This window comes from Lygodium microphyllum, chromosome 16 (assembly GCF_053477565.2).
Source record: "Lygodium microphyllum isolate KBCC chromosome 16, Lygodium_microphyllum_v1.1.10, whole genome shotgun sequence".
Lineage (NCBI taxonomy): Eukaryota > Viridiplantae > Streptophyta > Polypodiopsida > Schizaeales > Lygodiaceae > Lygodium > Lygodium microphyllum.
The window spans coordinates 14365920-14438008 of NC_141150.1; the positions used below are offsets into that span (position 1 = coordinate 14365920).

At 40.1% G+C, this 72089-nt stretch overlaps 1 protein-coding gene across 2 annotated transcripts; it reads right to left on the reverse strand.

The window, feature by feature from the left end:
- Positions 1 to 21645: 21645 nt before the first annotated feature.
- On the reverse strand, positions 21646 to 44138 carry LOC148022550 (serine/threonine-protein kinase Aurora-2-like). 2 transcript variants are annotated; one of them, XM_087695085.1, is made up of 9 exons: positions 43841 to 44138; positions 43415 to 43555; positions 43159 to 43305; positions 42888 to 42983; positions 42696 to 42791; positions 42515 to 42611; positions 42172 to 42289; positions 42019 to 42091; positions 21646 to 22088 (listed from the first exon to the last, which is right to left on the reverse strand). In XM_087695085.1, the coding sequence occupies exons 1-9, from the start codon at positions 43880 to 43882 to the stop codon at positions 22041 to 22043; spliced, it is 858 nt and encodes a 285-aa protein (XP_087551211.1). In that variant the 5' UTR covers positions 43883 to 44138; the 3' UTR covers positions 21646 to 22040. The 2 variants fall into 2 exon arrangements, with proteins under 2 accessions (XP_087551211.1, XP_087551210.1); XM_087695084.1 differs by lacking the exon at positions 21646 to 22088 and adding an exon at positions 41331 to 41691 and having other exon boundaries at positions 43841 to 44134.
- Between the last annotated feature and the right edge of the window lie 27951 nt (positions 44139 to 72089).

Below are 72089 nucleotides of genomic sequence, written 5' to 3' on the forward strand. Positions count from 1 at the left end.
AGCCAGTACATAACTTTCCTGGCTCTCTCATGCCATGCTTTGAATGCCTGCATTTGCTGTTGATTGGGAACATCAGGAAGAACTGGTTCTTCTTCATTTCCTGCAACAAATTCCCAATATCCTTTTCCCATAAGGAAATTCGTCATTCTAAACTTCCATGCCTGGAAGTTGTTCTTGTCAAGCTTTTCAGTGACAATCTGTGAAAGAGAATCAGACGCCATTACAGAATACTGCAAAAAATTCTGTCACTGCAAAAACCACAGCTTCACCCTCACAAGGGAAAATCTGCAAAACTGGCGAAAGTGGTATTTGACCACACAGTCACTTCCTAGTGACGATTTTGCATCAACAGACAACAGGGATGATTCTGTAACTCCCAATGTCTCTGCGCACAAGCATACAATGCAATTTTTACAGTAACTATTCACCGACCTGTAGAACAGTGGCTGCACAGCATAAAACTGAGCCTTTTCCTGAGTGCGTGCAGAAAACTTCTGCCTCCAAAAACAGGCCCCGAAATGGCCTCAAATCAAAAAAAACAGGGTCGCCGAGAGCTAAAGCTCTTTCCCGCAGCATATACTGCCCTCTTGCTTCAGCGCGAAGGGCGTCTCAACCTGAGACAATGCACTCCTGCAATTTCCGGCTGTGCTACCTGCAGAGATCTGCTCCCAAAACAGAAAATGAAAGCAACACTGCTCCTCTTACCAGAACACCGCGAGCTTGGCTTGCTTTCTTGAGCTCCTTACCACGAACAAGGCTCTGATACCATGTCAAGATTGTGGGAGAGAAGGAAGGAGTCTCGCTTGAAGCTTTCTTGCTTGCACAATGGGGGAAGACACACAAGGGTGGAGGCTGAAAACAGTTTTTCTCTTCTTAGTTGTGTAAGCCAAAAGAACTCTAGTACAAAGAAATAGAAGAACCCTATGTATGGGTCTCAAACCAAACCCAACTAACTAAGGTGGCATACTAACTGAGCCACGAACTAGAGTAGGTAAGGATAGCTATCGTGTAGCTATTATTCAGGGGCGGTGTACCAACCGCATCTACAACTAACACGTCGGTGACATAAATGCACAACGGTCACCCTGGCGTATCACGAGTGGAGCTCGATATCTCAACACTTACTTGATGAATTTGAGAGCGTGTCTCTTCAATTGATTCCACGTTATTGGAATTAGTTTGCGGATTCATTAGCCAAAGCAAGAAGGAGAAGAGAAGAAGATGAATCCACTTTGCTGCCACACACCAAAGAATGAGATTTTCTATTCATTTTTTTGGCTTTTGTACATGCCCTAAATCCCTTGGGCACCCATCCCCTTTTTTACATGATCGATTGTCATTGTGGAAAGGTCCTCTTTTCCCATTCCCTTCTATTTGCCCTATCTCTTTTTCTATACTCATCTACCTTTTACAGTCTACACAAGAGGGAGCCTACGCTCTTTTACAAAAGTTTTAGGGGTGTCGCCTTGCATTTAAAAATGTTCCTTTGCCTTTGACTTGATTTTTGAGGCCTCCCTTGTTCTTTAGGTTGTTCTCCATCATGTTTCTTTTATTGCATCTACATTATTGACTTATTTTGTCTCCTCTTAGACTAGGGTTAACATTACCCCCCTCCTAGACGAGTGTCAATCCCATGGCACTTGCGGGTCTTTGCTTATGAGAAGGACCTCTTCTTCAACTGTGGTCCTAGTCCGGATATTGTTATTGAGAATGAGATAGGACATGGTTGCTTGTGGGGAGTTTTATCAGACCACACATTATATGGTAGGCGATGGTTGATATGGCAATGCAAAGAGTAGCCGAGACCCATCTACCACTACTATCTTGGACCCATAGGTTGATTAGATGACGTCATGCATATGCCTCTTGCTATATATGCAGGACGGATGGGTCACAACTTGATGCATTTAGTCTAAGGCTGAGAGCCCTATTTTTTTCCCTTGGAATATAGTGTATTTTCATATATCTACCTTCTTCCAAAGAGTGATCTATATGTGTTGTAATGTTTGATTTCTTTAGGCCAAAAGGGTCGGTGAGCTTTGGAGTGACATGATTTATTTCTTTAGGCCAAGAGGGCCACTTAGTTTGCAGTGAAATGTGCTATTCCTTTAGGCCAAGAGGACCCTATGTCTGTTTGGTGCAGGTACATGTAATGGTTTGTTGTTTTAGTGATTGCATCATATAGGTTGATGAAGTCGTTCGCAGGAGCCTTTGTTACGAAGAAGCTTCTTGTGGCCATTTCAGGTGGTTTCGTCCTCTTTTCGAGTTTTTTTCCCCTTAAGCAAATAGTGATACATGTGTATATAAAGGTACTTTCTTTCTATTTTTGGGGACCATCAATTAAGGCATAAAGTCCCAGATTTATATTCTGTATGTCTGGGGGGAGGTCTCAGTAGTCATTGCCTCCTGCAAAGGCATTGTCAGGCATTGAAATACCTGTTTTAGATGGCAATCCTAGTGACCCTATTCTGTTGACCTGCTAGGCAGTCGTTCTAGGAGGTCCTATTAGTGTAAGATAGTTAGAAATGCCTGCTATATAAAAATGATGTTTTAAAAAAATCCTAAATATCTAAAAGAAAATACATGAATATACAGAGGTGTGTAAAAAGGGGTTTTGACACCTATAAAAATAGAGAAGAAAGAACAATCTTTAAGTAGTCGTTTATCTCCTTGCGAAGGCCTGGTAGGTTCTTGGGGACGAGACAAGCCCAAGGCCGATGCCTTGTTTTCCTAAGGGTGGCAACTAGCTGAAAAGCAAAGCAAGTAAAAGAAGGTTGGAGCAAAAATAAAAGTAAGCATTAGAAAATGATTAAGTGTCACCTTATGAGGGCTTGGTAGGTTCTTGGGTACCAAGATAGGACCTGAGGCCGATGCCCTGTTCTCCTTGGGTCACTATGCTCAGCTCCCTCCTTTTTACATGCTCGAGTATGGAAAGTCAGAAGAACCACTATCTATTGATCAAGCTATAGGAGTCCTCACCTCATAGGAGTTCCTAGTTGAGTTGTTCTTAGTTAAGTCAATAGTTCAGACCACCACTTAGGATGACCTCTTTGATTGTTCTTTTTAGCTTGGTTGTGTTGGAGCAGTTGGTTAGTGACTAGCTTTAGGCTTTCTGTCAAATTCTGCTAGGCCTACTCCTTGTGGATTTTATGCCTTGGTTTTGTCAGGGGATAGGGTGAGAGCTGTGATGTGTTTTGCTGAGTATATTTTGTATCAGCTTGATGCTCTTTGTGGTTGTGTTTTTGTGCAGATCTATTCGTGGGATTTGACGGGCTGAGTTACCCTATCCCATGGTCACCAATGACAAATGATTTTTGATGTTGAGAAGTGCTTTAAAATAGCCAAAACATCTAAATTTAAGGGGCAAAATAGACTTTGTCGAAGGTGGCAACTACAATTAGTACGATTTTAAGCGGAAAAGCCCCAAAAAAGCTTTAAAGTCCCACTAGACTGCGAACGGGGAGTTTTCATAATTTCTCAACATGTCAGACAAGAACTTGGGAGATTCTCAAGAGTGGGGGACTTCGAGACGGACACCCAAAATTTTTCAAACCTTAAAGCCGATGTCGGATGCAGAAATGGGGATGCCTGAGGTCCAAGGGCCAAAGGTTAAGTGGAAATGGACTTTGGAAATGCCAAAGAGTGTGACTCTTGGGAGCTCCCTTTGGGACCCCCCTTCAAAATATGACGATTAAGGGAGGGGGGGACCATTTTTTTCGGTGCCATGTAGAGAATGGAGGTGCCATGGCGATGGATGAAAAGAGAGGGAGAGGGGCCATCTCCCACCTCTATACAACCATATGAAGCAACTACAGCAGCCTAATGCTCTATGTTTTTGCTCTCCATCGCCACTCTCCACTCCTCCAATGGCTACATGGACATGGAGATAAAAAACCAATCTTTCTCTCTCCTCCCTCTCTCTCCCCTTAAGGGGTAGTTCATGCCCATGAAGAAGAAGGAAGACCGATTGAAGGATGCTCAAACCGGATTGCTCCAAGATCAAGAGGAGATTGAGTAGAGATGTTCAACATTGAAGATTTGCTATTGGTCGGTCCATTGGGAATCCGAAAAATTTAATTACCAAACCCACAACAAGCAAATAAGCGGTATGCCTCACTTTTACAAAGGAAATTTGCTTATTGTTGATGTTTGACAGTCTAAATGAAATTCATATGGAACAAAAAATTGTTTGGATCTTGTGTGCATTAAAAAAATGCAGATCCATAATGATAAATGGTCACAATAATTAAATTATAGCCCGAAAAGTGTATTTTTAGTGTAAAAATCAAGGATTTATTGGTTTTGGGTGGGAAAAAGAGATGCGCATGGAATAAAATTCTAAGACAAAACATCTTTCAGCTATCATAATCATTCACTAGTCAAAAATGAGAAAATAATCTATTTTTATGCACAAATAAATAGAGAAAAATAGCTAAAAATGGAGAAATTTAAGATTTTTGCGTTATAAAAATCTTGAAAATTATGATTCGTCGTTGTGGCTTTATAACAAAGCTGAGGCATGAAGTTTGGCTTCAATTCTCAACTTTTTTTATGTGTAATACTTCATGTTTTTCTTTGTTTTATTCGAAAAATACATACAAAATAATACCCTACACCTATGCAACGCAGCATAACCTAAATGTTAGAGGGAAGGGTGAGGTTAAGAGATAAAGAGAGCTAAGAGGGTTTGAATTTTTGAAACATTTGATTGTGCATTTCATTTAGAATTACAATAATTCAATTTAAGGGGCTAGTAGCACAAGAAATCAATGCTAGTCTCCATACATTGAAGCATACATTTAGTGAAAATCATAAAAGGGCTGTTTTTTTCACATCATAAGATGTTGATTTGATAAATATTGTTTGTGCACTAGGATCATATGCACTATGCATGACACATGACATGGTCTCAATCCCGGATTGCATAGCAATTGTCTTCCTAGGACATGACTCATACGTTGAGTGGAAAGGAGACTTTATTGTAGGTCAGTTGTACGCTTTCCTTGGGACTGTTTAGTGAGGATTTATGTATTCCTTGATCATACAAAACAAGGAAAGAGGGGGATTTGTGGGTTATGTTTTATATGTTGGAGCAACGCATCTTGGGGCCAATCCCCGAGCTGTAGGAGAGTCATAGTGGAGCCGCAGCAATCAGCTGAGGGGAGCTTCCTGATGTTTGTGTGACGAGGCACTATGCCTACATGTTATGGGATCTCTCTCTAAGGAGAAGGGAAGGTAAACATTGGACTACATATCATCTACAAATGCATAATTAAGTCTATTTAGTGTACATCAATATATTATAGATGCTCTTGGCCCGTGAGGCCGTGTGGTGGGGTTGTCTGTTTTGTGCATGAGGTCCGGCTAGTGCCATAGCCAGTGCCGGCCCATTTTAAGTCCCATCAAGGGTTCCTTACCAAAATTTTTACCAGTACCTCTTCTAGCAATACAAGTGCAGCCCCGCCACACAAGTATAAACGTAATATTCAATTGGATCCTATCTATTCATCTTGGAGAAGTATACACCATCGAGCATTGTTAGATAAGGATGAAGCTAATAGGTTGTGATTACAAGGAAAGAAGAATGTAGACTTATGGATGGATGGAAATATTTATCCTTCGGACCCTTCTATACGTAAACATCCTCCTTTTTACAATATTCACAACTTCATAAGGTATGTTGGAGATGGTTGTGATGGGATGCTTGGCTATTGCATGAGGTTATATTCTACATCTTTTACATTTAGAGAACAAATGCATGAAATGAAGGAAGCATTAACATTGGCACCAAAAACTATTTCTGAGCTAACGGACAAAGTTGATAATCTAGAAAACTCTAATTAGTCATTGCAAAAAAAATTATTGCGCTTGAAAGAAACTCCAATAGGATTTAGACAGAGAAAAAGACCACTTAAAAATATAATGGACTTGTGTAGTCGGGTGAAGAAAAGGAGACTAAATCTTGCAAAGAGATGTATCTCTAATATTTTAGGTATTAATATTCGAGAGAATGATAAGAGGATTAAGCTTGTTAAAGAAACCATGACAAAGAAGGACATTATAAGGATTCTTAAATCACCTTAAAATGTAGACTTGATAAGCCAAACTTTGAAAGAGTTAGTGAAAGATTTAAAAGGAATAGTTAAACCAAATGAAATAGTGGAGACATGTGACAGTATGGGTATCGGTCATAGAGGTTATCGTGCTCTCTCTAAATTATGGTTTACAAATCTTAAATGTTATAGAATAAGTGCATTTGGTTTGCCTTGGCCTCTTGCAGTTTCACTTGCTAGGACAGCTATTAATCGTAGTATTCCGTATGTTTTTGGAGAGTATATCCATATAGAAGGATCTATGACCTATAAAAAACATAAAACAAATGCATTTTTTGAATACAACATATTTACTAATATTTGGATTGATATTAAAAGAGTCCAGATTGCAATGATCCATATGTATAAATTTACTGTCCAAGAATGTGGTGGTATTTTGAAGTTCGCACTAAAATTGGATGAAGCACAGATTCAAAAGGGACAAAAGGTAGAAAGAGTCAGCATTTTTATCATGAACAGTGCATTGGATTACAATATTGGTAGGGGGTAAGAACAATAGTTTAAGATACAATCCGAGATAGAGCTTTGGTGGATTGGTGCGGCCCAAGTACCAACTGAAAGTCATGAAATCTTGAAATGGTTATTCTCTCATACAAGTATTCCTGATATTATAAAGTCTCAAAGTGAAGGTGAAATATTGATAGTCAATAGTGTTGGTAGTTTTAATGTTGAATGGCATATAAGTGCTGATTTAAAAAGTATCAAACGTATTTCTTGGATTAAGTAATTGGGCCAATGCAAAATATCCTTGTATTTATTGCATGGAGAGTTTGGGATCCAAAGAATGGAGTACTTTGTAGCCAGCAAGAAGAGTCCCGACTTGGAACTCTATAGATTTGAGCAAGTTCAAAAATGTGAATGGCTTCTGGGATCCTATTCTCTTAATCTCTCTAAGGAACGTTCATATTTGTACATTACATGTAGAGATTAGAATAATTGATAAGTTTCTTGGATTGTATCTTGACTATGCTTATTCAATAAAACTAGTATCTTTATCATATAAAAATGGATTTTCATGGAGGTTAAGTTCACTTGAGAAAGAATTCAATAGCCTCAGGGAAAACAAGAGAGGTCTTAGCAAATGTCTCTATGGGTGGTGCAAAAGCTAGATGATTTCTAAAAAAACATACTAGTAAACAAACGAATGCATTGTGGGAGTGCTGGAGAGAGCTGTGTGCAATGACAACAAATGTGGCTAGCACACCACGAATTGCATTCCTACAAATGGAGATTTGGAGACACCTTGACATATTTTTAAAAATGCTAAGGGAACAAAAGATAACATCTAACTATTTTGAAGAGTACAAACGTTCAATTGTGAATCTTATTCAAGCAATTAAGGAAGCTTGGGGAGAAAAGGATATTACTTTCTACTTGGTAAGATAGACATAAATTTGAACCTTTCTGCTTTGAAAACAAGGTTTAATGACATATTCTTCCTGTTCATGGGCCTTATTTTGTGGAAGAGCAAGGGCCCCTAGCAACTTACAGTAGCCAAGGTATGGAGAAATCTCACTATCAAGCATGCATGTGTTTCTTTCAAAGCACCAGACATGGAGGAGGAGCAACAAAAACCAATGCCCTTCAGGAGTTATTCAATTGGTTTTTTCGAAGACAACTTCAAAGATCGAGAACACAATAAATGCGATGGAATCTAAAATATTGATACTATTTTCAAAATATTATATACATGGCTAGCAAGTTTTAAGAGCCTTTACATCCTCGTCCTCCTCAAGCATTTTTCCTCTATAATGTTAAAAGTTTCTTCTATTGTATCCAACTATGGATTTGATATATGTTTTGTTTGCTGCTAAAACATAAGATGAGTATGCCAGGAAGTATCCATCCCTAGAGGCAGAGAAGCTGGGACCATAACCAAATATTCAGATGGCTGCTATCTTTTCCAAAAACATAACTTTGTGCGCATTGTACTTCAAACCTGAGTATCCAAGAATCCTTGTAAGTGCTTTACCACAAACAATTGGACATGAGGCCTCCTCCGAGAAAGTGCTATGAAAAATCAACAGAATATTGGGATCAATCTTCGATATATAATGCCCAAGTGCAACATCCTTTAGGGAACTACCACAAACTCTCGATCCTCTGGCTCTTCCCAAGAAATTATCCTCATCTCCAATCTCCAACTGTAAAAGCAACAGTCAGAATGAAAAAAATGAAAATATGTATGTGATTTCACAAAAACAAAAGAATGCATTACAATTTGATTTTCATCACTCTCAAGTTTGCTTCGATTCCATAAGCTAATTGATGTCTCCTTAACATCCTTGAGCTCCTTTACATATTCTGACTCCTCCCTTCCAAAATTGGAGATTCCAAGCTTCTCTTGAAATTGGTCAAACTCTTTGTCAGTAGCTAGTAACTCTCTCTCAGCATCTTTAACCTTGCTTAAACATAAGGATAAAGCATTTGATGTATCTATAAACATGTCATCAGATATTTGAGTATCTAATTTAAGTAAGTCCTCCTTGGACTCATTTTCAACATCCACTATGCCTTTTGCATCTACAAATGCCTCTGCAATAACTGCCAATCAATAATCTTCTCTCGCATTGAAAAGAGTTTGGAGATTAGACAATAATATGTATTCGTCTTTAATTGGGAAAGTAGGCAAAGATGGAATGATAAGGCTTGAAGAAGTGTCAAATGGCTCATCAACCTCTATAGTGGTCTCTTCAATTACTGTCTCTGCTCTGAATTCATCAATATCCAGGTCCTTTGCAACTAATGCTTCCATTTGGGTGTCTAGTTGCTCCTCAACATCAACTTCATCTACAATCTCTTTAAAAGGCAACAACTAGATAAATTTGAGGTTTCTTTATGATTTTCATCAGATCTTAGAGGGTATTTCACAAGGGAAAATATAATGAATGCAGTAGAGTTAAGCATAAGCTTGCATTTTTTTGGGTATAAACAGCATAACTTAGGTGCATAAAATCTATCAAGACAATGATATAACCACATTTCTTGGTAAACAAGGACTTCTCAGTGCCTGAACTTCCAACTGAGGTGTGAACATACTCCTTGGAATCCAACTGAACAACAGGATATGCCAACTCTTCAAACTCTATAAAATCTTCATTGATAAATTCATTTGAGAATTCAAGAACTTGATCAAGGTCCCACCTTGGATTGAAAATCTCCCTAGCTGTTGGATAGAAACCGATGTCAATATTGTTTTCTATGAGAAATCTAGAAGCTTCTCAGAGGCTATGACATCTGTAATTTGAGACAGCCCTGGGATCCTCACAGGAGACTTTGAAGCCTTTCCCTTCTTTAGATCCTTGCTTGAACCTTCAATTGTCACAGGCATATGAGATGGTATTGAAACATCTAAGGCAATTGACTCCTTTGTCATTGTGGACTCAAGGACTCTTTTCCTCTTCATAGATGTGGAGGCAGACATGTGTGGCATCTCTGTACCAGACATCTTCTTGAGATTCAATAGCTCTAGACTGCTTGCCTATACGACGCAAATATCAAGATATAAGCCTCTTGAAGTGGTGCACTCACTCTATGTTAGATTAGTTAGGAATACGATGCGAATAGGAGCCTTTCAAAATCTCCAAACCCCAATATCGCACTGTTTCTGTGAGAGTAGGAAAATGAGTCATGGACGAGTCAGGAAAATGACGCAATAGGAAGAAAATCAAAAGTATATAATATCTTCTCAGTTGGCGCGAACGCGATTTCACATGTTATGTCACGACTGTCGTTCTTCGACAGTTCTAGTGTATCTGGCCGACAGAGGTGTCGTATGACCGACCTTAGTGACATCGAAAGCTGCTGAGTTGTCCGAAACAATGTGATAGACTACTTCAGCAACTTAAGCAAAGAACTTCATCGCGTTGTATGGTGTTGAGTTCTCCGATACAGTGCAATACTATACTTCAGAACTTTTGCAACAACCTAAATCGCGTCGTATCGGACTTCCCACTGTGACAGAAGAACTCGTGCACTTGCGTTGCGTCAGAATTTGCCAATACGAAGCGATTAGGGTAAAGCAAAAACTCAAATTTGATCTATCGCATTGTATTGGTCCAACCTTTTTTGCGAAGTGAGGAGGAGTTCAAGGCTTCCATCTAGTCTCTGTTACAGCACGATGGGAGTCAATTGTCTTCGTGTTTAGCTTCCTTATCACACCGTGTGGATTTCAATGGCCAGGACAAAACAAACTACAAGGAAGGTCTTGGTGAATAAATCTTCTGATGAAGGTCCTGAGCTAACTGTTGAGGAGATAGTTGAAGAAATTGTTGTCCCTGTTAAAGTTTGTTCAGGTGAATCCTTAGAGAACAAGTTATCTGATAAGTTTGAGCCCTCAGCTTCTCCTCACTCTCAAGTTTCCAAGGAAGCCCCTGTGAGAAAAAAGAGAAAGTCAAGATGGTTTTACATGCATATATGTTTTGCAGAGATCAGGAAAGCTCAAAAGTCAACTAGTCACCTCATTCCTAAGGCTGCATTTTTTAGACTGGTCAAGGAGATATCTGATAGGTTGTCCTTTGTTGCTTCTGTGGATGACCTCAACAAGAGATGGCAGTTGTTTGCCCTACTATGCTTGCAAGAGGCAGCGAATGATTTTTTAATAGATTTTATGAATGATGCTTATATTGCAGCCGCCCATGCACATCGAATTATATTAATGAATAAATACTTTAGTATGGTTAGCAAACTTAGATATAAGTTTGACAAGGTTTTGAAGCCTCTTCCATCAATTGATCAAAAGGCATTTAAAATCCTCAATGTTCTACCCAAGAGAAACCAAAAAGAGCCACCAGCACCCAAGATTGAAGAGGTTACCCATTTGTATCCTACAAGGGTTGCAAGTGAGCAAGAGGTTGTCTTGGAGGAGAAAAGGAAAGAGGTAATAGAAAATGAGGATCTGATCTGGCAGAGAAAGATTTTAACTCTTAGCATAGTGAACTACCAGAGGATAGGCAAAGTGTGCGGCCAAATGGTCGTGAATGTTTCTGTTAGTCCTGAGAAAGAAGACTATCTCAGCATTTCTCCAGAGGATAAGATCCTATTTGAGAAAAAGGATTCTCAACTAACAGATTCAGTAGTTTTTTGTTGTTTAAGGTAAGGTCTTTTGCTTCTCTTTATTTATAATGAATTTTTCCAAGGATCCTTATATTGCACTCATTCTCTTATTCATTCTTTACTTTGTATATAGGGCATATGTTGCTTCTCTTAGCATTGATATTGCTAAGGGTATATTCATTATCGATCCACTTCTCTCTATGGATCTATTTTCAAAATATGATTCAAATATTGCAAGATTTTTTGAGGACTTCGATAGTGTCACAAACCATCATATTTTTTTTTCATATATTGAAAGGTACTTTCTTCAACGTTCTATCTCTTGATGATTTGTCTTTAAGGTTGTTTCTCACTTTGCATTTTGGTTCGCAGAGGACACTAGAGCCTAATCTATATCGACATTCCTGCAAGAGAGGTCATTTTTATAAATTCTCTTTTAGGAATCCATGGCCAATCAAAGATGTATTGTCAATAAACACTCTTTATTTTATCTTTTATTGGATAAAGTTTATAGTATTCACTAAAAAGTTAATATGTGCAGTGCTGCTAGACTTGTTACTACCCACTTGGACACCAGCTTTCAAGGCATTGTTGATCCTCAGAGCCCTTTCAAGTTTTTGCTTTAAGAGATCCCATTGCAAAATGACGTACATAGTTGTTGCTGGAGAGTGGTTTCAAATGCTTCGAGGAAAATAGATTCAAAGTTACTGAATGTAGAGGGGGTGAATGTAAGTTTCCTATGCTTTATCCTTTTTATGGTGAAAGTCTCTTGCTACTTCAAATAACTTGTGTGCTTTGTTACAGTGCAGAGACTACCCTGAGTCATACATGTGGTGGATATGGGAGAGGTGTATTGAACTAGTTTTAGATAGGGCAATTGTCAAAAATCGTGTGGTGGGGGGACTTGCTCAAGATGCTGCGCCTAACACACATAGAATGCACAAGGAGAAGATTACTCAAGAGACAAGAAGAGCGATGGAGGCCAAAAACGTTTTCTTGCTGGTTTCTTCTTCTTCTTCCACACTCTTTATAATGTACACAAAGTATAGATAAGATACAACATAAAGGAAAGTGACCTACTAAGGCAGACAATTCATAATCGACTAAACTAGTTGACTGTTGGTTCTATAACTATGCCAGCTGTAAATAGGTGTAACAACCTGAAAATAATAAGTAATGAGTCAGTAGCCATGTGAGAGTCATAATGACCACCGATGTACTAAGTGTAGATGTGTGGACCCATCTAACCAGGCGGTCCATCATCAATGTCCTCATGTATTGAGCTTGTCATCTCAACACTCCCCCTCAAGCTCAACTGCATCTCTGCAACTCCAACTAAACTTCGAAACTTTTGAAGCTTCTCTGTACCCAATGCCTTCATGAAGATGTCAGTTATTTGATCCTGTGTGCTGACATACACCAAGTCAATCTCACCTGCTAGTACCTTCTCTCTCACAAAGTGGTAGTGTACCTCAATATGTTTTGTCCTGGCATGGAACACAGGGTTCCTAGACAACTGTATACTGCTCATGTTGTCACAATAAATGGCAACTCGACCTTCCACCTGCACATCTAAATCAGCCAATAACTTTTGTAGCCATACTACCTTACATGCTACAATAGCAACACCTCTATACTCAGTCTCTGTACTCGACAAAGCAACTGTAGATTGCTTTTTGCTGCTCCAAGCAACTGCTGCATTACCAAGAGAGAACATGTATCCACTGGTAGATCTTCTATCAGACATACTACCAGTCCAATCTGTATCAAAGCAATCACACATCTGATAGTTGCCATCCTAGCAACTGGACTAAAGGTTTCTTCATAATCTATGCCATATGTCTGGGCATAGCCTTTTGCAACCATCCTAGCTTTGTACCTAATAGAACCATCTGCATTGTGCTTAATCTTATAAACCCACTTACATCCAATCGCTTTCTTGCCCTTCGGCAATGATACTAGATCCCAAGTCTTATTGGCCTCTAATGTAGCCATCTCCTCATCCATTGCTGCATCCCAATGAGCATGACCAACAGCCTCCTCAAAACATGTGGGCTCAACATCCTCAACTAGTTTCACCATATAAGCATAATGGTGAGCTGCATAACCTTCAAAACCAAATCTTTTAACAGGGTATCTGACCCTGCTAGATCTGCGTACCACCGGATCACTCAATGGAGCCTTTACATTACTATGAGCTCTCTGTACACCTGGTGTCCTGATAGAAGGAATACCAAGCTCATCATCCAAGCTCTCTGAGCCACTGAAGTCTCCATCAAGAACTGCATCAATGCCATCTGACACTTTATTCTTTCCTTTGTCTTTACCTATAGTGCTACTAGATGCACTTGAAGATGTAGAGGTACTCCTTAGTCTCCCAGACCAAGGACTACCAAACGATGTCTCTGGTCCACTAAGAGTCCGTAATTCTTGCTTTTTTGCCTGCACATGAGTGTCGTGATCATCATCATCATCCAATGCATCACCACCAGATGCATACCAACTGCTCATTTCATCAAAGATTACATGCATGTTCACTTTGAACTTACATGTGATAGGGTTATAACAGCGATACCCTTTCTGCTCTAAAGAGTATCCAATAAAAATACATTTTTCTGTCTTTGGATCAAGCTTCTTCCGTAGCTCATCTAGCACATGAACGTATGCAACACAGCCAAATGCCTTCAAGTGTGACACATCAGGCTTCTTGCCAGTAAAGCATTCTTTAGGAGTCATCCCATGAACTGCAACTATGGGAGTTCTATTCATAATCTAAACAGCAGTATGAACAGCCTCAAACCAAAAATGCTTAGGCATATTCTTTTCAGCCATCAAGGCGCGTGCAACTTTTGCAATATGCTTGTTTTTTCTTTTTGTAACCCCATTTTGTTGTGGGGTATATCTGCATGTGAACTATCTCTTTATCCCATGAGACCTCAGAAAATCACTGAACTCATTCGAGATGTGCTCTCCCCCTCCATCTAACCTCAAGCACTTTACTTTCAAGCATGTTTCTCTTTCAACTGCAGCCTTGAAGGTTAAGTGCTTAAACACTTCACTCTTTTCCTTCATAAAATATATCCACAGCTTTCTAGAACAATCATCAATGAATGTGACAAAGTATGAACTGCCTTCAAGAGATATGTTTTGTGTAGGTCCCCAAATGTCTGTATGCATAACATCAAGGATATTTCTGCTTACATCTCTATCATGTGAAAAGGGTTGTCTTGTCTGCTTACCAAACTGACATGCTTCGCATACCTTATGAAATTCTGCAACTCTAAATGTAGGAAAACTTGTAGCCAACCCTTTGGACTGCATTAATTTCAGCCTTTGTACATTTTCATGTCCAATGAGTTTGTGCCAAATTTCAACATCTGCAACAACACCTTTTCCTTTAGCATACATTGCAGCATTCATAGTAGGAATTCTAGCATCCAGAGTAAACATACATCCAACTCTACTTCCCTTTGCTACCAACCTACACTTGTCATTGAAGTCTTCTACAAAGCAATCCTTTGTATTAAATCTGACTTGCAGCCCTTGCTCTACCATTTGATAAACTGACACCAAGTTCTTTGTAATAGATGGCACATGTAATACATCTGAAAGACTCTTTGTCTTACCATCATGCAAGGACAAGGGAACTTTTTCAATGTGTGAAATTAGGTGACATGAATCATCACCCGTCTGCACATAACCTGCATTTTGCAAATCCTGCATCTCTCCAAACCATTCTGCATGGCTGGTCATATGATTGGATGCACCTGAATCAACATACCAAACATCATCATGTGTTCCCTTTCCTATAACAGCATTCAGCATATGCTGCATAACAAACAGATGTTCATTTTTGTCTTTATTATGTCGTGAAGACGATGCATAGTTTCCATGCTGCAACTTACCACTGCGAATATGATGGGACCTGAAATGGGCCAGCACTAGCTATAGCACTAGCCAGACCTCATGCTCATGACACACAAACACCCTCACGGCCTCGCGGACCAAGAGCGTCAATCTAATGCTAAAGGACAAACTGCCCTAAAGCTTAATCTATGCGTTTATAGTTTATAGTCCAACGTTTCCCTTAAACTCCTCAGAGAGAAAACCCTTACACATCGGCAATGCCACGATCACACACATATGGAGGCAACCCACCGACTAATAGTCGGAGCCCCACAGCAGCTCTCCTACATCGCAAGGATTGGCCCCTTGATACGCTACTAAACATATAACACAAACAAACACAAACTCCTCTCTTTTATATTTCTCGTATTTCCAGGAGATATACCATGTGTCCTCACTTAACAATCCCTTAGAAAACCGACCCTCTATCCTACGACAAAGGATAATCTCACACTCTCGATCGTGGGTCAAATTCCTAAGAAAACAATTGCTATGCAGTCCAAGAGATTTTCCTTTGATACCATGAACCATGCATAGTGCATAATGTGAATGGTTTAGTGCACAAACAAAAGAAAATCAGCATTGTGTATCGTGCGAAACCAATATTTTCATGATATCCATGCTAACGTTTATGTATTGAAACGAGGAGAGACACCGAGCCTTACGCTCATGCTGCCTTTTCCTTTATTTTAAAACAACATCCTATAGGCATGATGCAACACATAAACCAGATTTTAATTTATATTTTGACGCTCAACCTCCCCTCTCACCCTACCGTTTAATGTTTTGCATTCGTTGATAGGTCATTTTATATGTATTTCTTTATAAAGAAAGCGATAAATACGGACAGAAACATAGAAATGAGGGTAAAATGAGGCTAACCTCGTGCTCTACCTTCATCATACATTGCACAAACACTTATGTAATTTTTTGGAATCTTTCTTTTTATCGTTTCCTAATTTTCTCCCATTTAAAATCCATTTTCCACCATTTTTTGGTATTTTTTCTCTATTTTTTTCAATAAAAAATGACTAGAAATTAAGATTGATTGTGGGCTGTGGCCCTTAGGTTCATTGATAACAAAAACTCAGATTTAGTTGGTGTGACATATCATATTTCTCATTTATATAGCAAAACTCCCAATTTTACCCTTAAAACACGCGTTTTTCATGTATTTTAACATTAATTCCGGCCATGTAGCCTTATATTTTTTTATTTTCAAGTTGCAAACAGTTGAAACTCGTGGCAAACAATATCACAATGAACTTTCATCCCATATGAACAAGGTTTCATCAACCAAATAGCATAAAAACTCATTTTCCTTCATAAAAATTAAATTAATGCTTAGGCTTCATGTCTCGGGATCTCGGTTTTGCTACGAGACTGCGTGTCAGCCCTCATTCAATGTCAAGCAACTTCAAGATCAGTAATCTTCATGTCTTCATTGATCCACAGCCATTTCATGGGTGAAGACAGGCGATAAGACCGGCAAAGAGGGAGAAGATCGGGGGTATGATCGATTAGGTGTGTTATTTGCAGGCTGCAATCATGATCTCCATCTCCACATGGTGCATTTTTCGGCGTGAAGATGGCGCCTTCTTCCTCCATTCTCTCTCCACGTTTCTTGACGGCCCCCAAACTCAAAAATTGAAGGGGGATTAAAATTCCCCCAAAGGGCACCCCTTTTGGCCCTCTCAAATGTCCACCTTTTCATATCTTGCCCCTTTTGTGGCCAGAAATTTACAGCACTCGAATCGGAGCCAGGACGGGGAAATGGCCACCAAAAAACGTGGAGAGAAAATGGAGGAAGAAGGCATCATCTTCACGCCGAAAAATGCGCCATGTGGAGATGGAGATCATGATTGCAGCTTGCAAATAACCCACCTAATCGATCATACCCCTTCTCCCTCTTTGCCGGTCTTATCGTTTATCTTCGCCCGTGAAATGGTTGTGGGAATGAAGAGAACTAGATCTAGTCTTTCTCTCTCCTCCCTCTCTCTCTCTTAAGGGGCTGTTCTTGTATGCAAGGGGAAAATGAAGAATGGTGAAGGAAAGCTTGCCCGATTGGAACCGGATTGCTTCTGGATCAATGAAGACATGAAGATTGCTGATCTTGAAGTTGCTAGACATTGAATGAGGGCTAACACGTAGTCCCGTAGCAAAACCGAGATCCCGACACATGAAGTCTAAGCAGTAATTCAATTTTTATGAAGGAAAAATGAGTTTTTATGCTATTTGGTTGATGAAACCTTGTTCATATGGGATGAAAGTTTATTATGATATTATTTGCCATGAGTTTCAACTATTTGCAACCTGAAAATCAGAAAATATAAGGCTACATGGCCGGAATTAATGTTAAAATACATGGAAAACACGCGTTTTAAGGATAAAATTGGGGGTTTTGCTATATAAATGAGAAATATGATATGTCACACTAACTAAATCTGAGTTTTTGCTGTCAATGAACCTAAGGGCCATAGCCCACAATCAACTCTCATTTTCAATCATTATTTATTAAAGAAAATAGGAAAAAATATCCAAAAATGGAAAAAAATGGGTTTAAAATTAGGAAAAAATAAAAAACGGGGACTGAGGAAAATTAGAAAAAATTATATCTATGTTTGTGCAATGTATAACGATGGCAAAGCACAAGGTTGGCCTTGATTTGTCCTCGTTTCTATGTTTTGTGTATATTTATCGTTCTTTTAAAAGGGAGAAATGCATAGAAACCCTATCTAACCGATTAATGACGCAAAATACTAAGAGTTGGATGAAGAGGGGCTGAAATGCTGAAAGATAGAGAAAAGATTTGATTTATGCATTGCACTTGGCATATAGGAAACGGTTTAAATAAAGAGGATGGTAGCATGATCATATGGCTCGGTGCCTCCTTTCAACGCAGCACGCGTTAGTGAAATTCATGGAAAGAATGCTTTATGCACTATGCACGATGCCGATCTTTCTTTTGTCTGAGCACATAGCTATACACGATTTATATTAAGCATAATAATTAAAAGGTATCAGAAAAACCTCCTGGATGCATAGCACATGTCTTCCTTAGGTTGTGACCAACGATGAGCATGAGAGGATGTCCTAAGCTGTAGGTTAGCCGTTGGGTCCTAAGGGAAAATTCTAGTGAGGAATGGTGCATCTTGGAACGTAAAATATTGGTACCTTGAGAGAGTATGTGTGGAAATGTTCTATATGTTTAGCAGTGCATCAAAGGGCCAATCCCTGAGATGTAGGAGAGCTGCAGTGGGGCTCCGACTATTAGTCAGTGGAGTGCCTCCTATATGTGTGTGATCATGGCATTGCCAATGTGTAAGGATTCTCCCTTTGAGGAGTTTTAGGGAAACGTTGGACTATAAACTATAAACGCATGAATTAAGCTTTAGGGCAGTTTGTCCTTTAGCATTAGATTGACGCTCCTGGTCTGCGAGGCCATGAGGGTGTTTGTGTGTCATGAGCATGAGGTCCGGCTAGTGCCATAGCTAGTGCCGGCCCATTTCAGGTCCCATCAGAATATCATCTTTCTTAGCATAACATTGGGCTGCAATATGACCTATTTTGCCATAGTAGTGACACACAATACCAGAGTTATTAGAACCTCTGTTCTACCATCCACCTCTTCCTCTAAAGCTCCCCCTACCTCTAAAGTTACCACGACCTCCTGAAATCTGCATATCGCCAAATTGCTAATTCAATCTGTTTTGTTGGTTGTCACTACTACGTCCAGTACCACATCCTCTTGAAGAGAACCTGCCACATCCCCTTCCTAAACTGGAGTAGAAAGCTTGGACCTGTTCACCACTTCTTTCAAATGTCTCACTCTACATGTTGATCTCTTTAGTGATCATAAGGGAGACCAACTCATCGAAATCTGGAAATGGCTTTCTGACATATACGGAAGTTACAAAAGACTTCCAAGCCTTTTCATTGTTAAGTCCACCCAAGGTAGACGACATCAAATCATCATCATTGGGCATTGCATCAATCGCTGCCAATGCATCTGCAATGCTCCTTACCTTCAGTACATACTCATTGATAGACATCTTCCATTTTTTCAATGTATTCAACTCTTGCTTGAGTTGAATCTTTCGTGCCTTTGTATTTAGAAAAAACATACTTTCAAGTATGGTCCAAGCTGCATATGAATTCTCTGCATTTCTAATATGTCCCAACATATTATTGTCAATTACTGCAGACAGCCAATACATGACATTCTTGTCTTTTGCATTCCATTCCTTCCGTGCCTTTGTCTCTTCTACAGTTGGAGGATCACTCACCTCCAACTCATTTTCTTCACCTGAAACAAACTCGTAGAGGCCTTTTTCAATAAGAAGGTTCGTGACATGGAAATTCCATGAAGGGTAGTTGTTCTTGTCGAGCTTCTCAATGATGGAGCTTCCACTGTTCTCTGCCATTATCACAAAACTAATACCAAACAACAAGCAAATCTTCTGCAACCCTCGACCTCTAGTGCATGACAATACACTAAACAGCCTTTTTCACTGTCTGCTCAATAATACATGCAATCTGCAACATGTTTATAGATAAACCTTATGTTTGCTTGCTGCAAACACATCAAGAATTACAGATTCGCAATCTGTAACCTACACACCCACTTTCGATCAAAACAACCGAAATCACAGTGTACCCTAAAACCGTTGTCCGCAACCTTGCGGCTCTAAAACGGGGCTGAAATGGCCTCAGATGCCCAAAATAGCAGCGGTAAAGCCCTAAAGGGCATATCTGCAGAATACACAGCACTCTTCACGTACACCAAATCTCACTACAATCTGAGATTTTTGCTCTGTCCTGCTTCCAGTGCCTCCACAGGCACTATCCAAGAGAAAGAGTGGAAGGATGGGAGAGCTTCTTACCCGTGGCTTACTTGCTCGAACCTTGCTTCTTCTCTATTACTTTAGCCTTCGAAATCAGCCTCTCTCAGTAGTGCGGCTCTGATACCATATGAAGAATCGCGTGGTGGGGGGACTTGCTCAAAATGCTGTGCTGAACACACACAGAATGCACAAGGAGAAGCTTACTCAAGAGACAAGAAGAGTGATGGAGGCCAAAAACGTTTCTTTGATGGTTTCTTCTTCTTCTTCCACACTCTTTACAATATACACAAAGTATAGATAAGATACAACATAAAGAAAAGTGGCCTACTAAGTCAGACAATTCATAACCGACTACACTAGTTGACTGCTGGCGCTATAACTATGCCAGCTATAAATAGGTGTAACAACCTGAATATAATAGGTAATGAGTCAGTGGCCATGTGAGAGTCATAATGACGTGTCTAACCAGGTATTCCATCATCAATGTCCACATGTGTTGAGCTTGTCATCTCAACAGCAATTACACTAGTAGACCCAGATTCCCCTCTCCCAGCTAAAAATTCCAAAGGACAGGCAACAACGAAGGACAAAGGCAAGAAAATGGCAACCACCAAGAAAAAGAAGTCTCCAAGGTCCAAACAAAAGGGGCCCAAAATGAAGGGCATGCCTAAGCTTTCTCCATTGAAATTCAGTCCATCCCCTCTAAAGCCAAAGGAGAAAAGAGTGCCTGAGGTAATTAAGTTCTTTGAGTGACTAAGAAAAACACCTACTACTAAGAGGAAACTAGTGATGACGAATGAAAGTATGAAAGATGAAGCAACTTTTTTCAAAGAAAGAGAGAAGTCTTAAGGATGGAGAAGCTATAGATCAAGGAGAAGCTAAAGAATAGCTGGAGGATGGAGAAGCCAAAGATCAAAGAGAAGCTAAAGAATAGTCTTATAATTACCAGTTTGTCTATTTGTACTAAAATAACAGTCCCCTTGTGCATACACATGTACTACAATATTCTAACCCAAAATGTAATGATATGTCATTTTGATCTTACCCATGAAAGACGATTTTTTGTTCATAGAATCATAGAGAATTATAAAGCTTGTACCAAGTCTTTCCTATTAAATTGTACTGTAATTTTTTAACTCATGATATAATGAAATCATTTTGGTCCACAAATGACAATTTGTTATTCATAGAATCACTGCAAAGCTTATACCAATATTTTTTAAATAGTACTTATCAATGTGTATAATTCCATGTCTCTGACAGTAATATTTGTGAGCAAAAGAAAGATTCAAAATTATTTATATATGCATATTTATGGTTCAAAACTCACAACACTAGGAGGCAAACAACTCATACATGATACAGAACTCTCAGCTCTTTTTCCAATTATAGCACGATTTACCTTGAATTTATATCCAGGAGTAACATTCTCTAGAAACTCCAAGGTGTCTCTTGCATCCTTAAGACTCCACTTTTAAGTAATGTTCACCTCTTTTACTTCTTGTGCGGTAATAACTTGCACTATAAGTTTCAATGTCTTACAATCAATATCTGACTCTAAAGGAACCCAAGCACCCAATCTAAGTTTGTAGCTTTTGTAATCAAAACTATCATAAGAGATTATCGAGATAAATTATAGGATAAACCCAATGATTGAGGGCACACATTGCACCTTATAAAGTCACCTTTGTGGTCAGATTCCTTGACTTTCCAACATAGACCTAAAATTTTGTCCAAATCTTCCTTTGAAAATTTTCAATTTAGCCATGAAACCTTCGTTTGTTGTAAACATGCTTTTTTAAAGCAAGCTACAAAAACATGCAAGGCCAAAAACCACGATAAGTGTACTCTTCTCAAGATCCCTCCAAGAGTCATAGCCTTTTGAAAATCATGAGCAATCTTAAGTTTAAAACTCTCCATTGTTGCTTCATCAAGCATCTCCCAATCCAAAGATGAGAGGCTTGGTAACTGCAGATCTTCAAGATATCCATATACATCTGCTCTTGAAGGAACCACATATTGTGCATAATACACAAAAAATTCACTTTCATGAAAAAAAACCGTGGTCTGATCAGCATAAATAATGTCTGCAAATTCTTTATGAATGGCATGGAATGTTCCGCTAGGCTCTCCACAAGTTGCCACTCGAAACTTGTTGATGGAAAGATATCTACAACCAACAATTCATTATTTAGCATATGCTTTAAAAAAAACCATATACTCACATAGACCTTACAACTCAAACTTACAGTGTGCTTGCAAGGAAAAACATTCATGTGGAGCCAAGTGCATATCTCTAGCCACATAAACATGTTGCACCAAAGCAAACCAGCCTTGAGGCATGGTTTTGAAGGCAAAGATACGTCCCTTCCAATGATATTTGATATCCCCTTATTTTGTTTTTTTCACTCTGTGAGAGCCCCTGCAAGATGGTGGCATTGGAATCCAATCATTTATAGTAAATGTTTTGGGCTCCCATTCTCCATTTGCGCTCTTTCTATACATCATGCAAGAGTTTATGGAATGAGAAGGACACCTTGTGGGGCGCCATGTAAAAGACAAAGAGTATGCAGACAATGTACAGAGAAAGAAACCTAAAGAGAGAGGTGAAGGAGACAAATTAAAAATACTATAAGCGCCAAGAACTTTGAAAATTCTCATAATTTGCAAAATGATCTTAAATAACTTAACTTTGTCATGTCTTTGTCAAAGGTTTTAACAACTTTTATTAGTTAATAGGGACCATTGGGACACCAAAACTTGTCAGGGTTTGAAGATTTCGACTAAATAGGAGGGGAGAACCACAAAATGAACTCTACTATCTCAAAAGCAGAGGAGACAAGAATACCAATTCTTTGTCAACGTGGCAAAATCTCTTTGGCCCTTTCCTTAATCCACAGATTAACAAAAGTATTATTTTTAACGTTTTTTGATCCTAATGTATAGCAGCGTCATCGTCTATGGGGTATGACGAGTGAGTATATCAAGGACCTTCTCGCATAGCTCGAAAGAGCAAAGAAGGAAAAGAAGACAACTGTGGCTGAATTGGAGGTTGAAAGAGAAGCATTGGTGGTAGCCTTCCAACTAGATAGGACTCGCCAACTAGTAGGGTACCGAAAGAAAATCTATGAGCTAAAGAAAAATCTTAAGGCCACGGAAAAGGAAGAAGAAAATTGGCAAAAAATGCTCAAGGAAGAAAGGCAGGAGCTGATATGCTTACAAAGGGAGTACAATCCCATTCTCATGCAACATAAAGAATTAAGAGAGTTGTTGAAAAGGATAGAAGAGGCAACGGAAAAACTTGAAGTAGATGACACAAAAAAATCCCAAAAAGAAGAAGAGCATCGAAGAGAAATGGAGGTAATGGAGCATAAGATGCTAACAGAGGTGAAAGAGCAAGAAAGGTTGGAAATGGAAATTGAGCACTTGGAAAAAGAGAAAGAAGAAGAAATCCAAAGGTGGAAAGAGCAAGAGCCAAGGATGGTGGCCTTAATACAAAGGCAAAATGAAAGCCTAGAGGAAATAAAGAAAAAACAAGAGGGATGGGTAGCCAAGAGCGAGGAAAGAGTGAAAGACTTGGCAAGCCATCTAGCCCATGCTGAAGGCAATAAAGTGCAAGTAGAGAGCAAGGGAGAGGCTGTAAAGATGAGAATGGAAGCCCAACAACATGCCTTCATTAGCACCATTTTAGATGTCATGTAGCTAGAAGAGGAGGAGGCCATTGAAACCTTAAAGAAGAAGTTCGAGATACCCACAGAGCTATAAGGCATGGCTTGTGTGTCTAGGTGCAAGAAGCAAAAACTAGCCTAAGCTAGCAAGAGCAAAGGGAGTACCTGCTAAGGGTAGGACTAATAGCTCAAGAGGTGGAATTTTTGGGGTGTAAGGAGGAATAGGGACCATAGGAGCCTGCAAGAGGAGAAGATCAGCAAGTGCCACACATACCGAAGGAGGGTTAGATTTTGAGGTAGGAAAACAAGAAGAAAAACAAGTCCCATAGCCTAGCCCCTATGATCTGAAGTACAACAAGAGGTCCCACAAGAAGACCCAATGCCAGAGAGGAAAGCCAAAGCTAGAAAGAAGAGAGAAAAGATGTTGGAGCAAATACAAAGAAGGATAAGCACCCCTAGCAATCCTGGAAGCTTCTATCCCACAAAAAGAATGCTTTCCTATCAACTCAAACATGAAACTTGTAGTGTGGGAATAGTGGGAAAACAAGTGCAAGCCCTTTGAGTTTACCTTTTGATTCCCACCCGCAATGAGCTGAGTGAGATCCCCTAGAGTGGTGGAAGAGGCGATAAACATGGGTAGAAGACTTGGGGACTGATGTAATGATCAAATAGAAAAGAGCCCAACACTGTGGAGGACAGAGTCACACGACTATTGGGAAGATAAAGTTATAGAGGTGCCCAAGACTGTGAAGAGGTACAAGTCATAGCCAAAGTGGAGGAGAATAATTTGGGATGGGAACACGGATGCATGAAGGTCATTATGAACACCCTACGCTATGAGAGTGTTGTATCCAAGAAGGGTAGGAGTGGACTTTAACTTTGACATCCATAGTCATTATGATTTTCCTAAGGTACATAATGTAAATGCTACTAAGCAAGAGAAAGCCCTTACATTCTCTGAAGGTGGCCTAGGGACCTCCATCTCCCATTTCCTTAGTGAATTCTCTTATTGCCTCGATCCTGCTTTCATTACAACTTGTAACTACCTTAGGCTACTTAGAGTTTTGCTTAAGCAATATCCTACCTCTCATGAATATCATCTACCACCCTTGTTTTTTGATTTGAATGCCAACATAGAGCCGGGCAATGGCTAGACTTATGATGTGAGCCACACTTCTTCTATCCTTTTGCATGGCCCTACTAGAGGAGGACATGAACGACAACTAATTCACTAGATGTAATCATCCTTTCTTGTCCACAACCCCTCTGAATGTATGTATGAATATAAAGGACTACATGCAAAGTAAAAACTTCCTTAGTAAGTCCCTCAAGCGCCCAACCTCTTCCTCCCACGACCAAGAACACAAGGACTAGTTCTTCATGTACATTCAAAAAAGAAAAGAAAAAGATAACACGAAAAAGAAAAAGAGAAAAAAGAAAAAGACAAGAGCAAAGAAAGAAAGAAAAAAAAGTAAAAAGCAAGAAAACACACCTCACTTCATGAGTGCCACAATCACTGCACCTAGGGGTCCTCAAGTTAGGCACATTTGGTAGCCTTGGTCAACTAGCTCCATCCCTAACCCCCTAGCCTTGAAAGGCAAAAAGGATAGAGTAAGAGAGCACGGAGGTGAGAGCTATGGTGGATGGAGCAAGAGCAAGAAAGAGAGAGACTCTAAATGTGGAAACTCCAACCATCACAATGTGTGACCGGCCTTTCTTTTATTTAAATGTCACTTAAAGAATAAAGAATGAAGTGATAGTGATGGCCGCTTTTGCCATCGGTAGTATGTAGGTATGGTTATTGTTAGTGTAGTAATACACAGGCGGCTAGGCAGAGGTGCCTTTACCCCCAACAACCTCCCACTTAAAGGAAAATCTACCTTAGTGAGGAGTAAGAAGAAAAAAGAACAAAAGACAGTATAACATGTACATAGATACAAGAGGATGAGGAAAGACATCATCTCATCCAATGCCCATCAACTTCCTAAGGAAGGCAAAGTGCTCTGTAGAGAGGCTTTTCATGAGCAAGTCCATAGGATTTTGGTTAGTTGAGATGTTGACAAGGTCAATAGACTTGTCCTCAACGACCCCACGAATGAAGTGATACCTCACCTCAATGTTTTTTGTCTTCATGGAAGACCGGATTCTTGGCTAACTGGATAGCACTCATAGAATCCAAATGCAGTGTAGGGATAACATCTACAATACCAAGGTCACCAACCAAATGACCCAACCAAATGGCCTGCTTGCAAGCCTCAGTGGTGGCTACAACATACTTGGTCTCTATAGTAGAAAGGGCCGTGCATTTTTGCACCTTGGACATCCATGAAACAACACCTCCAACAGAAGTGAACACATAGCCAGAGGTGGACTTCCTAGTATTTGCATGTCTTGGATAGTCATAGTCACTATAGTCCACAACTCCTGTATCCATATGCACATATTAGCAGTGCCCTTTAGGTACCTCATAATACCCTTCACAGCATCCCAATGCCTCTTACCAGGTGTAGCCATATAACATGCCACAACACCAACTGCAAAAGCAATATCTGGATGGGTGGCTATCATGGCATACATAATACTACCCACTATGGATGCATAGGGAATCTTGGCCATCTCAACCGTCTACTCATGTGTCTGCAAACAATTGGCCTATGATACCTTCACATGAGAAGGCGATGAGGACATCTAATAAGCTTTACATCCTGCATACAGAAGCGCTTAAGGACTTTATGAATGTACTATCTCTGTGATAGATAGAGTAGTCCTTGATGCCTATCATGCGTTATGCGCATACCAAGAATATGATAGGTCTATCCTAGATCTTTCATCTCAAAGCTCTTATTGAGCTGAGCCTTAAGAGCATCTAACTCATCATGAGCTTTCTCTACAAAAGTATGTCATCTACATAGAGTACCAAAATCAATAAAGATCCATCATGGGCTTTCTTCATGTACAAGCATAGATCCATAGCACTATAGATGTAGCCTTGTGACTGCATAAATGCATCAAACTTATGATACCATTCCCTAGGTGTCTGCATCAAGCCATAAAGACTTTTCCTCAATCTATAGGTCTTCCTTGCCAGGATCTGCAAAGCCCTTAGGCTGCTCCATGTAAATCTCATCATGCAAGTCCCCATGTAAGAAAGTTGTCTTGACATCCAATTGATACAAGTCCAAGTCAAGCTGTGCAGTGAAGAAGCGTAGGGTGGTTATCTTAACCACAGGAGAGAAGACCTCATCAAAGTCAACACCATGCTCCTGCTTAAAACTCTTTGCTACCAATCTGGCCTTGTATGCCGGCTTGGGGTGTCCAAGGGTACTTTTCAACTTGTACACCCACTTGCAAGGCAAAGCCCTCTTGCTAGTATGCAAGGAAACCAAATCCCACATATGATTCTTATGCAACGAGTCAATCTCAGACTACATATCTCTCTCCCAGGAGTGACTGTCACTCCTGCGCATAGCCTCATCATAGGTGAGAGGCTCTTCTACATCTATAACCAATACATAATTTATGGAGGGCTCATAGCGGTTAGGAGGTCATCTATCTCTAGTAGAATGCCTCAATCAAAGCTATGCTGCCTATTCAATATCCTATGTAACATCCTATCTAACATCATGTCTAACATCCTGGCCATGAGTATTAGCTGGTGCAAGCTGTCTAGCTAGTTGTGCGGGAGTAGGGGGCTCCTCTTAAAAGATAACCTTGTGTATCTCAATAACTTTCTCAAGCTGCATATGCATTTTGTCCTCATGGAACACAACAACATGGTTGTGGATCACTTTCCATGCCTGTGGATTGCAAAGACGATATCCCATCTCACCTACATCTCCATAGCCAATAAAAATGCATTTCACACTTTTAGGATCCAACTTATTGTGTTTATCCTTGGGCACATGGCAAAAGGCCTCACATCCAAAGACACACAAATGAGCATATGAGATAGGCTTTCTTGTTCATACCTCCTCAACAACTTGGAAGTCAATACCACTACAAGGTGACCTATTGATAAAATGCACGGCAATAGAGACTACCTCAACCCAAAAATACTGTGGTAAGCTTGCTTGGCTAACTATACTGCGGACCCTCTCCTGGATAGTCCTATTCATACACTCAGCCATACCATTCTAGGGAGGGGTGTAAGGTGCGATCATCTGATTCTTAATATCCCGCTCATCACAAAAGTGCTCAAAGACACACCAGATGTACTTACCCCCATTATCAATCCTTAGGCATTTCAACCTATGCCTAGAGTGATTCTCTACTAAAGCAAAAAAATGTTGAAAGATGGCCAAGACATCAGATCTCTGCTTTATGAGATAAGCCCAAACCTGACATGAATAATTATCAATAAATGTGACAAAGTACTTCGCATCCCCTAATGACTGACAGGGCATGGGTCCACATACATCTGAATTTACAAGAGCCAAAGGCTCACCCATGCGTGAAATACCAGACTTTTTATGTGAATTTCTAGTCTATCAGCCATATAAATAATGATCATACGACTCAAAATGCGAGTAGTCAAAAGATGGAAGATATTGCAAAGCACTAAGCATTCCCATAAGTGACATATGCCCGAGACAAGCATACCAGAGAGATACATGTGGGATAGAACCTATTAACAAAACATAGTCAATAGTACCAGATACAACCAAGGGGTAGAGGCTACTAGACTTGGCACCTCTTGCAAGAACAAGCTGCCATGAGTTGTCTTCCATACACAATCACCAAAGCATATACGATAACCTGCATCATCAAGCTGCCCAGCAAACATAAGGCTTTTAGTCAATGTGGGTACATGACATACATTATGTAGAATAAAATTGCTACCAGAGGGAAATTGTAGAGTGACATAATAGCAAGAGACAAATCATCACCTAAGCGCACAATATTAGATACACTGCAATAGGTATGAAACCACTCATAGTAGGGGGTCAAATGAAAAGACGCACCCGAGTCCAAAAGCCAACGTTGTGCATGAATAGACTGAGCCTAGGCATCACATGAAGAGGCTGCTGGACTCTCAGGTTGCATGACATTTATCTCCTCAATCTTTATGTTGAACTTTGTAGGTATAATGCCGTGATCATTGGATTTCTCATGTACTTTTCTTTCCCCTTTTCTTTGCGCTTCTCATCGTGTATCTTATGGCACTACGGCCGTATGTGTCATGTCCCACAATAATGGCATGTAAGATCAAACTTATGTCCACAAGACTTTCTGCACCTACATGACTTAGACTGGGACTTCTAAGAGTCCTTTCCATGACGATCATTATCTTTCTTGCCACTTTTGCCACCTCTAACAGATAAAGCATGTGAATTGCGAAAAGCATAATTATTTTTTCTATTAATTTCTTCAGTCAAACGAGCACTCTCTACATCTTGCAACTTATGCCCATCAAGTTTTCTGGTACAAATCACAGTGAGAAATACATCCCAAGACTCAGGTAAAGTGAGCAGATAATGGAATCCCCTCCATGCGGAGATCCATCAACTGTTTAAGCCAATACATCTGTGAATCAAGGTTCTGTTTTGCATAAAGTTCCTAAATCTTTTCCCATAAATTACAGGTACTCTGATCTTCATCTTCAACAACATTATTATGGACCTCTTCAAAGAGTGATAAAATGATAATGGACTTGCATAGTGCATCTAAATCAGCCCAATCATCATCATCCATATTCTCGGGTTTAATATCTTTATTTCTTAGTGGCTTAATCTACAATTCATGTACAAAAACCTTCCATATTTGAGATTTCCAGTAGCCATAGTTGGTGCCATCCAACTTGGTAATGTTAAACAAATCCGTATCTTTGAGATGACCAGCCATAATGAGTCAAAAAGAGGTAGACTATGCAAAAGATAGCCTACTGTAATTAGCAGTAAATAGGCCAAAACCACTGCCAAAATAAGTGAAAATAAGAGAAACTGCTAGAATTGCCAACTGTCCACCAAATAGTACCAAAAGCACATCAAAAGAACATGATTAAGCTCAATAAATACATAACAATCTGCATAAAACAACTTGCTATAAAATAAATGACAGTTGTGAGTAAATGAGAGCAAATAGTGAGCTAATAGATATCCAATGACAACAATGACTGCAAAGTCCAATCCCGCATCAAGCAGGCACAACAAAGGCACTATGATAGCCAATGAACATGAGCCAAATACCCAAATGTGCCAAGAGAGTTCGTCAATACAACCGATACATCCCCTGAGTAATAAGCAAGATGTACACACCATTGACAAGACTTGGCAAAGGTCGGTGTATGCTCAATGAAGATGGATCAAATCATCTCATAAGCATCCAAGAGTAGGCATAGAAGCATCTACCAGGAAAATATCATAGTCAAGGACACGTAAGAGATCCTAGTCTCAAATCTCAAGAAATAGCTCAAATGCATAATCTGCAAGCTCTAGCTAAATCCAAGATCATAAGCATAAAGCTCCCAGTGGCAGAAAATCCAATGGCAAATGAGCAACCAAGCTCAGAGATAGCATATAAATGTATAAGGCATCTCATAGCCAAGACCGTACATCATGAGAGCACCAAGAGCATGTAAGCGGTCAAGCATCTGATATCATCCAAGTACATCATGTATGAACCCAAGTCAATCTCTGACAAGCCAAGAAACATCCAAAAGAGATTCCAAAGTATCCAAATACAAGCCCAACTGAACCTCCAAGTGGCAAAGAAGCTCAAACAATATAGGTAGCATGCATCAATGGCATATGCTTCAAAGCATGTACCAACAGGTCATGCATAGACCATAGGTATAATCTCTATCACAAAGCTAGTGTAGACCAATGTCAACTAAGTGCCAACCGATACAGAGCTCAAACGAGGCTCAAAATTACATTTCGGAACCATCCAAGACATTTTCCAACCTCCATTTGCATCCAAATAGTCATAACAAGCATCGGAAAAGCACCCGAGAACAATAGGCATAAATAACCCGAGTTAAATAACTTCATCCCTGCTCTATTACAACAATAAATTCATTGTCAAATTGAGCATAAATAGGGCCAAATTTAGCACCAAATCAATGGCATATCATATGCATAGCTTCCCATAACATCCGGGCATGATTCTGGTACCAAATGGCATCAATAGCTAGTACTAAGCAAGCATAAATATCAAATGCTAATGTAGCATTGATTGGGGATGCTTGTGAACTGTTATGATAATCCTGGACTAAAGTATATCACACTCAAATATCAATGCCAAGCTCAATCCTTCAATGCCATGGTTGAAGCATGCTCCTATGCCTCAAATGAGACCTTTGTGTGGTGCCAATGGCCTAAAGAGGTGCTAGAGATGAAGGCCATATTTTTTACAAGCTAAAAAAATGGTGCAACCTGCTAAAATTGTGTTTTTTATGTTGCTAAGGGATCTGGGCACTACTTGATGGTTAGGGAGCTTTTATGGCTCCCAAAGAAGAGGCCTCAATAAGCATAGAAGACAGAGAGCTCAGTTCCAAACCTTCATGGGCTATGAGCCATGGCTGCCCTATTCTTCAAACCCTATGGACTGAAATAAAGAGTGAAATGAGAGCTCCAATACCTGTAGATGAATGCTTTGAGGTTGCCCAAGAAGTCCCAATGCTTGCCCGAGAAGGATGAGACCCCCAATCGAAAGCTTGAAAGGTGTGGCTATGGTTGCCAAGAGTGAAGACAAGAGTGTAGATATTCGAATGAATGAATGCTAAAGGAGTGCCCAACCACATTCAAGACCTTGAAGAGCCAAGCTCTGATACTAGTTGAGAGGTGAGAAGGATCGAGCAAGAGAGCACAAAGGTGAGAGCTATGGCGGAGGTGAGAGAGACTCCAAATGTGAAAACTCCAACCATCACAATTGGTGATTGGCCTTCCCTTTATTCAAATGTCACTAAAAGAATAAAGAATGAAGTGACAGTGATGAGCGACCACTACCTGCAGTGTTTAGGTGCAAGTACTATTAGTGTAGTAATATATGGGCGGCTAGGCAAAGGTACCTTTATCTCCAACAAGCCCTTTTTCTTCCCACTTCACGCATTTAGAGTACATTAAGGGCAGGACATACCTAGAGAGGTCACACTCACCTATGGTTAGAGACATGTCTCCCTAAGCTACACCCACCGCATCTTTCCTATGCACGAACTAGGTCTTCAAGTGTGGGACAACACTCCAAGCTTACATGCGGTGTCGACCTAGCTCCTAGTTCCATTGGCATAGACACAATGCATTGCATGGTGAGATAGGCACACACCAGACAACCCATGCCTAACCAGCGACTTCAGAGGCCCCATCACCCACTCAATATACTCTTGATCTGCCACAACCTCAACCATTTTGACATGCTTCTCTTCCATGTCCAATCCCCACAAAAGCCCCATCATCAACTCACATGACCACACTTCAATCGCCTGAGCCCTCATCAACAAAGTCCCCCAAGTGCCATGGGATTAGCACTCGACTAAGGGGGGGTAATATTAACCCTAGTGTAAGACAAAGAAAAAGAAAGCAAACTTCAAGATAAAGAAAAATAAAGCAAAATTTTTCCAAGAAAATTCAAAAATAAGGAGCAAAGTGAAAAAGGTGGCCCGACAGAAGGATAAAAGGAGAAAATGCCAAAAATGCAAGGACAACCTTAAAAGTCTAAATAAAGGCAAATGTGCTTTTTAAAATGTAAAGGTGTCCCCCAAATTTTTGTAAAAGAGCGCAAGGTTCCCTCATGTGCAAGTTATAGGGAGTAGATGGGTATAGGTGAAGAGATAATGTAAATAGAAGGGAATAGGAAAAGAGGACCTTGGCAAGATGGCCAGTCATGCAAAAAGGGGGATGGGTGCCCAAAGGGATAAGGACATGTATAAAAGCCAAAAAGTGAATAGAGAAGCTCGTTCTTTGTTTGTGGTGGCAAAAGTGGCTCTCCTCTTCTTCTCTTCTTCTACTTGCTTGCTTGTGCTCATGCTTAAGAGAGGGAGTGTGAGAGTGTAAGGGAGCGAGTGTGTGACCGTAATGAAGTAAATTATCAACATGAGAGTTGAAGCCTTTTCCAAGTATAAACTTTGTAAATACTTGAGCCAAGAGAAAAGAGGACTTAGAATTTAGTGTAAAAAGACAATAAGTGCTAATGTAGCATCATTCTTTGGCATTATCAAAATTTCATCATTTTTGTCTTTCACATTCTTGTACTTTGTTGATAGTCCATGGCTACATTGTGCTATGGTAATGGAAGAAGTTCCATGGCATGGCCATGCTGGAATCTCAGTTTGGTTTATTTCCTGTTATTTGTAGCTTAGAATATTTTTATTTCTTATTCATTTCCATTGTTAGATTAGACTTCTTTTACATTGGTATCAGAGCACTAGTTTAGATCCTGACAGAAGTCATTTTCATGCATTAGATTTAGTTGCAGTAACTAGGGAGTGAAAACCGTAGTTAAAATTTAGTCATAGGAGCTAGTTCTTTCATAGCCGTGGTCTGACATGGAGATCTATCACAAACCATGACTAAGATGGAGGTTCTTGGCATGAACCAGTGGATAATGGCGGGTTCCGACCAATTTGGTAACTCGTGACCAAGTTTTGGACCAAAAATCGGGGTAAGTTGGACAAAATGAGGGTTACAGGACTTAGTTTGGTTCAAACTTAAGTTACTTTTCAAGAACAGGGGTTTCTTCCCTTTCCTTTCAAGCTTCTCTCAAAAATCCATGGCCAAAGGCTGATCAAAATCTCTTGCCCGTGATCACTATCATGCAAAAGGACTTCATAGCCTTGTTCTCCATCTCTCAAGCTTTCCATGGAATGGTGGAATGGCACACTATGCTTCATTTTTGACCAGGAACACAGCAGTAGGCAGCAACGTGAATTGCGCCTGCTGCATATTCATGCCTATTTCTTGCCAAAAATGAGCTATGGAGCTCAAATCATTCATGATTAAGACTCTAAAGCACTTGCCAAGTGCACTCCTTAAAGCTTTGGCAAGATTTCTCTCTATTGTGGACTTTCCTCTCTCCCATGGAACCCTATTATTGACAGTTTTGGACAGCAACAAAGAATCTCTGATTTCTTGAAGCAAATGAAGGGAGTATTGGTGGAAAATCACTCCTAGAGCTTGCTTATGCACGTGGCTTCAATTCATTGTCAACATTGAAGCATATTTGGGTTTATTTTGATCTATGGAAGCTTTGGATAGGTTGTATCTTCAATGTCAGTGAAATTATTGGTTCTCTTGCCAATAATTGGATTTTTTAGCTTATAATTGGAGTTATTCTCTACCATCTTCCATGTTCTTCATCAAATAGAAGAATATTATTCCTTCATCAACCATTCTTGAAGCATGGAGCGACAATGGAGTCCATATGAAGCTGGGAGCTTATGCTACATTGAAGCATGCTAAAATTGGGATTTCTTTGGATCTTTATAAGCTGAAGATAGTCCATCATTGTGTGGGGGATCTACATCAACTATATTCTTCATTTACAAGCATAAAAGGTATTTTCAATCATCTTTAATCTCTCCCTTCTGAATCCAATTGCTGAGCTAATCCAATTGATGAAAGAGGGATTAAAATGATTCATAATTCCAATCATTTTCTTAAAATATGCTTCATGAACAATCCATTTAGTTTTCCTAGTGATTAATCACTAATTGATCACTTACATTCATTGAAATAATCACTTTCAATGCATCTAATTCTCACCTATTCTTCTCTAACCCCCTGCCATTGAAATGTTTGCTTCTTGTTTCATTGCCATGAATGAAAACTTTTGCCCAATGGTAAGTGAAATAAAGGTTGTAAAGCAATGAGTCACTGCTTCAGGTATTCCTTACCTAATCCCGCTTCATTTTTAGTCCAATTTCTTCCAAGCTCATGCATATCATGAAATGATAATCAAATACTTTCCAATACATGCATTTCATGCTGTCTTCTTAATCTAGCATTGATCTACCATGTCTATACCCACGAGGAAAAGTGGATGCCATGAAAGTTAGTAGGACAAAAGAGAGGTGCCCCTACAGACAAGGACCCTGAAGGGGAGCACAAACTGGCTTGAGAGGGAAATTTAGACACCCCTCAAGTCTCAGATCCCACGCATTTAAAGTTTACGTGCATGTACCACTTCAAAAGCACAAGAATTTATCCTTCTGCATGGTGTATTTGGCATGGGATACATGATATAAACGAAAATGTATGGCAACATAATGCAATGCAATTGGCAAATTGGGACAAAGTTATGCTGAGCAAGATGTATGCTACTTGTGGCATTTGAAACTTGGGTTAGCAATAAAGAGTTGGAGCAGAGATTTCACATTGATTGGATCCTTATTTTGCAGTATATAGTGGGACTTTTCAATCCTTTGGTTTACTTGCAGAGGTTATTATCAATGTGGACAGATGTATGGAGTTCCTTTGCAGGTCTACATAGTTTGTACATGCATGAAATAGATGGTACAAGTCATTAAATGACTAGAATAGAGCATTCACAAGTTGCAAGAAATTCTAGACAACTATAGTAAATTGCTTACAAAATTTTTTGTGCCTAACCATTTTCAACACTTGATAGCTCATTTGAAAGGGGACATCCTAAGCTTTATACAGAGCCAAGAAGTTGGTCATTTGGATCTTTAGAACTCAAGATATTTGAGTTTTTCTTTTGCTGTACACTCAGGAGAGGACGTCACCTATGGCAAAAAATAAAAGAAAGGAACCCATTATGGATACCATCAATGAAGGTTTAAAGGACTATCAGCTGGATAAAGAGCATGAAGCTTCACAAGAGGCTATTTACCTTGAGAACCATAATAATGAGGAGCTAGAGATAAGTTAAATACATGTTGCAATAAACAAACAAGTGAATGGGGTTGGCACTACTAATGTCTCTACTGATTCTAACAGTTTTCAACAACTCTCCAATGACATAAAGGATATGAAATCGGGCATTGACAAGCTTGTGGCTCTCTTGAGTGAGAGGATATTACCTACAGCTATTCCAAATGCTCCAAGTCTTCCTATTGTCCAAGAGCAATCAAAATCCACAACTCCTAAAGTTGTTGGGTACTTTGAAGTTGGAGAGCCATCAAGAGCTCAACCCTCTCATTTTCAACCTCAATCTCAGTCTCTTTATCAACCCAAGGCCTACACTAGCCCTCATGGAGAGGATTTGGAAGATAAAATCATGCTAATTCAAGGCTTGATGATGACACACATGGATGCCATCCTTTTTACAAGTATTTTTATGAACAACCATCTACTATCCCTAAATCCACACATGAAGAGAAAGCTAAAGAACAAAGGTCTTATCATGGTCAAGAAAGTGGAGGTAATAATCCTCATGGATAGCACCCTTACAATGGACATGGTTGTGTGAATTCAGTTCCAAAATCTTATGGATAGAAACACCATGTCAATAATAATCATGTATATAATCAGCCCTCTAAACAAGGCCCTCATTCAAATCAGTTTTGGCCTTATCAAATGAGTGGACAACAACCACCAATGAATACCACACCAAATATACACTCTCCAATGTATGGACATCAAGTCTATGGACAGCCTCATGTTGTTGGCAACTCTTTCTCTCCACCATAAGGACAATTTAATCAGCCAAATGGGTTTGCAAATATTCATGGACAGCAACAACCATATGTTCATGGAACATGGAGTAATGATGATCAAAGGCAAAATTCTTTTGGTCCAAACTTTTACGGATAGCAACACAATAATGGCCAATCTTATCAATATGAGTGGGAATACAAGGAGAAAATAACAATTTCTAATTTCAAGGGTGAAAATCCATCCCCTACCGAATTAGAAGAATGGTTTGACAAGCTTGAGATGTATTTTTCTTTGTATCCTAGACGCAAGAATGCCAAGATAAAATTTACAGCCCTATATTTTGAAGGATATGCACACACTTCGTGGCAATACATGTCAAGGATTGGTAATGAATTCTTAACATGGGATGCATTAAAGAAGGCAATGATCGAAGTCTTTGTGTCTCCTATTGAAAAAGAGAAGTTGGAGAAGAAGTGGTATGCTTTTGAGCAAAGGGGATTAACAGTTAGAGATTATTCTAACCAATTCCTTCACCTCTCCATGTATGTGGATGGAGTATCAGACAATGCTAAGTTGAATAAGTACATATTTGGTCTTGAATCTTCTCTATCTTCGGAATTGGGAGCTATGAAACCATCCTCTTTACAAGCTGCCCTACAATTGGCTAAAAGGTATGGTAAAAAATACAAAAGTTTTCAGCAAAGAACAGGGCAACATTTTCAATCAAACCATTCCACTAGAATTGTTGCAAATTATGGGTAGACAAAGACTGAATTTCAAAGGAGGAGGGAAACCAACAAATACCTACAGTAAGATCCCTACATTTCCTACTGTTTATGGACCAAAATAGGGTAGTAATTTCAGATTTAATGCTGAAAATATATCAAATGGAAAGAGGACTAAAATTAGTGAAAAAAATCAGCTCCTATGCAAGAAAAGCATGTGTCTAATGACAAGCTGAAGGACATGTATGCGAAAGGTCTATGTTTCAAATGTGGGGAGAAATGGTCTCCCTATCACAAGGCAAAATGCAAAGCCAAGAATGTCAAAGTGAGCATGATCTTTGAAGAGGAATTGGATGTTGAGGCAAATGAAGACAATCTATCTCAGCTTGATTGCTTATCTACTCTTGAGGAGACACATGACCATGATGAGGATTGCTATGAAGAATTCTATGACCCTATGGATGGTTTTTCATTCGATCACCGGGTGGTTACTTCATAGATGATGCTTTGAAAAATTTGGATTCATTGAAGCTTTGTTCTATCTCCCATGATGCATGGAATGATTCCAAAAGGGACAATACATTACGCCTTAAAGGCTACATTAATGGAAGAATTGTTCATATTCTTATTGATACTGGGAGTACACATAGCTTTGTTAATACACGCTCTCTTGATGGGCTGAAGTTGTATACACAAGAAATGCCTTCATCACTAAGAATCCAAGTAGCAAATGGAGCTTATGAGAGCAGTAATCAGATTTGTTCCAATGTTTCTATCACTTTATCATCATCTTGTATCACTTCAGTGAATCTTATTGCCTTGAAGATGGGTCCCATTGATGTCATACTTGGTTGCATTTGGCTGAAAAGTATTGGCAAGTTTACCATGGATTTGAATAGGTTGCAAATGGAATTTCAATGGTATGGATAGCAAGTTACTCTTCAAGGGATTGAAAAGAAGAAGATAGAGGTGATCAACACCAAGAAGATTAAGAGAGAGATCAATGCAAAGGCATGTATGTTTACCCTTCTTTTGTCAAAGATTGACAAGGATCAGCCCTCTACTCCGTCAAAAGATATGGATCATTGTCTTTGCAAATTATTGGAAGAGTATGATGATTTATTTCAGCCACCTACTTCTCTTTCTCCAAAATGTGAAGTGGATCACCCCATCAACTTGCTTCCAAATACCAAGCCTATTAGTAAACCTCCATATCGCCTTTCAAAGGTGGAAAGAGAAGAAGTTAAGCACCAAGTAAAGGAGCTACTTGAAATGGGTCTTATACAATCAAGTCAATCTCCCTTTCTCCTGTTCTTCTAGTCAAGAAGAAGGATTGTTCATTCCGCATGTGCATAAATTATCGGGATTTGAACAAGGCCTCTATCAAAAATAGGTATCCAATACCAAGGATTGATGATCTCTTGGATGAATTGAAGGATGCCAAGGACTTTTCAAAGATTGATTTGCGGTCGGGATACCACCAAATACGCATGAAGGAGGGGGATGAATGCAATACTGCATTTAGAACCAAAAGGGGATTGTATCATTTCATGGTTATGCCCTTTGGTCGTTCAAATGCTCCGGCCACATTCCAAGCTTTAATGAACAAGATACTTTAGTCACTTTTGTTCAAGACAGTTTTAGTGTTCTTTGATAACATATTGATATATAGCAAGGACAAAAAAGAGCATTTACAGCATGTAAGAGAAGTTTTTGATATATTGAGGAGTCACAAGTTGTTTGCTAAAGCAACCAAATGTATATTCATGGCCAAAGAAGTAGAATACTTGGGACATATTGTTGGAGAAAATGGCATCAAGGTTGACCTGAAAAAGGTCCAATGTGTGAAAGATTGGCCTACTCCAACAAATACCACTTCATTGAGGGGTTTCCTTGGTTTATCTTCTTTCTACCAAAGATTTATCAAGAATTATGCTCATGTGGCTGCACCATTGACCGATAGGTTAAATAAAGAAGCTTTCTTTTAGGATAAAATAGCCGAAAAAAGCTTCAATGGGTTGAAGCAACTCCTCATTTCAGCACCCATTTTAGTTTGTCCCGACTTTTCTAAGGTCTTTGTGATCTATGCAAATGCTAGTGGGAAGTGATTGGGGGCTGTTTTAGCCCAAGAACATGGTGTCATTGCATATAAGAGCAAAAAATTTGATGAAAAAGAGAGACAAATGCATGTATATGAGCAAGAGATGATACGTATACTACATGCAATTAAAAAATGGCATCACTACCTCTATGGAAGTCACTTTAAAGTGAAAAGTGACCATAGGGTGTTGAAGTACTTTCTCTCACAACCCAACTTGTCTCCTAAACAAAGAAGGTGGTTGGCAACTCTTCAATGATATGATTTTGAGATAGTATACACAGCTGGAAAAGACAATGTAGTGGCGGATGCCCTCTCTAGGATGTGGACATGTAGTGTATCTACCGTCTCCACTATATATAAAGATCGGATAAATGACATACAAGAGGAATATATGATGGAGAAGCATGTTGCCATAATATTACAGAAATTATAGCAAGGGGTAAATGAAGAATATCCAAAATTTAAATGGCATAATGGGCTCTTATGGTACAAAGGAAAGGTCTATTTGATCCCTCAAAGCAATTTTAGGTTGAAAGTCCTTCAAGAAATGTATTCTTCACCGTTGGCTAGTCATCTTGGTCACTTTAAGACTTTTGACAAAGAAGGTGGTTGGCAATTCTTCAATGATATGGTTTTGAGATAGTATACACAGCTGGAAAAGACAATGTAGTGGCAGATGCCCTCTCTAGGATGTGGGCATGTAGTGTATCTACTGTCTCCACTATATATAAAGATCGGATAAATGACATACAAGAGGAATATATGATGGAGAAGCATGTTGCCATAATATTACAGAAATTATAGCAAGGGGTAAATGAAGAATATCCAAACTTTAAATGGCATAATGGGCTCTTATGGTACAAAGGAAAGGTCTATTTGATCCCTCAAAGCAATTTTAGGTTGAAAGTCCTTCAAGAAATGTATTCTTCACCCTTGGCTGGTCATCTTGGTCACTTTAAGACTTTTGACAAAGTGCACAAGAGTTTCTATTGGAAAGGTCTATAACGAGAAGTAAAGGAATATGTTTCTCATTGCTTGGAATGTTAACAAAATAAAGATTCTTCTTTATTACCAGCCGGTCTCCTTCAACCCTTGCCTATCCCACAAGGAAAATGGACCGATATTTCAATGGACTTCATTATGGGCCTTTCTAACACAAGGCATGGTTAGAATAGCATTTTTGTTGTGGTGAATAGACTTACCAAATCAGCCCATTTTATTCTAACCAAGACACAATTTTCAGTAAAGCAAGTAGCCAGTCAATGCATGAAAGCAGTGTTCAAGTTACATGGTATGCCTTTGAGGATAGTGTCGGATAGAGACACTAGATTCATGGAAAATTTTTGGAAGTGTTTGTTTACTTCTATGGGCACTACTCTTACCCCTAGTACAGCTTACCACCCTCAAACCAATGGTCAAAACGAAAGGGTTAATTGATGGGTGGAAGTGTACTTAAGACACTATTGTCATGACGTGCAATCATCTTGGGATACTTGGTTGCATCTTGCTGAACTTTGCTACAACAATACATATCATATTAGCATTGGGATGGCTCCTTTTGAGGCTCTCTATGGATACAAGGTTCAAATTCCTTCAGCCATGTTTCATGAAGATGTGAATCCATAAGTGAAGGATGAATTAGAAGGAATGGAAATGCTTATGAAGCAATGTAAAGAAAACATACGAAAGGCACAAGATGTCATGAAGTCCTATGCTAATGATAGGTGGAGGCACATGGAGTTTGATGTTGGAGATTGGGTCTTCTTGAAGGTGCCCAAGACTTTGTAAAATTTGATAGAGGCACATGGAGTTTGATGTTGGAGATTGGGTCTTCTTGAAGCAATTATTAACATGAGAGTTAAAGCCTTTTTCAAGTATAAAATTTGTAAATACTTGAGCCTAGAGAAAAGAGAACTTAGGGTTTAGTATAAAAAGGCAAGAAGTGTTGATGTAGCATCATTCTTTGGCATTATCAAAATTTCATCCTTCTTGTCTTTCACATTCTTGTACTTTGTTGACAATCCATGGCTATGATAATAGAAGAAGTTCCATGGCATAACTATGCCATGCTGGAATCTTAGTTTGGTTTATTTCCTGATATCTGTAGCTTAGAATATTTTGATTTCTTGTTCAATTCTATTGTTCGATTAGACTCCTTTTACAATGACAATGAGGGACCGTGGTGGAGAAGCTCTCTATCTTCTCCTCTCTTATTCTCTTCTCTTCTTTTCCCTTCTCTTACGCGTGCAGCTATATCTTATTGCGAGAACACCCACACCATGTTTTCTTCTCAAACATCGGTTTAATCTAGCATAAATAGATGCTACCCAAAAGTAGAGGCACAGGCATGCAGATCTAGGTTCACAAAGCCAAATCTCTTTATAAGTAAAAAAGCCCATCAAGGGCCCAAGGTGTTTTTTTAAAGAAGTAAAAGCCCAGAAGGGCCTTGGACATGTGGAAAAAGAATGAGGGCGTACAATGGTAATTAATGGATGTGGGAAAAGAATTGAGTTAAGAGTGGATCATCATATCGTCATGACTCGCACGTGTGGCATCGAGAGAACTTGGAGTGGAACAACTTGAACGTTGTTCGTTACCATGGGAGCGTGGCAAAGCTGGAATGCTAAACAGCACAAAGACCGGCAGGATCCGCATTGGTGAGGATCCATGGATGCGCCAAAACCTTCTCAAGGGGCAGCCTCTTGGACGAGTCTTTCACCAGCAGCTGAGGCAAAAACACCCACATCACCATGTGATCGATCCTTGAATTAAGACAGGCAAGTGCAAACGATGTACCTTGTGCCCATCTAGTACTTCTTACAGATACTGTTGCGATCTCTCTTGCAATCTTAAGTGCATTCTGAAATGCCATCAGGTATTTTCAAACAACCACCCTACCATGTGACTGATCCTTGATTTAATGCATACAAGTGCACAAGACCTCCCTTACACCTAGCACTTCACAACAAGTTAAGAAGTACAAGTAGAACCTATCAATCACTTTGCACAGATACTGTAAATGCCATCATGCTCTGAGTTCATATCAGCAAACCTGACTGATCAGATCTTTAGCTTGAGGTGAGATCAAAGGTTTTGCAGGAAACTTGAGATCGACCTTGACAATCCTGCATATTTATCTCCGATAATGAGCATGGTATGTATATGGTTAAGGGTTTTAGCCTGAAAAGAGACAAGCCACATATACCTTCTGTATGTGTCAGAGTGTTTACTAGCTTCAAATGGGGGTGACCCATAAAGGAATTCATAGCAAAGGACACCCAAGCTCCATATATCCACTCCAGAATCATGCTCTTTGCTCTCCACTGCAAGCTCAAGATTACATATCAGAAAATTTGTGGTAAGTTGATGGTGAGTCTTATACAATATGTGCCTTCAACCCATTTGCTAATTCATTCCTTGGTTGCATATAGCAATGCACACATACCCATCTCTAATGGAAGTAATTTAGTATTCCACATTACAGAATGCATGACTTTCACCCATGATAGGGAAATTCATTCCTTGTTTACATAAAAATGCACACATACCCATCTCTGGTGGAAGGTAATCTAGTGTTCCACACATTGTTTTCCTCTTGTTGAAGGTGTGAACTGACCATCCAAAATCAGCTATCTTCAGATCTCCCTGAAATTTCAAGGAAACCATCTGAATGAGGTTACTCTTACTCAATGCAACCTGCTAAATGTTTTGAGCAGTACTGTTCTGGACCTTTAGGCCAATCAGCAAGTTTTCTGGCTTAATATCCCGATGTATGACGCGCTTTGTATGGCAATAGATCAAGGCCCGGGTCAATGATGCTATATACTGCAAATAAAACCACCATATAATGAGTTGAATTCACATTTTGAGACAGGTAAAGAACCAATGAAGCTACAAAAAGCATGATGCAGAAACTGTTACCGTAGCAGCTCTTTTCTCGCTGAATGCTCTGCATCGTTGAAGCTCTTTGTACAGCTCACCCTTGGCAGCATACTCAAGTATTAGATACACCCGGCTCTGGAAGGACACATTGTTATTGGTTGTCTAAATAAGTCAGGAGATAGACAAGTTCATACAGCAAGTGCTCCACAATGACAAAAACTGAACAATTGATGTAATGCTCTTATAGAATTAACACATGAGAACAGAGATACCACCCAGGTGAGAAGTGCACACATGAGAACTGACAAACCTGATCATAGAAGTACCCATAGAGTCGCAGTATATTTGAATGACGGAGATGACTTTGGATCTCAATCTCGCGTCGCAATTGATGTTCAACGTGAGATTGCTGCAACTGATGCTTGAAAAGTACCTTCAAAGCGACTATGTACTTGCTCTGCTTACAAAATGAGAAATCCTCAGTCTGGTTTGGTAAGTAGGCATCAAGGTCTGATTGACTTATACTGTTATTGCATGTGGAAATTGGAGATGAAAGCAAACCAAACCGTTTTCTCTCTTGCCAGATACACGTTCCCAAACTTGCCTCTCCCCAAGGGCTTTCCAATGTCAAAATCATCCAGGCTCCATCTTTGTGTTTCCGCACTACTGCTGTTCTCTTCAATGTTAGGCAACGAAACTCTAAAGTCCTGCATGGCCACATTTCTTCAAGGTTTCATAACCATGAACTTACCTCAAAGCCCAGAACCTCAATTACATTCAAAACCATGTATGTAGGTAGCTCTCTCAAAAACCTCCATAAAGTTTCAAGTAAATATGGGGAAACAAGCTAAAAACGAGTTCCTTCATCAGATACAATCTTGTAACCTGACATGTTCCTGCATGATTCTACTAAGTAATCGCAAAGAAGCTATAAATAGAGCTACATATGATGAAACACTGCAGATAAGGAAGGCAAAAAGATGGAATCGGACCTTTGATTCAGACTGAGATCGGATCTCTGGAGGAGCCACCATGGCTGATTATCCTACTTGGATATGTGTGTCTTGGTTATCGTCTTCTGTCTACAGCGCCAGAGCTGCTAAACGAGTACTCCTCTCTTCACAGCCTTGTTCTTTCGGCCGCTTTGGTGTACATCCCCAGCGCCATGCAAGAGGAGAAGTCCAAATGCAGTAAAAGAGAACACAGAGAGAGAGAGAGAGAGAGAGAGAGAGAGTGTGTGTGTGTGTGTGTGTGTTTGTGAATTCTCGTTTTCGAATGCGTTAAACGGTCGATTTGTGACCGGCACTGCCAGTTCCCAACCGTTATAGTAGTGTTAAAAGCTTCATAAGAGTGAGGTCACGCGCAGACCTACTAAACCTTTTACATGTCAAATACGTAAAGTTTGTAACGTCTGACATGCTTTTTTTCTTTCTTACTTACTAAATATATAACCACCTTTACGTTTGAATGCAAATACAGACTAAGCGTGTGGCAGCATTCTAAGGCTCTCTTATTTTTATTACGTAACATTAAAGTAATTAATATCCATATAAGTTATTAAATATTAAAATGATTAATTGCTTTAAGTAAATTAGAGTAATCAAATACATACACTTCCATATCACATAAGTTAAAGGACGTAGTAATTTTAGAAAAACTTTTTCAATGTGTAAAATTGGAAAATTATATGTTAAGGAATGATATAGAAACCCACAAAAAAAGCATGGATTTCTTGAGTGGATTGAAAGCAATATTGTACTTACTACTCTTCCTTTCAACACTTCTCAAACATATCCGAGGATATTCCAAAGGCCAACGATTACTCATCAAGCTTGCATTGATCTCCACATACCACTACTTTGTTTAGGAATGCTAGGTTGCCATGAAGTAGCGCCGCCGTGTTGATTTCTCCTATTTCTCTCTCATCTTTTCCCTCTCACTTTCTAATTTTTTTATTCTCTCTCTCTCTCTCTCTCTCTCTCTCTCTCTCCAATTCCCTATGTCTAATTTTTTTCTCTATCTTTTTCTCATTGCATTTTATTTTCATCTATTTTCTCTCATCTCTGTGTTGTGTGTATGTGTGCCCCTTTTCTTCTCCCCCTCTCTCCTCTCTTTTCCTTTTCTTGCCCTCTCCTTTTTCCTCTTTTTTTTCTTCTCTCTCTCTCTCTCTCTCTCTCTCTAAGTTTTTTTCTTTTCCATCTCTCTCTCTCTCTTTAAATTTTTTTCTTTTCTATCTCTCTTTTAAATTTTATTTTTTTCTCTCTCTGAGTTCATTTCTTCTTCTTCTTCTTCTTCTTCTTATTCTTCTTCTTCTTCTTCTCTCTCTCTCTCTCTCTCTCTCTCTCTCTCTCTCTCTCTCTCTCTCTTTCAGAGTATGTAAATTTTATCTTTCTTCTCTCTATAATTCTCTCTTTGTGTTCATATTCTCTCTCTTCTTCTTCCTCTTCTCATTCTCTCTCCCCTTTTCTTCTCCCCTCTCTCCTCTCTTTTCCTTCTTTCTCTCTCTCCTCTTTTTTTCTCTATTTTAAATTTAATATTTCCTCTCTATAATTCTCTCTCTTCTCTCTCCCTCCTTCCCTCTCTTCTCCCCTCAAAAAAGGTTTAAATTTAAAAGAGGCTTTTCTCTTTCTTCTTTCCTCTCTCTCTCTCTCTCTCTCTCTCTCTCTCTCTCTCTCTCTCTCTCTCCCTATTTCCCTCTTTTCCTTTCTTCTTCTTCTTGTTCTTCTTCTTCTCCTCTTTTTTTCTCTCTCTTCATGTTTTTTTTATTCTTCTTCTCTCTCTCTCTCTAGATTTAGATAAGTATTTAGTTGTCTAATTTTTTCTTTTTTTCTAGATTTTTCATAATTTTTTCGGATGCTGGAACAAATTAGAACAAGCTCCAAGCAGTGCGGGATTTTGAGATGGTCAAGCATAAAATTTCCATTCATCAATTGGATGCCGAGCGCAAAAGAAGCCAAAGGCCGAGCAAGAGGAGGGACAAAGGATCAAGTATAGTGTAAAAGAGTCTTGAAAATTAAAGGGTCTGCATGGAGAAAAACGGTGCCTTCTTGTTCATGGTGACGAATATCTTGAGGGGGGCCTATAAAGCATCAAAGCAACCACTCAATCTGATCATAACCACTTATTGCTTGATTTTTTTGCTTCGTATCGTCGATGACGGATCCCGAAATGGTGGCTTGATTTGAAGAACCAAAATCTGTCTTTCTCTCTCCTCCCTCTTGAAGACAGGTTGTCCGGTTTGAATTGGATCCATATGAGATTATGCTGACATTGAGGAGTGATGACTAACACCATTTGAAAATCAATGGTGGGTCCAGTGGCTGTTTAAAAATTTAAGTTCTTGAAATTTGAAACCCGAAAAATGACGGTAAGCCTTGTTTCAATGGAAATTCGAATCTTTTTTTATAATTCATGGTGCAAATCTTATTCATATGTGATGAAAATTTGTTGGAGGCTTGTTTGTAAGGTGTTTGAGGGCTGTGTATCATAAAATTCAGAACCCATGTGTCCATGTGTATCAGATATTACTTTTTAAAAATTCAAAATGCGTGTTTTAGTGAAACATGACTTATTTTTTGTTTTGGGGAATCAAATCACATTCATATGGGATAAAACCAAATGTGAAGATGGATCAAAGTGTGAATTGATTTTTTAACTCAGAAAAATAAAAAATATAGTAATTTATATAAAGAAAATAAAAAAAACTTGAAAATACGATTTTGACCAAAGACCATGGGTTATTCCAGTGTTGCCTTAGCAATGAAGCAATACGTTAGATTGAAATCATGAAAGGGTTGTTTGTGCATATCCACACTGATTGATTTATGAGTTTACTTATTTATGCACTTTATGTTATTCACCTTGCATCCCGTATTTTCATACATGGTATCAAGAGAATTATCTCATGGATACATAGCACTTGATTTCAAAGGATTGACCACATTGAGTGTGAGGTTCCCTAAACTATAGGTCTAGTGTTATCGTTTCCTTTGGAGACTGATGCGGTAAGGATTGACCCACGTTGAGTTTGAGGTTCCCTAAGCTATAGGTCTAGTGTTATCATTTTCTTTGGGGATTGATGTGATAAGGATTATATTCTCTCTTGTATCATTTCATTAAAAGAGAGCACTACGTTGCATATGTGTTTTATGTTGAATGGCACATCTTGGGGCTAATCCTTGGGTTGAAAGAGAGTCTTAGTGGGGGGCCACATCAATAAGTTGAGGGATGCTCCCTTTGTTTGTATCACGAGGTGCTAGTCATTGTTATGTTTGGGTAATCCTTTTGCTTGGAGTCAAAAAGGGCATCGCATTTGACTACAATTTAGAGATGGTATCTACAAACGCATTATTTGGGTAAATCAGTTCATAGTGTCTATACCCTTCTAGTTGTTGTGAGGCCATGGGGTTGTTTGGGTGAGTTTAGGAGGCTCTCGACTAAAGCCCTAGAGCCAATATTGAGCCCATTTTTTATCTCAACAATATCTTTCCTTTCTCTCTCTCTCTCTCTCTCTCTCTCTCTCTCTCTCTCTCTCTCTCTCTCTTCATTCTCTCTTTAATTTTTTCCTTTTCTCTCTCTCTTTTAAATATTATATTTTCTCTCTCTATAATTCTCTCTCTGTGTTCATATTCTCTCTCTCTCACCTTCTCTCTTTCTCCCCCCTCTCTCTCTCTCAAAGTATGTGAAAAACTATGTAAAAACATTTTTGAATTAAGAAAAAACCTCTAAAACTATTTAACTAAAAGGAAAATAAAATTTTAAAAAGTTTAATCCAACTAAAAGAGAGAGAGAGAGAGAAGAAGAAGAAGAAGAAGAAGAAACTTTTCATTTAAAAAGGGGGAAATAGACGTTTGTGAAAAGTTTGATTTAATTTTAAGAAAAGGACAAAGAGAGAGAGAGAGAGAGAGAGAGAGAGAGAGAGAGAGAGAGAGAGAGAGCCTACACATGAGAGAGAGAGAGAGGGGTTAAATTAAAAAGGGGAGGGGGAAGAGAGAGGGAGAGGTTACACGTGAGAGAGAGGGGTTTCTAATTAAAAAGGGAGGTTTTAGAATTGGGGCTTTCGAACCTATAACCAAAATATAGTAGTATAGATTTTATCTCGTGTCCTTCTTTAAAAAAACACTTCTCAAACACATCAAGATATCCTACATAACCATATTATCATACTCAAAAACCCTCCTTTAGTTCCTTTGATTCACCTAGATATTATAACATTCTTAGTAAGTCCAAGTGTACCTAAGACCATCACTCTATGAGGTCCCAAATCTTTTTTGAATCCTCATTTATTGTACCTTTGAGAATGAATTAAGCTTGCCTCACGCTTAGTTGATTATGCATACATGCTATATGCATGGTCTTGATTATCTTGTTCCAAAGCGGTCTAACCCATGACACTAACAAGAATAGCTTCAAGGGGCTCCTTAAACTTCAACAACCTATCTTTGGTTGGCAAATTCTTTACCAAGATCCTCCATAGCAAAAGGTTTAGTTTAGGTGATTGAGTCAAGTTCTTGACCTTATGGAACCCTTTTCCCCAAGATGGAAAAGAGGTGCATGGAAGGGTCTCCTTCCAATTGTTTGCAACTTGTGTAATCTACTTGGGATTGCACTCCAACAAGTCTTTTCTCTTCTTAGAGTTAGCAAGCACAATTCCTTTACATGTGTTCCATTCTTTGCAAGGACTTACCTCACTAGCCTATCCATAGCCCCTCCCAACAAACCGTTGAGATGGAAAACTCAACATGTGCAAACATTGATAATGGACCACCTGGCTAGATAGGTCCACACATCTACCACTACAAGATATAGACCTTATACTGACGTTAAAAGCGACGAAAATATAAATAACAAAAATTTCCCCCGTCATCGCAAAAAATGTTGTTATTGGCGACGCCATAGAACAGTCGGTATCAGCGTCGGTATCTGCATTGTTATTTGCGTCGATATCAGCGTCACAAAATAACAACGCTGATACCGACGCTCTACGATACTAATAATGACGCCAATAACAACGCGAGCAGTAAATTTGCGATGCTAATAGTGACGGTAACAAGGAAAAAAAAATTTGTGGCACATATAGCATTGTGTGCTTTATTTGGGCCATACAAAATAGTTTCTTCATTATGTATAATGCTTGTGTAAACAAAAACAAAGTATACTGAAATCATAACACTAATACATGAAATAAATACATGATCGCATAATGAAAGTGATTGGTACAATCATGATAATATATCACTACTACATATAAAATGTCTACACAGATCAGGCGACCAAAAAAGAAAGATGTGTGAGCTCCAGGGATCCAAGGGCGAGCTATATATCCTCGCCATCCGAAAGCTTGTCCCGCCGCAAAGGAGCATCGAACGGACTCTGCAAAAAAAGAAACAACAACCCATTAGTCCACCGTACAATAATGCATTCTAATTAAACATGGTAACTACGGACAAGAAAGATGAGTGACTTACAGGGCCGCTAAGTCTATATAATCGATCGATCAATGTAGTGAGACCATGCCTCTCTGCATATCGAGTCTTAAGGCCGGTCGGATCACGATTTGTAATGGAGTGCTGCAAAGAAAACAAAATACTAATTGTTAGAAACATGATTGTCAGTACAAAGGATATTGCAAAAAAATAAACAAGCAAAACAAAAGAAAAACTTACAAAGTCCTCCAAATATGTCCTGTGGCCGTCACTCCCAAGATGATGGACCACTCCGGCCTCTAGTCGTGCCCTCGCCACCTCACGCCGTTGACTCCAACGGCTTGGAGAATCTGTAGCCTCCTCCCTCAATTGGCGCCAGTCGTCTGCGTCTAGCCACAAGGGCTTTGCAGCCCCACTCTTCAGTGCCTTGCGTGCATCCAATCGTTTGTGTGACATATATACACGCATGCAATCCATCATCCAGCCCGTAGAAAATCTATCTACTGAGACTAGAACCGTAAACTCCTCATGCAAGGATGCTACTATGTAGTCCTTGATCCCCTCCGGTATGTTCTTCCAATGATCTAAGACGTGCCAAAAAACTTGTTGGCACAACTCTCTCATGCGAGCCATCACCCTCCTCCCCTCATCATTCATGATGATGGCTCTTGACCTATCATCAACTAGATAGGCATATCCCCCTGGGGTATGCCTAAGATGGTCTCTCCCACCTGCGTCCATGCTCCTAGGCATATCCAGGATACCCCTGTGCATCCGGTGTACTGACCGGGGTAATATCTATCGGAGTGGCACCCATAGGGGTGCCACCTGCAGATGGCTAAGCAAAAGACGGAGTAACTGGAGTAGACGTCCCCACTGGTGTGACAAATCCTGGAGGTGGCGCAACTCCAACAGAATGATGAGACGGAGACACCGTGTCGGTGCCTCCACAGCATCCACCTGAGCTTGAGCCACGCTCGCTGGAACCGCCACTAGAGCGAGGAGTCACACCTGTATCCCGTGCCGACCACGGGCTCACTGCCTCCGTATCTCTGCAGCATCCCCCTAACCCTGAAGCACTCCCTCCCTCCCTCTGGCCCAAGTCTGGAGCGTCGACCTCGTCTGCTCAAAGCTGAAGCATCCGATCGCGCCGAAGTAGATCTAACAGAGCGGCTTGACGATATCCAAGATAGTTTTTGGTCTGCCACGTCTCTGAATCTCGCGATCTAGTCTGGAGACATGCGCGTGAAGATATCCTGCAACTCCTCACCGCTCATCCCTCGACTCATCCTGAAAATGTCACCTGCACAGACAAAAAATTATGTTAGCATAATCAATTTAAATCATACAAAGCACGGTAATATAAATTCTAAAAAAATGATCTCACTTAAAATGTATATCTTATGTACCCTTATAAGCGATTGGTCACGAATTGAGTAAGTGGGTGCTCCAAGTATGAAGTATCCTATGGTCCCATGTCAATCTCCTGACACAACTCCGCATACACTAGAAGGTCGATAGACATGTCACCACAAAAGGATGAGTCCACGTTGTTCTCAAAGAATTCTTGGACTCTTGTATTTCCATCATTGTTAGCCGATGTGGCTCCAAGCTTTCAGTGGCCTCCACCCCTTGCAATATCGACCCCTCTGTTTGCATATTGTCTTGATCTATGCTCCTAACATCACTTTGATCATATACTCTCGCATTTCGAGGAGCTGAAGGTATAGCATACCACCATCGAGGTTGTCGGGGGTTTGGATAGAAGATTACATGTTCACAAACACATACAAGAGAGTTTAAACTATTGTGACATGTACCATGTCGTAATACAATTAACAAACAAATGAGTTCATGCACCTGTTCACAATGGACTGGCAACACAAAGGTGTCGCGTAAATCTGTCCATTTTTTTTCGGAATCTATTTCAAGAAATCCAAATGGACCTCGTCAAACTATTGCTCTAGCTCCTTCAAGTACCACTTTGAATCACTGCACATCGAATAGTATCATGGAGAAGCTACGGTAATCCACCGTAACAATACTTTGCAAGTTTCGAAAATACTCCATCTCATCTATAACCGTGTTTGGATCCATTGCTCGTCGCCGGCTCTCCTGCTCGAACCTTGCCATGATACCACAGTCCATTGTGGAGCGCATTTTGTCAATACCCTCCACACGAAAATGCCGTTTGTGCAACCACGCTGCACTATATATTTTGTATTGTACATTGAAATACTCAAATTAGATGTCGCATATAAAATATAGATACGACAAATCCTAAACACCTCATCACCTTTGGACTACATCCCCTCGAGAATTCCCACTCCTCAATTGAGACCTCTGCCCCTTTGTGAGATGTTGCGGTCAAAGCTCCATGCAACCATCGCGTTGACATGAACCGCGGCATCTCCTCCATGCCCTCGGGATATCGAATCGGTCAATGACACGTACTACGTCGAAATTCAGATCGCGCTTCCTCTCGATCTTGCCTAGCAATCCGATACTTGGCGAGCCATGTCTCCATAGAGGCATGGTGCAACATACAAAAGCGATTCACCTTCTCCTCCATTGTAGCATCCATTCTTTTTTCTATCCCATTTCCAACCACCACATCTCCAATCAGTCTCTCATCGTCCTTCAGCGACCATAGCATTTTGTTGTCTGGATCCACCGTTGGTAGCCATTGTGAAATATGCACTAGCGCCTCAGACACCAACCAACCTTCAGCCATGCTACCTTTTGGCCGAGCTTGTTGTCACACAAAGCCTTTTAGGGTTTTCATGAAGTGCTCCAAGAAGAACATCCATCACGTATAGACAGGTCTAGCAACCTCCACTTAATCTACAAGATGCACAAGAAGGTAGATTTGTATCGTGAGCATGCTGATAAGCAAGTATTTCTCAAAGAGACAGACCATCTCCACTGCTCTCCGCCTCGCGGATTCAATAGAGGACGTCTTAATCTCCTTCTATGAGATCCATTGCACCAAAGTCGACAACTTGTAGATGGCCTCGTGTATTTCTAGAGTAAGACATCCTGCAATCGCAATCGGTAGTACAAACTGCCACAAATGAGAAAGCATTATGGACAATGGCTACACTCCAAATAGCAAAATGTACACGCTAATTACAATCCATTCGTAGTACAAACCTAACATATCTTATGCCAGTCATGGGATTTTAGCCCTGATAATTGGTCGTCTTTAGAAAATGCAGACCTGAGAGAATGCATCATACCCATCGGAGTGCGGATAGACTTGACTACTTGCTTCAAAATGCGCTCTTCTTTAGTGCGAGGTAGCTACACGTGACCATCAGCACTTGACTGTGGCCAAAGCGCCTCCATCTTGCCTACCTCCTTCAAATTCATTCGTGCCCCTATAGTGTCTCTCTTTCCTGTGACGTGGTCCCATAGCAAGCTGCCCACATTCTTGAAAATATGCATGGGATCCAACAAGTGGTTGACCTGTAAGTGGGTCCAATATGGCAACTCGTAGAAAACTGAGAATCGTCGCATTCTGTTTGGATGTGACTCCGCGTGGACCATTTTTAGCTTGTACCAGCTTGCAGCATTCATACGTGTTGGAGGTCATCCAAGAAAACCTTCCCTGAGTTCATGACCCTCTAGCAAGAAAGCGGCATGTCCTTGATATACCATCTTCTTCATGGTTCGTGACCTTTGGGAGTCTAACTGTGGCCCACACAATGGACATGCATGATAGCCTGAGGTAACCAGACCTATTCTGACACCACGACCCAGTAAATACAAGCTTGAACGAGATAAAATATAGATATTACCAACAAGAACAGAAGCCTATTTACCTGATCACTCTCCGAATCCCGGAAAGTCATGCATCGTCCACATGAGAATGGATCGAATATTGGTAGACCGTCGACCATCGCGCTTGCTCATATCTTGCACGGTGACCCTCTCCTCCCACAAAATCTTAAGCTCATCGACTAATGGATGAAGATACACGTCCATATATTTAACTTTGTAGCGGCCGAGGACAAGTAAGCTAAGGATGAGATGTCATTTCTTCATAGAAAGCCATGGAGGGATATTGTAGTTGACAAGGACTATAGGCCACACACTGAAAGAAGTTGAGCGCAGATCGAATGGGTTCACGCCATCCATGCAAGACCGAGCCGAAGATTCCTTGGCTCTCGAGCAAAGCCTGGGAAGGTAGAGTCAATGTGGCTCCATGCGCGTGAATCCGTTGATATTCGTTGAACTCTATCCGTGGACCTATTCTGCGCACGCCACGTTGTCAAGCTCGCCATGCCGAACGTATGAAACATGTGGTTTATGCGGGGGATAAGCAGAAAGTATTTGAGAACTTTTTGAGGGATGGTTTGCCCTTGCAAGTCTTGTCAATACCTATGAGCACCACACTTTGGACATGTCTCCATAGTCTCATATTCTCCTTGAAATAGCATACAATCGTTGATACATGCATGGATGTTATTGTAGTCCATGCCAAGCTTTCGTAAAACATGTCGTGCATCATCACGAGACTCAGGCATAGTATTTACAGGTGGTAATATATGATATTTCAATAACCTGAAAAAAATCATAAAATACCTTGAAAAAGTACAAATGTTTTTAATAATAGTGTTGAAAAAAAATCAACGAAGCGTATGTACAAGGTACCTGAACAACCCGGTCAAACTCGCATCGCTCCACCCGTATTTTGCTTGCACACTTAAGAGTGCAAGCAGCGTCTTCAGGCGAGATACTCGGCACCCATCATATAATGGTATGGATGCTTCCTCTCTAAGCGGATCAGAACTCTCGACATCCATGGGAATCAATGCATTGATCATTGCCTCCATCTCAAGCTCCAAGATTGTAGGTAGGTCTGGAAGACTTCCTGTCTCTTCTGGCATTGACAGTATAGATTGGCCTTGCAAGTGGTGGATTGGCTCATGCACTCCATCCATCGCACGGCCACAAAATCTTCTAATTGGCTGCAAAGGGTGCACTCCTCCTTGGGACGAGACGTCACCTCCCTGGATAGGAAATTTGCCAGCCAAATCCAATCTTATTGTATATGGTATTCAATTAGCTTGCGAGTACAATGCATGATTGATATTAACTTTTCTTACCATTTACTGAAAATCCGCAATTGCCTGATCGATGATCTCAGATTGAAACTCGCCAAATCATCATACGTGTTCTATAGACAATCGACGTTTTTGTCTAATTGCCAGCTTGCATTGAGAGCAAGGACATGGGACACGCTGATTAAGATACGCCTCGCGATCTTGAACAACAGGACCTTCATTGTTTTCCATTTTGTCTACATTACGACAAACAATTTGTTTTTGTTATCATTCTTTTTTTATTTCTTAAATTGTTCTTCTCTCCTTCCATCTCTCTCTTTTTTTTTCTTTCTTAAATGGTTATCCTCTCCTTCCATCTCTCTCTCTTTTTCTACGTTACGACTACCACCATGACCACGACCACGACTACGACCAAGACCATGACCACCATGACCACAACGATGACTACGACCACGACCACGACTACAACTATGACTACGACTACGACCACAACCATGACCACGACTACGATTATGACTACGACTACGACTATGACTACGGTGACCATGACCACAACCCATGACCATGACCATGACTACGACGACCACGACCACGACTACGACCATAACCATGACCACGACCACGACCACCACGACCACGACTACGACTACGACTACGAATATGACTATGACTACGACCATGACCACGACCACGACTATGACTATGACTAGGACGACCACGACCACGACCACGACTATGACTACGACGACCACGACCATGACGACCACGACCACAACCACGACCATGACCACCACGACCACGACTACGACCACGACCACGACTACGACTACGACCAGGACTAGGACCACAACCATGACTACGACTACTTATATAGAGATGAAGAGAGAGACAAGAGTTAGGGAGAGAGTAAAGTTAGAGAAGAAGAGGAGAGAAGTGAGAGAGGCAGAAATAGAAAGAGAGATAGAGAGAGAAAAGAGATAGGGGGAGATAGAAGAATTTAGGGAGAGTATAGGAAGAGAGAAAGAGGGAAGATTGAGGGAGAGAGAAGGGTTGAGAGAAGAGATAGGAGAAAGAGAGAGAGATCCGACTAGAGCATTTGACACCTAAAGTCAACACACCGTGGAAAACACAAGCACAAATTGACATTGAATTATGGCAAGAAAATCCACCACAAAATAATAGTTATAATACTCGAGGTAGGATTTCAAAGTCTTACTGATTTCAATCGGTCATGGTGATGCCATACTATGGGTAGGTTGCACTCACTAAGAATAGAATTGGCAATTCACCTCATCTTCTCTTCATCATCAATAGAATTCTGCTTTACTATTTACAACTCACCACCTTCTCTCCACAATATTGCACACTACAATCTCTATGAGGGCATGAGATTGGGATCTCCACAGATACCAAAGCATGATCTCTAGCTTGATGGTTGCATATATACTACTACTACTCATGGAATAAACCTTAAAAAAGTTATTATGCTCAAATATATGCTTGTTAGAGCAGAAATTTGTTCCTAATAAGACTATTCTAAGGCAGAAAGAGGGTTGATGATAAAAGAGTCTCCTTCCTTGCAAGTGATTTTATATTATATTTTTAAATTAAAATTGATAGTTGAGGATGAGTTTCCTAAGAGATCTTGTGGTGACGCTATTTTAGTTTTGCGAAGCATATGAATGATGCTGTTTTAGTTTTTTGTATTTGTCTTTTTAAGAAGAGATTGATTTTAATGGAATATCCAAAGTTATTTTTGGATTTACGTTATGAAAAATGAATATTTTTCTAACTGATAGGCTGATTGCCTTCGTTGTATACTTGCGTGGTGGAGGCTAGGACAAGCCCCATGTATGAGAGGTCTCTTTGCAGGAAGAACATTATGCTAGGAGGCACGAATGTGCTAGGGTTCTCTAGCCATATATCCCTTAGGTTTGTTGAGGATTAGCCTAACCCCTATAAGCCTAGGATGAGCTTATTGTAAGGTCTTATTTTATTTTCTCTCCCTCTCTCATTTCCTCTCCCTCCCTCATCCTCACCCTCTCTTTCTCTCTTTCCCTATTAGGTTTAATGATTTTTTTCTCTCTCCTCTCCCTCTCTCATTTCTTTTTCTCTATTTCTCTCCCTCCCTTACCCTCATCCTCTCTTTCTCTCTTTCTCTATTAGGTTTAATGATTTTTCTCTCTTTTTCTCTCTCCTCTCCCTCTCTCATTTCCTTTTCTCTCTTCCTCTCCCTCTCCCTCCCTCACCCTCACCCTCACCCTCACCCTCTCTTTCTCTCTTTCCCTATTATGTTTAGCATCTTCTTTCTCTTTTTCTCTCTCCTCTCCCTCTCTCATTTCCCTATTATGTTTGATGTCTCCCTCCCTCTCCCTCTCCCTCTCGCATTTTCCTATTATGTTTAATGTCTCCCTCCCTCTCCCTCTCTCTCCCTCTTCCTTACCCATTTCCTCCCCCTCTCCCTCTCCCTCTCCCTCTCCCTCTCCCTCTCTTTCTCTTTCTCTCTCTCTCCCTCCCTCTCCCTCTCCCTCTCTCATCCCCTCTCCCTCTCCCTCTCTTTCTCTCTCTCCCTCCCTCTCCCTCTCCCTCTCTCATTTCCCTATTATGTTTAATGTCTCCCTCTCCATCTCCCTCTCCCTCTCCCTCCCCCTCTCTTTCTCTCTCCCTCCCTCTTCCTTTCCCATTTCCTCCCCCTCCCCCTCTCCCTCTCCCTCTCTCTCTCTTTCATTTCCTCTCCCTCGCTCTCCCTCTCCCTCTCTCAAAATACACAAATTATACAAAAAACAAGTAAAAGAGAGAGAGAATGCACTTTCCCTCCCTCTCCCTCTCTCATTTCCTCCCCCTCCCCCTCCCCCTCCCTCTCCCTCTCTTTCTCTCTCATTTCCTCTCCCTCTCTCAATATACACAAATTAAACCCTAAACAAGTAAAAGAGAGAGAGAATGCACTCACCGTAAAGACTCGAAGAAGGGTTTGGTGGCTCCTCTTTGCGACAACGGCTCCTCTTCGCCCTCCGTACACCTCCTCCTCTTCTTCGCGAACGGCGGCGGTGGCGGCGGTGAGAAGCCTTATTTCTCTCTTTCGCTCCCTCTAAGCAAAACGGTCGCTCTCTCTCTCGCTCTCCCTCTCAAAAACTTTCGTAAATGCGCAAAATAAAATGCGCTCGGGTTTCGGCCCGTGTTTTTTTTCTCTGGGTACCATCGCTATTTGCGTCGCTATTAGCATCTCATTTGTGACGCTAATAGCGATGCAAATAGTGATGCCGCTATTTATTGTCGCTAATCGATGTCGCTATGGCCTAATATCCTTGTAGTGTACAATTAGCATGTCGCTAGTCATTATGATCCTCACGTGGCCATTGACTTATCACTTATTATATTTGGTTTGTTACACCTATCTACAACTTATATGGTTATAGCATCAATCAATTAGTATAGTCACTTATGTATTGTTTAACGCAGTAGGCTATTTTCCTTTATGTTATATCTTATGTATACTTTGTGTACATTGCATTGTGTATGTAGAAGGAAGAAAAACTAGTAAGAAAACATTTTGGTCTCCATCTCTCTTCTTGCATTCTTGAGTGAGCTTCCTCTTGTGTGTATTATGTGTGTTCGATGTAGTAGCTCAAGCAAGTCCCCCTGCCACGTGATTTGTAACACCAACTTCCTTCATGCTGAGTGAGGATCAGAGCACTTGCTCTACTTTAATTTTATATACCTAAGGTTCCAAATGTCTCACCATCTTTTGATCCCTTTTCTATTGAGTTGTTTAAAGAAGTTTGTGTTTCAAGAGGCGAAGAAACTCCATCCTTGATAGCATCCCTACCAATTTAGATTAATGTGAGTAAGGAGTCCTCTATAATAACACCTAAGTCCTTCCAACTTGGGTCAAATGTTACAAATCACCATGCATTTAAAAGTGCCTACACCATGGAGGAGGCCTTGATAGGAACCTTAACAGTTTTAGAGACCTTACCAACTCAATTCTAAAAATCAAATATATTGGTAAAACCTTAGAAGAAGATCTACACGTGGCTAGCAGGCTAGGAGTAGGGAGCATGGTACTTGATGTTAGCACATATATCTTCTACCTCACTCAAGACCCTACAATCCTAGATTTCTATGCTTACCATCAATACAACCCTGACTTTCTTCAGCTGGTTTTGTCCAAGCCTACATGACATGAACCCTAAACTGTCTCTTGGTTCTACACTAGAGTCACCCAAACCTCTAGAGTAAGAGAAAAACAGCTCTAAACACAACACCCACTCTCTGATAAGAAGCAATGGAGGCATGTTCCAATGGGTAAGGACAAGAGTCTAGAGCAAACACCTGACCAAAAGCAACTACCAATGCAATCGGATGAGGGGCTAAACAACGGAGGGGAATTAGCTGAAGAGCTAGACTCTCCAAAAAGAGAGGTAGTTGTACCCTCACAACCTAGCGAGGCTATTCAGCAGGCCACGGTTATGTCCCATGAGGACACACCTTGATTGCCCAAGAAAAAGAGGAGAAAACAACAAAAACAACAACAGTTTGCAAGTGGCTATAGATGCCAAGAAGATTGGGACCAAGAGTACTGAAGAGCTAAGGAATAAAGCATCGAGTCCACCCACGAATGAAACCATTGCCATCTCTCCTAATGGCGGTGAAACCTAAGACACATACATGTGTTCTGATAAATCAAAGCAGCCATTACCATCAATGGTTGCTTGCAATGCTCAATCCACCAACAATGGAACTTACATTGACCAATCAAGAGTGGATACAACACTGTCACAACATGTTGACAAAACTATACCAGTCACATTCGAGGAGCTATAAGCAATCCTAATCTTGCTCATCTAGGCGTGAGTCCCCAGCTATGCTAAAGCCTACAGAAACTCCCAGAACCTTGCATGAGATAGCAATTGAGCAAGCCCCCATTGAACATAGAAGTGTCACAGAGTGCTTGACCGAGTTGGATGCTACACTCCAATTATTCGCACGTACGTATGTCCTTGCGGACATGGGCACATTCCCTAGGGAGTATCTTGAGGAATATTTGTCATATATGCTATCTTGGGAAGAGCAAGAATATCTTAATGAGCACTATGACAAGCTCCTACATGAATGCATGCAACTCATCTTTGATGAGAAAGCCGACGAATTATGCTTAACTATGGCATTCAACAAAGTGCTTTGCCAACCAAATCTCTTAGAGATAGAGCAACTAAAGTGACAATCAGAGGGTCAAGTCAATTTGAAAAATGTTGATTTGAAAACTGTGCTACAATGACCAAACTTGGAGCCCAGAGAGGAGCAACTGGCCAAATGGCGGTCTCAAAGAGACCCAACTTATGTGGTGCCAACTTCCTTTCGAGTACTAACTATCGTCTTCGGGGTATGGACTTAGCTGGAACTAGACAAGAGAAGTCTCTGATTAATAAAACTCTCATTGAGGAGGAGCTACATGTTGTCAGTAGACTCGGACAAGGCACCATGCTACTCGATGTTGCAAAATATCTATTGTTACTGAGTAGGCTACCAGGATTATTGGATACATATGCCACACTCCAATACAATCCTGAGTTCTACAATTGGTTTTTATCCTTATGAAGTGACATGTATTCATAAATGTGTACATAAATAAATAATTTATTTTGTGACTATGTATAAATAATACCAAAAGAAGCAAGGTCAGCACACACACAAGCAATAATAATCAATAGTTTGTGATATGCATCAAAGTCAACACTATGGGATTCAGATAAGTGATGTATTTTTGAGCTACACCTATTCATTATGGTTGAAGTATATGGCTTTCATGTACTCTTATGAGTTGCCAAGTAAATGCAGGATGACACATGTCTCTGTACAAAAGCATTCAATATCCAAGTCACCACAAGACCACCAACCCCACAAAGAACCATTAGGGAGAAAGCGATAGAAATACCAAGAACAAAGAGCCATGACAGAAGCCCCACTGCTGGAAGAGAAAATTAGTCCTCTTGCAGAAATCACACATTGCATTTGAGCATGGCCCAAAGCATAGTCATTGGATACCCTCTCTTTCTTAGACAAACTCTACACTTGAGCAGGAGCTATACTCTCAACAATGACAAACATTTCTTCATCAGCCCCACTGGATTCAATTTTCCATATGCTCTATCCCTTGTCCATGCACAACTCACTCTAGTTGCTACCTCAATTGGTCTGATGCCTCACATGTTACAAAGAGGTTTGGAAAATCTCAAGTGTATCTCTTCATCTCAACAACTGTTCCTCTAGCATCAAGTCTAGTAACACAATCATCTTTGCAAAATCTATTTTTCATAGTCTTTGGATCTCGACATTTCTCAATCCAAATGATAGGATGATAGCCTCAAAGTATTGCATTGATTGTATTCATTTTATCCAAAAAAAAGAAAAAGAAAAAAAAGGGAAAATAAAAGAAAAAAAAGAAGGCACCCACGATCATAACACAACACCTAGGGGTCCTCAAATTAGCTACGCCCAATGACCTTGGTCGACTAGCTTCATCCCTAGTCCCCTAGCTCTTTATACATCCCCCACAATTGTTTAGGGTGCATCAAGGGCAGGACATACCTAGGGAGCTCTTCTCACCTATGGTTAGACCTGCCCCCTGAACCATTTGCACAATTCCTTTTCGCACTTCATCTCAGTGCCATTGCAATCAATAGTGGTAAGCAAGGCACAAAAGACTATGGAAAGTATACCGTAGTCTTCAAACAATACAAGTAGCCACAAGCTACCAAAAGGTAAGGTGTCAATGAGCTCAATTATATTACATCGTGTTGTCAAAATCACAAATGATGTCTCAAGAAATCTTCAAGTGTACTTCTCCTCAACATCGACAAAATTTTTCACCCCATTGAACCCTCGCTTCATCCACACATTGCTACAAGGAACCCGACCAACATTCTAACTACATAATATCTAAGTATACACATGCATTCACATATATCTACACCACAATCTATACATAGTTTGGGTCCTCAAGAGTAGGACAATACTCTCATCTTGCTTAGAGTTCATCCTATCTTCCAAACTAATCAAGCTATATCATGTGCATGATAAGAAGACTAGCATTAACCCCTAGGGAGAGACCATATGAGAGGTTTTCAATTGTAGGTATTGAAGACTCCAACGAAAGTACGATTAGCTCTTCATAAACACTCAACTATGAACTCTTGTCCTTTATCATCATGCAAGCTCACCAAAGAATCATCACAAACACCAACACATGTGTCATCCATGAGTGCAACTCCCAACAAAAAACAATCCTATCACCAACTATAACAACCCTATCACCAGTCAATTAGGCCAACAACGTGCCCCCAATGACCTTCATCAGTACCACCACCCAAAACTCCTCCAAGGAAAACCATAGCAGTCCCTTTCACCCACGTCTTTGGTGCATCCCAAAGGCTGCTACCTATGACAAAGAGTGCCATGGGATTGGCACTCATCTAGGAGGGGGGTAATGCTAACCCTCAGATAAACAAGGTGAAAAATCCGAAAAATCTAAAGTAGAAGACAAGGCCAAGGAAAAAGTGAAACAAAAGATGAAGGCACGCCAAGAAAAATCTGGAAACACAAGGAGTGAAAAAAGATCCTAAATTAAGGAGAGAGGTGCATAAGAAAAAGTGCAAGTCAATACTTTTGTAAAAGAGTGCAAGATGCACCATGATTTATTTTGTAAAAAAGCACCACCGTGCAAATTGCAAATGATTAGAGGCATGGGTTGAGGCCATCCCAATAGAGAAAGAGGAGGGGAAGGGTTGGAGAAATGGGCCAACCAAAAAGGGGATGACCGCCTCCACAAGGAATTTAGGGTTTTGTATATAAAGTTGAAAAGTGAATAAGGAGCTCATTCTTATGTGTGGCTAAAAGTAGCTCTCATCCTCTTCTTCTTCTTCTTCTTCTTCTTCTTCTTTTTCTTCTTCTTCTTCTTCTTCTTCTTCTTGCTTAAGCTTGTTCTTGAGAGAGGAAGTGTGAGAGTGTGAGGAAGTGAGTGTGTGAGGATGAGGGACCGTGGCGGAGAAGCTCTTCATCTTCTTCTCTTTCTCTTTCTCTTCTCTTCTCTTCTCTTCTCTTTCTCACGAAAATGGAACTTGGAGTGTGAAGCTTGAGGATCGAGCTCGCTTGAAGCTTGCACTTGGATCGTGGAGCTACCGAAGTGCTCAAGAGAGGAGGCAACTTGATTGGGCATGGAGGTAAGCTCCCTACACTCACAGAGAGAGATAGTGTGTCAGCAATGTGAGAGGTAGCCATTAGTGCTTGGCTTGAAATGCTTGAAAGAATAAGCAGTCCGTGGGTCTTGGTGGTTGATCGCCTCTATAATGTGAAAAAGGAGAAGATGAAGAGAGGAGAAGAAGAGCTTCTCCATGGTCCCTCACTCTCACACACACATACTCACAAGAAGAAAAAAGAGAGCAAGTTTTGCCACATACCTAGAATATTAAGCTTCTTCATTCACTTTTTGACTTTTATATATGCCCTATCTCCTCCTTGGATGGCCATCCCCTTTTTGGTCTAGCCTTTGTCCATTCCTCCACTCCTTTTTCTACTCCTTCCCATTAGCATTAGCCTTAACCCATACCTCTCATTCTTTACAACTTGCAAGGGAGAGATCCTAGCACTCTTTTACAAAATAAATTACAATGTGCCTAGCACTCTTTTTATAGAAATATTAAGGTGTGTTTAGTCTTGTGCACCTTCCTCTTACATTTAAAATTTATTCCTACGATTTGTATCTTCAAATTTTTCTTAGTGTGCCTTTGTCCTCCATCCTCCTCTTGTCTTGAAATTATCTTCCATTTTTGACTTTTTGGATTTTCTCAAAATTGGTCTTTCGAGGGTTAACATTACCCCCTAATAGTTGAGTGCCAATCCCATGGCCCTTGAGGATATGGGCTGAAAATGTTGAGGGTTGGTATAGAATGGTTCTTAAAGTCTTTGGGGAGGTTGGTCATGTTGGAAATGCTCTGTGAAGCAGGTTTTGAAGATTGTCAATGTCAAAAATAGATGGATGGTTAAAAAGGACTCCGTAGTTGTTGGCTTACCATGCCATGCATAATGTTCTTGAAAAGAAGAAGAGTGCACTTTTTAGGAGGTATGTCTACCTTACCATGTAGTGTACCATGCAAGTGATGGTGAAACTAGGAGATGGGTCGGCAAGCCTAAGGTGTTATCCCCCACTTGAGGTGATGTGCATGGCTTAGGAATACAAGTCTATCAAAATATTCTACCCTTGATATGCCCTAAGTTGTGAAGTGGAGGAGGGGCTAGGGTGGTCCCTAGGTGCAGTGGTTGTGACACTAATAAAGTATGAATGGAGAGATTTTATTTTTTCTTTTCTTTTCTTTTTCACGTCTTTTCTTTTCTCTCTTTTTTTTTTTTTGGTTATAAGAGACCACGTTAAGTAGCATCTATTCATGGGCAAGGGCCAAGCTGCGTGGGGAATCTTGAGGGACTTTCTTAGAAATTATTTGCTTTGCATATAGCCCTTCAAGTTGATTCTTACATTGAGGGGTGTGATGGAAAAAAATGGGTGGTCACATTAGTGAACCTACTATCGCTCATATCTTCTAATAAGCTCATACAAAATGTTGGCAAGAGGGCAACTCTCATCATGAGGTGGCCTATTGCACAACTATCTATTCCTCCATTAATGTAAAAAAAGAGGGGTGGTAATTGCTCTTCCTTTGCAGAGAAAGCTTTTGTTTTAGTAATATTCACAAGAGATGAAGATAATTATAAGTGGTGTGATGAAGGTAGGATCTAGGTAAGAAGAGAATTTTTTAGGAATCTTGTTATGGATGGACAGAGGTCCCTCTCTGTGAAGGTTAAGCACTCTTATGAAGATGCAGTATTCACATTGTAGATCTTAGGGAAGTCATGCCTACCATTCATCTCTTGGTTGAAATCAACTAGAATTCTTCGTGAGTAGTAGGACATATAGGTAGGATCATTCCTCTTGTATGGTAGTGTGCTACAAAATACCATCCAAGAATCTATGTTGGAGGCCCATATGTTTTTGCACCTATTAGGTTGTGCTTCATATCCCTCCACTTTTCTAGGTACCTCGACCACTTGTCCTCCCAATAATCTACAGGCTCCTATTGCCACCTTGTGGGGTGTCTAATGCTCTCCTCTGACTATCTTTTCCCTAGTTTACCAGAGAGATTTATCACTTCCTCCACCACCCTTGGAGATAATACTCTATCCAATATTCGAAAGAAGGTGAAGGAAAATTCAAATGGTTAGCTATGATTCACCCACTACTCCCATACCACTAGTTCCTAGGTCCACTTCATAGGATCACACTCCTCTCCTTGAGTAATAGCCACATGATGAACTTGTAGCTGCTTGGCTTGGAGTTTTCTTCATGCTAGCTCTGCTTGCTCTCTCTACTTGTGCCTCATTTCCACCATTCTCTTGGGGGGTATGGCTTCCTCACCTTGCTCATCTATTTGTGCTCATGTTTGCAGTGGGAGGCTTGGTTCGTGTGACTGCTCTTCCTAAACATGGTCATGCTCAAAGGTTGGCCACTCTTCATGTATTGGCTCTCTCGGCTCTTCAAGGGGAGGCCGTGGTCATGCTCAAAGCCTGGCCACTCTTCATGTATTGGCTCTCTTAGCTCTTCAAGGGGAGGCCGTGCTCGTTGCTCTAGCTCCCCAAACCCCAACAATTCAAGTTCATATATTGGCTCTCTTGGCTCTTAAGGGGGAGGCTGTGCTCATTGCTCTGGCTCACCAAGCCCTAGCAATTCAAGTTCTTGTATGGTTAATCCATCCATAATCAAATGGACTCTTTTTTCCTCCACTCCTAAGCTGGTGCTAGGTTTGGGAGCCTTGGCATGGAGTTCATATTTAAGTGCTCTCCTTGCTAGCTTTAATTTCCTTTTGAGTTCCTCAATTGTCTCTTCCTCTCTTGATTGGGTGACATTTAGTACTCTATTTAAGAAGGTTTTTTTCTACTCCAACATCCATGTCTCCACCATTGCAACTTTGCTTTCTACCATAATGTGTTCACTCTTTGAATGGTCTAGATGGTAAGCCAAGTCTTTAATTCAACCCTTATTCTTAGTTGCCCATTCTTTCACCTTCTCTTTCATCTGCTCTAGTCCTTGGTTCTGGTATTGGGCTAGGGGGTGTGATTACATGCTCTTACTCTCATTATAATATATTCATTTGTTCCTTTTCTTAGTTCTAGCCCTCTACTTGTTCCCTTAGGATGGCATGCCGTAGAGTGTTGCGTGAAGCTGGTTATGTAGTTTCGCCATCTTTCTCCTTGCTTCTTACTTACCTTGTGCCTTTGTCTCTTGTAGCTCCTTTTATAGTTGTTCTCTTGTTGCTTCAAGCTACTAAATTCTTTCTCAAGGCATGGCCTATCTTGAGATAGAAGAGCACATTGTGCCTCTAGGGCAATGCGGCTCTCCCTTTCTTCATCATATAGGCCTTTTAGACTCTCTTCACCTTGCCTTGCCTTTAATGCTTTTTTTAATGCCATCACCTCCCTGGTCATTTGCTTTGTTTTTTCTAAGTAGTAGGTTGTGAAGGCATTTCTTTCTTCATTTAGCTTGGGCACAAGTGCGGCCTTTCTTTCTTCATTCATCTTGTCATGGTTGCTATGGTCATTTGCTTTTTTTTTTCTAAGTAGTAGGTTGTGAAGGCATTTCTTTCTTCATTTAGCTTGGGCACAAGTGCGGCCTTTCTTTCTTCATTCATCTTGTTATGTTGGCTTTAAAGCTCTTTCACTAGCTTTTCGTACTCTTCTCTGTTGCACATAGCTGAGGGCACTGAAGTAGTAGATACTTCTAGGCAGGGTACCTTCAACCCTTGGCATGATTCTACATCAGCTATTGCTACTACTAGCCTTTTTTTTCCTGCAAGTGGATCTCCTTTGCTCGGTGCAGGTGCAAACTCTTGCACTTTGCTTATGATATACTACACCCAGCCATTATATTACTTTCATTGACTGCCTTTTCCATGGTTCATTGCATTGAAGTGATTGTCAGGGATATGACTGGTGGGATTCCATACATAGGAGCCTTTTCCTTATCTTTTGCTACTACTGGTCTTTGTCTCATCTCTTCTATAATAGCACTTGTGCTTGGCATGTTGTAAAGAAGCTAATTCCCATAGCGAGCCATTAAACTGAAAATACAAGAAATAGACATAAAATGCCAAGAAACCATAGCCAAGGTGGCTAGGTATGAAATGATATTACCAATGTTGGTTGAGAGTCAAATGATGAGTGGTTCTAGCATGGTATGCACCCCAAGCTATAGTGGTCAAGAATATTCACCCTCTTAGATGGTGGGAGGTTAAGACCTCAAACATGTAATATTTGTAAAATGGCAAAAGATACTTTCCATGTTACATCTCCACCTTTTATACTTAACCCTAGCCTACCCTAGCCTAAGGCATTTATGCTTTATTACAAGCCATCCCAGCCTAAAAGAGCTTTGTTCTCAAAGCTAGAATTGGGACAAATTTTTAGGAAAATTTACAAGGATAGCTTTGTAAGTGATGAATCCATGCTGAAACAAAACTCCAAGCTGAAGAAGACCTCATATGTCAATGAAGTACGAGTATGAAATTTGAATATACTGCTAGAAACTGTCCAAAATAGGCTACTACACAAGAATGGCCATAACTTGAAGAAAAAATGTCCAATCACCATGTATGAGCTATAGAAATGTAGAGGACAATCCCTAGTATCTAGCCATGCCATAAAAATCCAATTTTGATGATTGTAGAGCAATTATTTTTATGACAAAAATTTAATACATCAAGCTGGCATGTTCACATATTACTCTATTTCTTGCAAAAGCCATGGAAAAGAATCAAGGTATGATGATGGTTTCCAAGTAGACTCCTCCATGGGCAAACCTCACCATTTAATAAGGTACTCCAATAGTGAACAATTCCTTAAAACATTTTCTCTTTTGCCAAGAATCTTTTTAGGCTCATAAATGATGAGACCATCTTCATCTATGGGAGGTAAATCCTCTAGAACCTTTATGGCTAGACCCACATACTTCTTAAGTTGGGAAACATGGAAGGTAGAATGAATCCTTTTTTAACAAGGAAAATCAAGCTTGTATGCAAGCTCACCAACTCGTTTGAGAATTTGATAAGGTCCATAGTAACGATGAGGTCCATAGTAACGATGAGCCAACTTATTATGACCACCTTTAAGAGAAGCATACCTAGATTTAGGCACTTTGAGAAATACCAAATCTCCTTCTTCAAACTCCAAAGGTCTCCTCTTTTCATCAGCATAAGCCTTCATAACATCTTGTGCCTTCCTAATGTTTTCCTTGCATTGATGTAAAAGTGCTTCTATTTTCTCAACTTCAGTATTGGCTTGTGGATTTACATCTTCATGAAAAAGAACTGAAGATATTTGCACTTTGTATCCATAAAGCATTTTAAATGGAGACATGCCAATGGTCATATGATGAGTGTTACTATAACAAAATTTAGTAAGATGTAGCCAATGATCCCACAAAGCTTGAGTGTCATGGAAAAAATGATGAAGATAAACTTCCAACCATTTATTGGCATGCTCTGTTTGGCCATCAGTTTGGGGATGATATACCATGCTAGGAATCAAAATTTTTCCCATAGAAGTGAAGAAAATCCTCCAAAAACTTCCCATGAATTTAGTATCACGATTGGATACTATTTTCAATGGCATACCATGAAGCTTAAAAATATGTTCCATGAATTGTTCAACCACTTGCTTTGTTGTAAATTGAGCCTTGGTAGGGATGAAATGAGCTAATTTAGGCAACCAACCCACCACCACATAAATGTTATTCCACCCATGCTTTGTTGTAGGTAATCCCACAATAAAATCCATTGTAATATCAGTCCACTTGCCTTGAGGAATAGAAAGTGGCTAAAGTAAACCACCGAGTAGAAGAGAGGAGTCTTTATTTTGTTGACATTGAAGACATTGCATAACATAATTCTTAATATCCCTCCAGATGCTCTTCCAATAAAAACTCTTATGGATATTATCAAATGTTTTGAACAATCCATGGGTGTCCCACTAAAGGCAAAGAGTGCATCTCATGCAAGATTCGGTCTTTAAAAGAATATTGTGGTGTCAAGTAGACTCTACCATGATACCATAAAAGACTCGTTGTGCCATTTGAAATTGGGATACTCTTCTCCTTTACCTTGCTGAAATTCCTTCATCATCTTTGATGCTTGCTCATCAAGCAAATACTCTTCTTGGATGTCATGGATCCAATCCTTATGCACGGTTCAAATAGTAGAGATAGAACATGCCCACATTCTTGATAAGGCATCTGCCACCACATTGTCTTTTCCAGCCATATAAGATATCTCAAAGTCATATGCTTGAAGAGTAGCTAACCATCTTCGTTGCTTGGGAGATAAATTTGGTTGTGAAAGGAAGTATTTCAGCACACAATGATCGCTTTTGACCTTGAAATGGCTGCCATAGATGTAATGATGACACTTTTTGATAGCATGCAATATTGCTAATATCTTTTGCTCATAAACATGTAATTCACACTCCTTGTTATCAATCTTTTGGCTCTTATAAGCTATGACTCCATGGTCTTGACATAAAACAGCCCCAATTCCTCTTCCACTAGCATCCGCACATATGATAAAACTCCTTAGAGAAATCCGGGCATACAAGGATGGGTGCTTGCTAAAATTAGACGAGATTTCAGCTCATTGAAACTTTGATCAATGATGGAGTCCCAAAAGAAAGCCTCCTTTTTTAGTCTATCTGTCAATGGAGCCACCACATGAGCATAATTCTTGATGAGCCTCCTATAGAAGGATGATAACCCAAGGAATCCTCTCAAAGAGGTTACATTCATAGGAGTAGGCCATTCTTTAACACATTTTACCTTATTTGGGTCCACTCTAATGCCTTGCTCTCCCACAACATGACCTAAGTATTCAACTTCATTTTTCATGAAAGAACACTTTGTCATCTTGGCAAAGAGTGTGTGTCTTCGTAATGTGTCAAATACCTCTCAAATATGCTTCAAATGCTCATTCTTGGATTTGTTATAGATTAATATGTCATCAAAGAAAACAAGGACTGTTTTGAACAAGAAGGGCTGCAATATTTTATTCATGAGGCTTGATAAAGTAGTGGGTGCATTGGAAAGCCCAAATGGCATAAGCAAGAAGTGGTATAACCCTCTTTTAATCCTAAAGGCTGTTTTGAACTCTTCTCCTTCCTTCATTCGAAATTTGATGATAATCCAATTGAAGATCTATTTCAGTGAAGACCTTTGCATCTTTAAGCTCATCCAAAAGATCATCAATTCGGAGAATAGGATACCTATTCTTGACCGTTGACTTTTTCAAATCCCGATAATCAATACACATGCGAAATGATCCATCCTTCTTTTTAACCAAGAGCATAGGAGAGGCAAACGGTGATTGACTTGGCTGAATGAAATCCATTTGCAACAATTCTTTGACTTTTTGCTCCACTTCTTCCCTTTCAAACTTGGACAAGGGATAGGGAGGTTTGTTGATGGGCTTTGTGTTAGGCAACAAATCAATAGGATTGTCAACCTCTCGCTTTGGAGGTAAAGATGATGGTGGCTGAAATAAATCCTTGTATTCCTCTAATAGCTCTTCCAATCTTGGATACCTTTTCTTTGAAGAAGATGATGAGACTGATTTGTTGATTTCCCTTCATCTACTTTTGCAAGCAAAAGAGTGAAGATGCATGACTTGACATTGATTTCTTTTTGCAATTTCTTCATGGAGATGAGTTCTATTTGTTTGTGGTATATGTCTTTCAACTCTATGTGCTGTCCTTGCCAATTAAATCCCATTATCATTTACTCCAAGTCTAAGGTGAATTTGCCAAGTGTTTTCAGCCAATTACATCCAATGACAGTGTTAATAGGCTCCATATCCAAAGTGATCAAGTCTACATTTATTGTGCAAGAGGGCGATAACTCAATTGAAGTACATGGACACACTTCTTTACTAGACTCATATGCACCATTGGCAACTTGTATCTGCAAGGAAGAATCCATACCAATGGGTAGCAACTTCAGCCCATTCAAAATATTTGGTGTTGATGAAGCTATGAGTGCTTCCCGTATCCACTAAAATATGTGCAACCTTGCCACTAATGAAACCTTTGAGTCTAAGTGTATTTTTTCCCTTGCAACCATTCCATGCATCATGTGAGATGGTACACAAGGAAGCATGAGAATCATGAGTGCCACCTAGATAAAATGGAAATCCATCCATGGGATCATAAAATTCTTCATTGGTGGCATGCTCTTCTTCATGAATCTCTTCAACCATTGGGCATGCATTAACATGCAGTAAATTCCTCTCTTGATCTTCTTCTTCTTAAACTTCCACATCTTGAGTGATCACCATGTTGATTTTTGAGTTCTTAGCTTTACACTTCAGCTTATGAACTTGTGACCACTTCTCCCCACATTTGAAGCATAATCCTTTTGCATGCATTTCTCTAAGCTTGTCGTGAGGAAGAAAGTTGATAGTAGAACTGTTTTGGGGCAATTTAGGAGCATTTTCAGCTCTTGAAAAAGTACATCTTGCCTCAACCACATTTCTGAAAGTTTGCGCCTATTTCTATACAAAATTTTCACCTTGTTTAGAGGCATAAATAGTGGCAAATGTTGGTGCTTTGCTGTTATAACCACTTTGACTGTTATAACCTCTATTTTCTTGCCTAAAAGAGTCCCTTGATGGCTGAAAACTTGCCCATACTTTGTAGGTTGATTGAAAATATTATTGCCCATACTCTTTTGTTGGAAATTTCATGCATCTCTCTTGTACTTCAAGGAATATCTTTCATCCAATTGTATGGCCTCATGTAATGTTTTTGGTTGTTGAGCTCCTATCTATGATGATAGGGTAGGGTCAAGACCAAAAATGTATTTATTTAGCTTAGTAAAATTTGAAATGCCTTCAACATACATGGAGACATTCAAGTAGGTGTTGGAATAGTCTCTAACGGACATTCCTCTTTGAGCGCATGCATACCATCTTCTTTGAAGCCTTTCTTTTTCCAAAGGAGACATAAAGACATCAATCATTGCTTGCTTGAACTCCTCCCAGGAGTCAAAGCCCAATCTTGTGTGTCACCAAGTATGGGCGTAACCTTTAAGATGAAGAGCCGCAAAATAAATATTGGCTTCTTCAATTCTAGGATAAAGGGTGAAATACAACTCAAGCTTATTGATCCACTCCTCCCATTCCAAAGGTGAAGCATTATCTCCTTTGAAATTAGTGATATTGATATTTTCCTTATATTCTTTTTCATTGTAAGATGACTGCCCATGAGAATGTTGTCTCCATGAATTTTTCCTGAGAGTAGGTGGTCCAAAACCATGAGATGAAGATTGTCCATTTGAAACATGCTCTTGCTTTGGGATGTCATGAGCTGATCTTCGCTCATCATGCCTTCCACTTTCATGAACTTGATTGTTGACTGCATTTCATTTTTATGCATTTGAGGGCTGATGATAAAAATTCTTGTAGAAGGGGTCACATCCATAATAATCATTATCCCATTGAGTGTTGTCTTGTTCCCCTTCATGTCTATGATTATCTTTTGGGCTGCTAAACAAATGCCTTGGGGTATGAATTGTTAGAAGGCAGGCATAGGAACCCACTATAAGCAAGGGAGTATAAGGGCAGATGAGTGTGAATAGCCCTAGGGGCACGAAAAACCCTAACCCT

Excerpts from the sequence above, each read along its gene's own strand:
- LOC148022550 (XM_087695084.1), bottom strand. The coding sequence starts at position 43,882 with ATGGTGGCTCCTCCAGAGATCCGATCTCAGTCTGAATCAAAG. Across the intron at positions 43,556-43,840 it reads GATCTCAGTCTGAATCAAAG|GACTTTAGAGTTTCGTTGCC; the intron begins GTCCGATTCCAT and ends GTGGCCATGCAG. Across the intron at positions 41,692-42,018 it reads CTAAAGATCTGATCAGTCAG|CTGCTGGTGAAAGACTCGTC; the intron begins GTTTGCTGATAT and ends TTTTTGCCTCAG.